Here is a 70,972-nt window from a genome sequence, read left to right as displayed (position 1 = left end):
CCTATCTCAAAAAATCAAGAAGAAGCCGGGCGGTGGTGGCGCACGCCTTTAATCCCAGCACTCGGGAGGCAGAGGTAGGCGGATCTCTGTGAGTTCGAGACCAGCCTGGTCTACAGAGCTAGTTCCAGGACAGGTTCCAAAGCCACAGAGAAACCCTGTCTCGAAAAACAAAACAAAACAAAACAAAAAAAAAATCAAGAAGAAGAAGAGGAGGAAGAAGGGGAAGGAGAAGAGGAAGAAGAGGAGGAGAATGAGGAGGACTGTCAATTCTTATCCCCTGTAATAGCCTTTCTAACGAACCAGTTAAAGTAAGAAAGTAAACATTTCCCAAGTTCTGTCAGTCACACTAGCAAATTCTTGAGCTCAGGAAGGTGCTGTGGGAGCCCTTATTTATAGCAGGCTTGTCAGAAGCACAGATTGCAAACTGGGACTCAAAGTTGACATCCAAAAGGAGTGGACAACCACGGGAACTGAGCCTTCCACCTATGAGTTGATAATAACTCCAGATATATGGTCATGCTTTATATGGTCCAGAGAATGATTTACAATAGCAATTCTTTTGACTTTGGATGAGTGAGTTTATTAAGGATACGGCAAGTTAAAGTAAAAGAATAAGCCAGGTGGTGGTGGCACACGCCTTTAATCCCAGCACTCAGGAGGCAGAGGCAGGCGGATCTCTGTGAGTTCGAGGCCAGCCTGGTCTACAGAGCGAATTCCAGGATAGGCTTCAAAGCTACAGCAAAACCATGTCTCAAAAAACAAAAAACAAAACAAAACAAACAAAAAAAAAGAATAAGTAGCAAGAGAGAAATGATAGATAGATAGATAGATAGATAGATAGATAGATAGATAGATAGATAGATAAAGACAGATAGATAAACATCATCAAATTGAGCACGAAGAACATTTATTAAAAATTGACTGACAGTCAACTGGTATTTCCAACTGAAATTTTTCCTTCCCATGGCTGAGTGTCTCTGGCTGAGCTTCTAGCTTTTCCTTCCATGGTAGACACTTTCATATCATGGCATAAAGAATGCTAACCTCTCTTGGAAATGGTTTACAGTGATTTTTACTCTTGGGGTGTTTGTGATTCTTTTCTTCCCCATAACTGAGTTAGGTGGGCAACTAGCTCATCCCCAGCCAAGGGATGCTGGGCCCGACTGTTTTCAGTGCTAAGAGCACAGTAGAAGACAATGACAATCCATTGCTTCTCTTCCTACCATGAGGGAAAGAAGAGCCTTTCTTCACTGGCACAGCAAACAGATCAATACAAAAGACATAGAATCTGAGTTGTAACCATGGATTTACTCAGTTGCAACAGATTTTTGCTCATTTCAAAACCAGGAAACAAGTTCTCAGGAATACTGACTCAAAGAAATATTCCAGAACTATAAGTATGATGGCACATGCTTGTAATTCCAAAATTCAGGAGGGTTGCCATGAGTTCAATGCCAGCCTGGGCTATCTAGTAAACTACTAGCCAACCTGGGCTATAGTGTGAGGCCCTGTGTCAGGAGAAAAAAATAGGAGAGGAGAAACGAGGGGAGGGGAGGAGGAGAGGAGAAAGGAGGAAAGAGAGAAGAGAACTGGGCCAGCAAAATGCCTCAGCAAATCTGGCAGCTTGAGTTTAATCACTAAATCCCATGTAATTTTGGAAGGAGAGAACCAGCTCCACAAGGCTGTCCTCTGAGCTCTACAAGCATGTAGTACCATGTGTGTACATATCCCAGACAACAGGAGACCCGTCTCACAAAGTAGGCGTTGCAGATGTTAGTAGAGGGATTTCCCAGCATGCATGAGGCCCTAGATTCAATCCCCAGCGTGCATGAGGCCCTAGGTTCAATCCCCAGCGTGCATGAGGTCCTAGGTTCAATCCCCAGCATGCATAAACGCACACCTGCAATACCAGCATTTGGGAGGTGCAGGCATAAGGACCAAAGTTCAAAGCCATCCTCTGCTATGTATAAAGTTCAAGAGTAGTCTGTGTTACATGAGGTGCTGCCAAAGGAGAAAGAAGGACAGAAAGTGGGGGGAAAGTGCCTTGTGTTAAATAAATCTCAGAAAGTTTCTACTGTTTGGGGCGTATCATCCATGCTAACAACCTAAACAGAGTCACCTATGATGTTCCGTGCCACTTCGTAAGAGAAACGAAGGCTGGCTTTCTCTGAAAGTCCAGTTTAATCAGTTCCCACTACCTTAATCATTAAACCAGAAAGGCAATCACGTGGAGTCACCCTTATCAACCAAACAACTCATTGTTCCAACAGTGCAAAGAAAGCAAATTGTGTTTTGCTCCTGACTTCTTCAAGTCCTTTCCTTGAAACCAACCTCCTCTGTCTGGCTTCCAGGAACACTTTAATTTATTCAGTAAAGTATTGCTCCATGCTAGAATGAAAAGATAAAGCTAACTAAAATCTATATTATATTATATTATATTATATTATATTATTATATTATATTATATTATATTATATTATATTATATTATATTATTAGGCAAGGGCAGTTGAGTGTCAGCGCATACTTGTAGCAGTCGGGAACAATTTGTAGGGTTAATTCTTTCCTTCTACCATGCGGGTCCTGGGGATCAAAACTCAGATCGTCAGGTTTGGTGGCAAACACCTCTACCCATGGTGTCACCCTGCCAGCCTCCATTTCAAAACTTTGGAGAGAATTGTTTTGATCCTGCTTTTTGTTGTCAGTAAAGTGACTGCCTAAATGAAAATAATGTGGGACCCAGACAGTTCTGGATCACCCACTGGAGGACATCCCCAAGAAAGGCATTTTCTCTTAACACCATAGAGAGGCCCAGATGTACTCACATCATGAATAGCCTCATCTCCCTACGCCTTTAATCCCAGAGGCAGGGGGATTTCTATGAACCTGAAGGACAGCTTCTGGTATACATAGTTCCAGGATCTCCAGGACTACATAGAAAGATACTGTCTCAAACAAAACAAAACAACTGCAGAAGTCACCATCCAGAACAAAGACCAAAGATGTGTGCCTACCGTGTGTACCCAGTTCTCTGTTGTGCCTTGGCCTCACTCTGGGCCATACCCCTGTCAGGCACTGTCTTACTCGTATCAAGGGCTTTCTGCAGCTATTCCAATATTTAGCTCACAACAGCAATAACCATTGGTCAAGTGATTGAAAGTAGGGTAAATAAGTGTCTTATGACATTCAGACCCACTTCTCAGGTAGGGGCTTGGTATACCCACTCTAGTTTAGTTTTAAAACTAAAAAACTGGATTCCAATAACATGGGTGCTATAACATTCTTCAGAATCAGTTAGACCCAACCCATATGGAAGAGTTGAGAAGAATTAGGCTAAAAACTGTACATAGAGGGCTAGAGAGATAGTTCAGTGGGTAAGGTCACTTGCTGCCAAACCTAATGGCCTGAGCCCACATAGTGGAAGGAAAGAACCAATTTCCAAAGACTGTTTTCTAACCTCCACATGTGTGTCACGGAATGTGCACACAAACATGCACACACATAAATAATTCAGTATTGTTTTACATGACATGACATGTACAGGTCACTTGAATAAGAACAAAGTAGAACCCAGACCTCTGACTAAATAAGGGTGTAGCTCTGATCCCCTAGCCCCAGGCTGCCTGTCCCGAGAGGCACACGCAAATATCTGTGACATAGCCATCCACCTGATAGGGATCATCTTCTGCTGTGTCACTTGGGCCAGAGCCAACAAGGCTAACATCACAGAACTGGTGTGGGCTAATACTTCAGCCCCAGGCTAGTGTCCAGACTGGCAATACCTGCTGGGAGCTCTACTGCCTAGAAGGACCAGACCAGCACAGAGATGTCTCCCTTAGCATCTTCTCCAGTGAGACAAGTGCAGGCAAACCAGTGATGAAGTTCACGCTGATACCTGTGCTAGCTAGCTCTTCCACTCAAGGAAGCTCATCACAGCAAGGATGCGGCCAATAGCTATGCCTGTAGCACTACACCATCAGTAAAAAGGTCACTAACTGCATCTCAGACCAAGTTCACAAGCTGGCTGACTGGTGCACGGGTCTCCAGGGCTTCTTGGTTTCCCAGAGCTTTGTGGGGAAACTGTCTCTGGTTCACCCACCTACTGGTGATTACAGCAAGAAGCCAGCTGGAGTTCTCCGTTTGCCATCTCCAGGTTCCCACAGGTATTGCTGCTGCCATCCTCATCGCCCACACCCTTGGAGCACTCAGACGGTGCCTTCATGGTAGACAAGGAGGACATGGCATCTAGCATAGAAACCAGGATGCCAAAGGCCCAAACTCTACTAACCTCAACTTCCTTGTCAGCCAGATCATATTTTCCATCACTGTTCCCCTCAGATTTTAGGGAGGCCTGAATGTTCATCTGGACGATTCCATACCAGCCCAAAACCCTACCCTCACATTTATTTCCATGTGGCCACAAAGGCTCCTGACATCTCTGAGAAAACCTACCATGTCAAGAGATCAAAGAAACCTCAGATGGGACACCGAAGTGTGCTGATGTCAAACTAAGGAATGGAAACAGAAACTTCATTGGTGTTTGACCAAGGAAAGGCCCACATTTGAACTCACCACTTCCCTCTGTGTGTCTTCCATCTGTCTGTAGTCTATGATTACTGGCCTTTCTGTAGTCTATCTACTGTGTGTGTGTGAGATCTGTCCCTGTTGTCTGTTGTGTTGTGCCTGTCCCCGACAAAGGGGTCTGCTATATATTTACTGAACAGCACATTACAGAGATGTGGGAAAGCAACAAGGAATACATTTTTTTAACAGAAATCTTTAGCAAAGTTTTATAAGGAGAAAAAGTTACCCTACTGACTCCAATTAACCCACAGTAGCACTCAAAACCGCAAACAGACATTAGCAACCTGTATTCACATGTTACTTCCAACATTTAGGGGCTGTTTGTTTTGTTTAAGTTTACTCTCAACTTGTTGAATGCTTCCCACAAATGATTACAATGCACACATTACATAATTCTGGGTCAGGAGCTGGAAGAGTACATAGTTTAAGATTAAAGCTGTATGTATTTAACTTAGATTGTAAAGTTGATTGCATGGGAAATCCAAGGCATAGTAAGGCTGGTTTCATTGTTCTTTTAAAGGCAAGTTAAACTTAAACAGGCTGAGCACACAGTAGGACAACAGGCTGAGCACAAGGTAGGACATCACATTGAGAAAACAATCTTAAATGGTCTCAAGGCATATTATTAACTTGCCCAAAGTCCAGCAAAGGTTCAGTCTCTTTGAAGCTAAGAGACATTGTCAGGGAAAAAAAATGATTCACTACAGCTTGCTATGAGCATCTCTCTGTAGCAGAGGTGCCAATGACTCCTTTGAGCTAGTCAGCCTGGGTGAAATATGACCCTCACCATAGTAAAGACACAGCTTGCTGCCTACCGTGCCCTGGTGATGGGATTCCCAACGAAGTCATTGCTGCTGCTGCTGCTGCTGCTGCTGCTGCTGCTACCATCGTATCCGGGCACAATACTTGGTTTGTGGACTAGTGTCCTGCTAGCTTCAAGGCTGGCCTTAATCACCAGCTTCCCACTGTGGAACCTGCTAGAGACCAAGCCAGGTTCAACTCACTGTGTGTGTGCTGTAGTACACAATAGCCATTTCTGAAGGCTGGTCTAGCATGGACCACAAGTTGACTCAACGTCTTCTTCACTGGCATATGGCTGAGGGAATGAAGGGAAAAAGGGAAAGTAATTACCCCTTCCTGTCAGTCCTGTGGTAGGTTTTAATCCCAGAATGTAACTTTAACCTTGGCTGACAGCTGTTAAAATTGTCTCACTAGATTATATTTAAAAATAAATAAAAAAGCTGGAGAGGTGGCTCGGCCAGCAAGAGTGTGTACTGCTCTTGCAGAGGACCCAAGTTCAGTCCCTAGCACCCACTGAGCAGGCACTCAAAAACTTACAATTCCAGCTCTAAGGGATGCCCTCCTTTGCCTTCACAGGCACCCATACTCATGTGCATATACGTACCCATAAAGATACACATAATTCAACAATAGTAAAAAATTTTAAAGCCACCATGGTTGACTTGGCCATTGCCCATTGGATGAGAATCTGCCTTCCCACTAGACCCTAGATTCCAATTTGGACAGGCTTGCCATTCAGTCCCCACTGCCCAGAATGGTGACTGGCAAGGAACAGACTAGAGGAAGACATAAAAATTGCAAGCCTAGAGAACTCAAGAACGTCATTTTCTTTTTCTTTTTTAAGACCGAGTCTTTCTACATAGCCCTGGCTGGCCTTGAACTCATAGAGATCTGCCTTCTTCTGTCTCCTGAGTGCTGGAATTAAAGGTGTGCACCTTTAATTTAACCCAGGAGCTGTTTATGTACCACTAGCGGCCGAACTCAGGGCTTTATGCCTACCAGGCAGGCACTATGCCAAGCCACATCCCAATGTTTACTCCTGTTTGGGTTGTACTTGTTTAAGGATATGTTTATTCTTTTCCTTTGAGAACCTCATACTTGTATTCAATGTTTCTTAACCATACATAGCCAGAATCTCTCCCTCCACTTTCCCCAGACTCTCCCTCTGGTTCCTCCCCCAATTACCTCACGCCCTCTTCTTCCTTACATTTTTTTTTAAATATTGTCTTTTCTTTCTTTTTATTTATTTATTTATTTATTTATTTATTTATTTATTTATTATGTATACAATATTCTGTCTGTATGCCTGAAGGCCAGAAGAGGGCGCCAGACCTCTTTACAGATGGTTGTGAGCCACCATGTGGTTGCTGGGAATTGAACTCAGGACCTCTGGAAGAGCAGGCAATGCTCTTAACCACTGAGCCATCTCTCCAGCCCCCTTCCTTACATTTTTTAGGATGAAATCTATCCAGCAAGTGCGCTCTCCAGTGCTTCTTTTGGATATGGCTGCCCTCGGGTGGTGGTGAGGAGCTGGAACATCCTGCCTGTCCCTTCCCAGCTGCTAGGTTGGGGGAGCAGGGACACAGCTCAGCTCTTAAGCACAGACAACCCCACACCCCATCCTATCTGACCTCCTTAGTTGAACCAAGCAAGTGAAAATAATGAGTCCTACTGACCCCAGAACTCTCATGTAAGGGAACTCTCTTTAACCAGACAGACTAGGTTGGGGTAGATGAACCAGCCGTTGTGGGTTCAAAGTCCAAAAGGTCTGTGAAGGGCTCTAGTAGGCCCAAGCAAGGCAAACATGGCTCTGACAGGCCTTGCCCTTCCCCTACTCCCCCTTCTTTGCTTAAAACAAAAATAAAACATTTGATTACATTCCTAAAGCTAGCCTCTAAAGTCTGTTTGACTACTTCCTCCTCCTAAGGCTGACCACAAGGTTCAGTTATCAAAGTATTGAAGTTCAGCAGTTAAAAGCCCCCTTTGATTCACCTGCCTATTTAACATACCTAATCAGAATTAACCAACTCATTCTAGCATGGGGTTTTCCCCTTTCCCCTTATAAACTGCCATTTTCCTATGGGCCATGTCTGTCTCCCTCTATCCAGAGGCCATCCCTTGTCCCTCCAGAACAAATGCCCCTGTCTCCTCCCTTGTTCCTTTCCTTTCTCCCTCTTCCTATCTCTGTTTTTATCTCTTATTCCCTGACTTTTGTCCCTCTGGTACAAATAAATCTCCTTTGTACTGAGAACATGATCGTGGGTGTCTTATGCCTATACTAGGCCTTGCAGGGTGAGTATGGAGGCCCGAAAATGTGAGCCTATTTCTAGGTTAACCAAAGGTCAGAGAGTTGGAACTTACTTCTAGTGCTTCAAGGTTATTGCGTTTCCTTTTTATTTTTTTTTATTTTTATTTTTATTTTTTTTGGTTTTTCGAGACAGGGTTTCTCTGTGGTTTTGGAGCCTATCCTGGAACTAGCTCTGTAGACCAGGCTGGTCTCGAACTCACAGAGATCCGCCTGCCTCTGCCTCCCAAGTGCTGGGATTAAAGGCGTGCACCACCACCGCCCAGCCTCCTTTTTATTTTTTAATTTTTTTATTTTTAATTTTTTTTAGTTTTTCGAGACAAGGTTTTTCTGTAGCTTTGGAGCCTGTCCTGGAACTAGCTCCGTAGACCAGCCTGGCCTCAAACTCACAGAGATCCACCTGCCTCTGCCTCCTGAGTGCTAGGATTAAGCTCCACTGCCCGGAACCTCAAATAAAGGTTCCACCTAGATTTAGATCAGAGAATTCTGTTGTCTCAAGATTATTGTCAACTGATGTGGTTTGGTTAATAGACACATATTTCAGGAATACAGAAGTAGGTATGTTCAACCTCAAACAAAAGTCCAAGAATCCAACTAAGGCTTCAGTTCCTTTATGGAGATCTTTGAATTCCACCCAGAGAGTGGTTTGCCCACAAAATGTTTTGTTCTAGCAACAGAATGTTTAACTGTGGATGTAGCCTGAGACCTTCAGTTGGTCTGTTCATTTCCTTGTACCATGTTAATGCCGTTTTTTGTCTTACTCCTACCTTTCGGGGTCAGGGTTATTTAAAGCAATTGGGAATTAACTGCAGGCAAATTTCAGTGCTTACTGGAATTCCCTCCCAATACTATCCTATATGTTTCTCCATTTTATTATTTTCATTTGTGTGTTTATATTCTTTACTATATTTTTAAATCCCCACACCTCTACCCTGGCAAGAGGTATATTTGTCGAGGTTGGTCCCTGACAGGAAAGCCTTCAGAGAATGAGGGGTCTACCTGGTGCAGGGACAGGGAGGGAATAACTGTGTGGAACAGAAAGGGAGATCTGTGAACATGAGAAGATAAAAACATAGAGGGATCAGGGCTTAGTAAAACCCAGATGGACCCAGGAGTGGTGATGCACACCTGCAACCCCAGTGCTTAGGAAGCTGAGGCAGGGGAATTGCTATGAGCTCAAGGCCAACCTGGGCTCCAGAGTGAGAACCTCAGAGAGAGAGCTAGAGATAGATAGAGACCTATGTTATGAATATATTTATTTCTGCTCCGTTGCATGGCCATTTCTACCTACAAACTCCACAGTTTACTTAGCTTGCCGTGATTCAGATGTGTGGAAATCAAGAAGCAAAGAGTCACGTCTTATGGACGGATTAAAGTGTGAGCAAAGCTCAGAAGCCAGAGTTCAGAGATGGCTCAAAGACACCCACGGCTTGCTGCATCTGACCAAGGTGGAAGACCAAGGTAAGGCCAGGTTGGGCTATGTGAGACTATCTCCAGAAAACTAAAATGACTAGATAGGTAGAAAGGTAGAAAGATAGATGATAGATAGATAGATAGATAGATAGATAGATAGATAGATAGATAGATAGATAGGCAGACAGATAAATAGAAAAGTAACTTTCCTCTTTCATGACTCCTATCTTTACAACTTTTAAAATTAATTTTAATTGATTTTGTGTGTGTGTGTGTAAGCATGTCTCTCTCTCTCTCTCTCTCTCTCTCTCTCTCTCTGCGTGTGTGTGTGTGTGTGTGTGAACATGTGTCCCAGTGCACATGTAGAGGTCAGAGAACAGCTTTCAGAAACCAGTTCCCACTTTCCCCCTGTTGATTGCCCTCAGGGTTGACACCTTTGCTTCTGAGCCACCTCTTCAGCCCCGCGAAGGAGGATGTAAAGCTCATTTTTCCTAGTTTTGGCTCCATCACGGTTTGTGTGTGGTGGATCTTGGAAGTCAACTTCTGAACATTGAAGTAGCAAGAGCAATGCTTCATCCCTTCCTTTGCCTTCGTTGCTGTGACAGACAGGCTTTCTTCTGAAATCCAGTGCGTGCTGGAGCAATGGGAACCCACCCAAACATAGCATGCATGTACTCGAGCACAATACACACACACACGCGCGCGCGCGCGCACACACACACACACACACACACGCACATTTCACATTAGAGTACTACTTGGCAGTAAAAAACAATGACATCTTGAAATCTGCATGCAAATGGGTGAAAATAGAAAAATCATCCTTAGTGAGGTAACCCAGACCCAGAAAGATTAACATAGTTTGTACCCACTCACAAGTGGATACTAGCTGTAAAGCAAAGATATTGAGCCCATAGTCCATGATCCTAGTGAAGCTAAATAACAAAGTGAACCCTAAGGAAAACATACATAGATCCACCTGGAAAGGGGAAATAGACAAGATTGTCTGACAAAATTGTGAGCATGGGGGTGGAGGGAGTAGGGAAGGCAGAAGGGGAAGATGAGAGGAGAAGAGGATTGGGGAGGAGAACTTGAGGGAACGGGATAGTTGAGATGGAGGAAGGACAGAGATGAGAGCAAGGAAAGAGACATGGGGCTAGCAGGAAACCTGGCACTAGAGAAATTGCCAGGAATCCACAAGGATGACCCCAGCTAAGACGCTAAGCAATAGAGGAGAGGGTGCCTGAACTGGCCTTGGCCTGTAGTCAGACTGACGAGTATCTTAAATATCACCATAGAAACTTCATCCAGCAACTGATGGAAACAGGCAGAGACCCGCATCAGAGCACTGTACTGAGCTCCCAAAGTCCAGTTGAAGAATAGGAGGAGTGAGAATATGAACAGAGGTCAAGGCCATGATGGGTTCACCCACTGAGACAGTTTACCTGAGCTAATGGGAGCTGACCAACTCCAGCTGGACAGAGAAGGAAACAGCATAGGACCAAACTAGTCCCTCTGAATGTGGGTGACAGTTGTATGGCTGAGGCAGACAGCGGGGCCATTGGCAGCGACACCAGGATTTATCCCTACTGCTTGTACTGGTGTTTTGGGAACCTATTCTCTTTGGATGGATACCTTGCTCAGCCTAGATATAGTAAGGAGGGCCTTGGACCTTCCCCAAAGCAATGTGCCTTATCCTCTCTCTGAGGAGTGGATGGGGCGTGGGGAGGGTTAGGTGGAGGGAATGGGAGGAGGGGAGGGAGTGGGAACTGGGATTGGTATGTAAAATAAAAAAGGTACTTTGTTTTCTTTTTTTAAAAAAATACAGGCGGGGCTGGAGAGATGGCTCAGAGGTTAAGAGCACTGACTGCTCTTCAGGAGGACCTGGGTTCAATTCCCAGCACCCACATGGTAGCTCACAACTGTCTGACACTCCAGTTCCAGGGGATCTGACACCTTCACACTGATGCACATAAAATGAATCTAAATAAATTATTTTTAAAAATACACAAGCACACACACATTTTGTAAATAAATAAATCTTTTAAAAATAAATAAAATACTGGAAGCCTTGCAAATGGACTGTTTCTGCCCATTTCACCTAGAAGAAGGCCTAGTACCAAGGGTCTGTGTACATGCCCAGGCAGCCTCCTGCCTTGACTTCCAACCCTACAGCCCAGCTCCACTAGCTGGGACTCCACACGGGGCCATACAGGAACCTTCCCTTTCCAGAGCACCTTGCCTCCGTTATGGGAAACGTCTTTGAAGGATGTACTCGCTTGCAACCCCTGCCAACCTTCCCTGTACTCTTGTGTGCTCCAGAGAGCACTCCTAGGTGACTGACAAGTAGAAGGGAACAGGAAGTGAAAGGCCCCTGTGAAGGACAGTCCCAGCACCTGTCTGCCGGCCAAGCCCCGCCCAGCTCCTGTTGTGAAATCCACTGGTTTCTGACGCGTCCTGATGACTGATCCACTCCGCCCTACAAAGACACGAGTGAGATTGTTAACAACAGAAAAATACTTTATATACAGTCACAGACATCACAATTAGCGGAAATCATCCTGCCCACACAGCGCTTTAAATAAACAAACAAGGATGGAAAGCCCCCAGCAGGCAAACAGCTGGCGAAACAAATCATTTCATGTCTCGACATGGACTTTTAAAATTCAAATATATCCGAATGCCACAGTTCATGAATAATAAAGGACCAGTAAAATAATTTGGTTTTGCTCCTGGGAATAGAACTCGGGGCAAGCGCTTTACTGATGGTCTGCAAACCCATTTCCATAAAACCAATAAATTATTGAAAAGTATTTATTGGCCATCTTCGGCATGCCTGCCTGTGCTTCTAAAATGGATAAAGTCCTGAGCGCATTCTTCAAGGCCAAGGGCGCAAGAGCCAATGTGAGCCAGAAGAAATACTACATAATAAAGTGGGGACTACTTTTTGTTATTGTTTCAGTTTTGTTTTGTTTTGAGATCTCATGCACCCTTGGCTGATCTCAAACTTGTCAAGTAGTTGATGATGATCTTGAACTTTTAATCCTCCTGCCTCCACCTCCCCAATGCTGGCACTGTACGGGTACACTGCCATAGCCAGGTTTTGAAATGGTACAGTGAACGTCTCATCTTCCCTTAACAAGGTGAACCTCAGTCAAACTCTTTCTGCTGGCCCACAACCCAGAAACTTCTCCTTTATCCGGCCTGTGAGTTGGGTCAAAATGACAGAGAAACTACAGTGGGTAGTCCCCTATCTGGTCACAGAAATTGAAAGTACAATGCTGTTTTTCAGAGAGCTAAGTCAATAGATCTGTCCCAAGGGGAAATGACAACCCAGGACAAAAAACACTCTGGAACATTCTATAAGAACCAGAAAGAGAACCAAAGAAACCAGCTCAATTCCTGTAACTCAGACCTTCCCTGCCAGCTTCTCCGAGGGCCTTGGAGAGCGTCCAAAGAGTACATCATGCTAAGGTGCTGACCGTGACCTCAGCAAAAGGCAGAAGAGCCAGGCTGAATCAGCAGGCCTGACTGCTAAGGGCCTCATGACTTTGTGAGGCTTTCTCATCTGTAAAGGGTCCACCCCCTCGGGGCCGCCAAGGAGTGCAAATTAAACTGGTTGTGTGGATGACAATGTGTTGTAAACATCATGGAGTTGCCTGAATGTAAGCATTCTCCTGGAGCTGTCAGGCTGGGCAGCCCTCGGTACCCACAGGCTCCAAATCTGCAGATTCCACTCACTACAGATGGAAACGTTTTAAAAAGTGGAGTGTGCATGCCTCAACACTTGCAAGCTAGAACAGGAGGATCTCATGTTCAAGGCCAGCCTGGGCTTTCTATGGCCCTGTTTTTAAAAGAAAAAGGGAGGGAGGGAGGGAGGGAGGGAAGGAGAAGAGGGATAGGGCGGGAAGTATATACTGTAAGTCAAGCACTGTAGTATACACCTATGATCCCAGCACTTGGGAGGTGGAGCAGTAAGATCGTTCAAGGCTAGCCTTGGCTATGGGTCAAAAGATAGAAAAGGAAGGAGGGAGGGAGGGGGAGAAGGAGGAAAGGAGAAAGGAAGGAAGGAAGGAAGGAAGGAAGGAAGGAAGGAAGGAAGGAAGGAAGGAAGGAAGGAAGGAGGAAAGTCACATAAACCCACCTCTATCCCTGGACAATACAGAATAGTGATTATTGATACCATGTACAGAGCACTTTAGTAATCTAGAGATACTTTAAAGTCTCTGGAAGGAGCTGGGGACATGTCTCAGTGATAGAGCATTTGCCTTGCAACCACAGCCCCCAAGTTCAGTTCCCGTAATGGAAAAACAAGGGAGGAGGCTCATTGTGGCTGTGTTTGGCCTGTGCCAGGCAGAGGCACCGAGTGCTTTATGAGCATCCAGTCCTGAGTCTAGACTGTAACTTGGTGCTTGAGTGTTTGACAGCATCCACAAGTCTTTCTGTGCATCCCCCAAAATTCCTCTAAACCAACAATCCCACTGATTTTCATGGCACATGCTTGTGACTGCAGCTCTCGGGAGTCACAGGGGGATGATTAGTTCCTGACCAGTTGTGGGCTGTGGGAGACTCTGTCTCAAGAAAAAAAAAAGGTGGGAGGTTGCTCAGAGTTCAATTGAACCAGAGTTCAATTCTCAGCACCCACATGGCAGTTCACAACTGTCTGTAACACCAGTTCCAGGGGATCCAAGGCCCTTGTCTGGCCTTTTCAGGCACTATGTACCATGTGGTGCACAGACATACATGCAAGCAAAACACATCATAAGTAAGCAAATAAATCTCAAAATTTAGGGGAAAAAAGCTGGCGACACCCCTAAGAGGCTAGCCCCATCACCATTATGCTGCCAGGGAAAAACATGGACCTGGATTTCACAGATTCGTCCAAGGCACCAAGTGGAAAGTGGTGTGATCAGGATCATAAGCCTGAGGGACAGGTCAGCTAGGGATCCTGAAGTCCTGTCCTTTTCCTAGGCCTGCATCTAAGCCATGCTTCCTTGCCCTGTAACATCTAAACAGATTTCATCAGTGGAATGTAGTAGAGGCTTTGCAGACTCCACCTGCAGCCAGGAGCTGATTACAGGGCAGGATGTTTTCCTAGCTGCCCTCTGCAACTGGCTTAGATTGTGTAGCCGGACGTACGGCAAGAGCTGGGAAAGCAGCCCAAGTCCCTCACTGACACAGCAGAGCAGAGCTTCTGTGGCTCATCGGTCTTCAGGTGGACGAGCGATTAGCTGTCATGACGTTGAGGATGTGGCGCAGTGGCATGACAGGACTTACCCTGCGAGTGAGAGGCCCTAGAGTTTGTCTGTAGCAGAGACAGCAGAGAGGGAAGGAAGGAAGAGAGAGGGAGGGAGTGTTGGTACAGCTGGCCTGTCATTGCAGCTGCTAGAAAGGTTAATGCAGAAGGATCACAAGTTCAAGGCCAGCCCGGGAAACTTAATGAGAACCTGTCTCCAAAGAAAAAGTGAAAATGAAAGAAAAAGCACCTAAGGATATGGGTCAGTATTAGAGAGCTTGACGAGGACATGCAAGGTCCTGACTCCAGGAGAGACAGAGACAAAGAGACCGGAAGAGAGAAAGGGCAGAGAGACTTACAAGGTATCTCAGTGGTAGAGCATTTGCCTTGTGTGTAAATGGCCCTGAGTTTAGGTTCCAGACACACACATACACACACACACACACATGAACACATGCATGCACACACATGCACACATGCATGCACACACAGACATGTATGCACACTCTGTTGGGCTGGTTTGTTACAGATGCTCATCACCCTTAACAGGGAGTATTGGGCCCTCTCTTGACAAGAGTCACAGGCATCACGTACTGGGGTGTCTCACAGGCATCACGAACTAGCATGTCTCAGGAGTATAAAGTCGTCTGTAGACGTCAGCAGGGAGCCAAAAAAGTATTCTCTCTCTAAAAACCTGCACACGGTCTCTAATTATAAACTCAGAAACAACCCAGCTGTATCTGCAGTGAATGCAGGAAAGACCACTGGCGATGGCTGTTTTCTTCCAGGAGTCTGGCTTTTGATATCTAACACCTAATCACGTGTGAGCTGTAGCAAAGTTCTCTCCTGACTGCTGATACCCAGGGTATCGCGTGTCACATGGTGGACGCTCAGTAAATATTTGTTGAATGAATAGCGGCAGGCCTTTGAGCCATTTATTCCGCCCCCTACCGTAGTAAGACATTTACAGCCAGGAGTACCCCCTACGTCGTTTTCTCTCTGGGCTCTCCAAAGTCTGAGGCAGCCAACTTTTCTAGGTCGGTGTTATAGACTCAACTATGACCCCTGTCAAATTCAGATGTCAAAGCCCAGCCCCTAGCACCCCAGAATGTGACTTTACTTGAAGATGGGAACCCTGAAGTGGTGATTTAATTGAAATGAGGTCAGTCCAGTGGGCTCGATCTGATGTGACAGCTGTCCTTCCTCCTATTTTATCTTATTTTATGTTACTATTTTGAGACAATGTCTCCCGTAGCCCAGTTCAGCCTCAGACTTCTTGTGTATCTAAGGATGATCTTGAATTTCTGATCCTCTTGCATCTGTCTTTCGGGTGCAGGGATTACAAACAGGAACCACCATGTCCAGTTTACATGGCTTTGAGCACGCGAGGCAAGCATTCTACCAACTGAGCTGGAGCCCCAGTCCCTGGCTGCTGTCTTAATACAGAGAGGAAGTTCAAGCTAGGCCTGGTGGCACTAATCTATAATATCAGCTCCTCCAGATCCTGAGGCAAGAAGACAACAAATCCAATGACTGTCTGGTCTGCAGAACAAATTCAAGGCCAGCCTAGGTAGAAGGCTTGCTTAGCATGTACAAAACCCTGGGTTTAAAGCCGGGTGATGGTGGCGCATGCCTTTAATCCCGCCACTCGGGAGGCAGAGGCAGGCGGATCTCTGTGAGTTCAAGACCAGCCTGGTCTACAGATCTAGTTCCAGGACAGGCTCCAAAGCCACAGAGAAACCTCTGTCTCAAAAAACCAAAAAAAAAAAAAAAAAAAAAAACCTGGATTTTAACCCAATAACATAGAAGAAGGGGGAAAGCAATTCAGATGTTGTGATACCCGAGAGATCCACAAGTAAAAAAGGCCTCACTCACAAGCAAGGGGAGAGATCTCCTTTGGGAGAGGCCACCGCTCCCAGGACCTAATTCTAGGTCTTCTGACCTTCTGAACTTTGGTTGTTTCTACACTGCAGTTTATGCTGTCTTACTGTGACAGCCCCAGCGGACTAACACGGGCAGACTTGCTTCACAGCTTACCTGGGGGTCCAGCTGACCCTCTGCAAACCCTCATGAGCAACTGTGTCCCCTTGATGCTTCCCAGGGATGTGTCTTTCCAAACTTAAACTGTCCCCAAAGAACCTGAGTGTGGAAGGAAGACTCACCCAGAGTCCCAAGAATCCTGGCTGCATGATTGCTTATGCTGTTACTAGCCAGGAGAAGTATGCCACTGACTCCAATTTGCAGAGAAAATAGCTGAGATGCTGAGATAGCAAAACACAACACAGCATGCATGCATGCATCCTTGCGTGGGTGTGTGGGGGTGTGGGGGTGCATGTTATGCATATGTGTGCATGTGTGTGCTCCTCAATGCTAAGGGGAGGGAAGGGGGCTTGGAGGCCAGATGTTAATATTAGATGTCTTCCTTCCGTTCCTTTCTCCTTCTCCTTCCTCTCTCTCTCTCTCTCTCTCTCTCTCTCTCTCTCTCTCTCTCTCTCTCTCTCTTTCTCTCTCTCATATCTCTCTCTTTGACAGGATCTTTTCACTGACCCAGAAACTTGCTGTTTCAGCCAGATTGACTGGCTAGTGAGTCCTGACATCCACCTGTCTCCACCACCTGGTGCTGGAGTTACAAGTGTACACTGCCACACCCAGCCTTGATGTAGTTTTGGGGATCCAAATGCTTACCCACTTGCTGTCTTTATAGCTGCCTCCCCTTTTCTGCAGCGCTGGTGACTGAACCTAGGGCCTGCTGGTGCATGCTGGATAAGAAAGAGCTCTACCAGCAAAGCTTCATTCCGGTCCACTTTTTACTTCATTTTGAGGCAGTTTCACTAAGTTGCTTAGACTGGTCCTGAACTTATGATATAACCCAAGCAGGCCTTGAACTTGTGATCCTCCTACCTCAGCCTCCAAAGTATCTGGAATTACAAGCTTGTGCTCCAGGCCAACTTCAGGGCAGTATCTGATTTTAATAGGTTCAACAAGAAGAGATTTGGAAATTCTGTCCCTCGTTGCTCCAGCAGACCGCATCTCAACTGATGAGATGGCTCTCATTGGTCATTTGGTGTTCTTCAGTGACCATTCTATTGCCACTGCTGAAATGGCAGCCAGTCGTCCAGGGTAATGGACTTGCCAGAGTGATGTGCCCATCCTCTAAAAACAAAGCCAGAGGCCACAAGCCTTCCCGTGATGGCTCGATGCTTACTCTGCTTTTCTGTGCTTAGCGCATCCTTTATTGGGCCAGTTCATAGCCTCTGGAAAGAGCTCCCCAGAGATGGACTCATCAGCTTGAGGACACTCAGGATCACAGGGGGATGACTCTGGGGCTGGGTGGACTTTGATATGTACATTACATGTCACCACAGCCTGTCTTCTCAGCAGAGAAGACTGGTGGTTAACCCTTCACGAGCAGTCTCCTCTGTGTTCAGTTCAGACTATGGCCTTCCGGCCCACCAGCCTTGGGTGACCTCCCGTCCAATCAGAAGCTTAAACTTGTGACTTCAGAACTATACAATCTCACTTACAGGCTAGAAACTTGTAAAAGTCAGCAGGCCTCCCAGGGTCACTCAAAGATGTGCTGTTTCTCATTGTCCTGTTCGTTTAGCAGGGAGTCTCCCTAGGGAACCGTGGTTAGCCTGGAACTTCCTATGTAGACCAGGCTGGGTGTGGTCCTGTGTACCTATTGTCCTATTGCAGGTACTCAAGAAGTAAAGGCTCTCACACACATACCACACCCAGGAGGGAGCAATGGTTTGTTTCTCAAAGCTCCCACGAGAGTTCTAAACCATCTATAACTTCAGTTCCAGCTGTCTGTGGTACACAGACATACATGTAGACAAAACACTCACACACATAAAATAAAGAAAAATACTCAAATTAGTTAAATATTATGGTTAAGTCTGGACAGCGTGTTCAAATATAATCTTTCATAGAGAAAGGGAGTTGTTCATAGAGTCACATCTGTAGTTGGTTCTTCATTCTTTTACACTTTTGGGGGGCCTGCCACCCAGCTCCCAAATGAACAAATAGTTTGTCTTATTTCTAGCCAGTTTTTCTTATCTTAAATTATCCCATCTACCTTTTGCCTCCGGGCTTTTGCCTTTTTCTATTTCTATATATCTTTTTTTTCCTTCTTACTCTGTGACTAGCTGTGTTGCCAGGTGGCTGTCCCTTAGCATCCCCCTCTCCTCTTTTTTGTTCCCTCTCTTCTCTCTTTCTCTTTCTATTTATTCTCTCTTCCTGCCAGCCCCACCTAGCCCTGTCCTGCCTAACTATTGGCCATTCAGATCTTAATTAGACCAATCGGGTGTTTTAGGCAGGCAAAGTAACACAGCTTCACAGAGTTAAATGAATGCAGCATAAAAGAATACAACACAGCTTGCATCATTAAACAAATATTCCACAGCATAAATGAATGTAACACATCTTCAACTAATATTCCACAACACACCTCCTTTGTAACACACATGCCTGGCATGCAGAGACCCTGTGTTCAATCCCCAGTGCTATAGGGGAAGGGAGAAGTGTGGGAGCAGATCTTTTAAAAAAAAAAAAAAAGACAATGCCATGCATAGCAGCTCAGGTCTATAGTCTCACCATTTGAGAAGCAGAGGTGAGAAGGTGGCCATGAGTTTCAGGCTAGTATACGTGACAAGTTTCAGGCCATCCTGGGTTGAATACTGAGAATCTGTCAAAAAAATCTTATTTCTCATGTGCAAGTATGAAATGTTTTAATCTATCACTGTGTAAGATGGGCATGGTGGCATTTGCCTGTAGTCCCGGTACTGGGGATGCTGAAGCCAGAGGGTTGCTTGAGTCCAGAAGGCTAAGACTAATCTAGATAACTGTCTCAAAAATAGAATTTTTTAAAACCGTGCACATCAGTGTATATGTGTAATCCCAGTGCTTGGTAAGCTGAGTAGGAGGATCCGGAGTTCAAAATCATCCTTTGAAAGACCTATAGTGAATCTAAGAATGGACTACACGATACCCTGTCTCATCCTCCCCAAAATTATTAATGTGAAAATTGGAAAGCATTGCAGCTAATTCAAAGGAGACGGTGGAGAGCAAGCACATTTATAAAGCAGAAATATAGCCTTATAGGTAAATATAGCCATAGAGGCAAAATCTAGAAATATAGCCATACAGGCAAATGGAAACAGAAAGTGACCATGTCCCAGCCGGAGGAAAGGCAAGGCACTGGGCCTTACCTGTGGTGGGTCCATGCTTACACGAGAAGAAACACTCTGTGCTGCTATGGCTTATCTACAAATGACAGGTTGCAGCTCTGTCGCAGAAGTGAGAACCGCACCCTGGGAGGAGGTGCTGAGGAGGAAGGGCCCTGCTCTCAAGTGTCTTACAGGGTGAAGAGGAACAGGACGGAGGATGTAATAAAACCTAGTAATCATGACAGTCTAGATGACAAACATGTCGCAGGTCCCTAACAAGTGCCTGTCACTGAGTAATTGGAAGACTAGTTCATTGGAAGTGCAGGGGCAGGAACAACTATTTTCTATTAGATAACTGGACAGGCCATGTTTTTGGAAAAAGAGAAATTAAAGCCCACCCCTCAGGAGTAGTCTTTGTAATAACACACGTACATACCTAGCATGTGCGGGCCCTGAGTTCAATTTCCAGCCATGTAATGAGGGGAGAAAGTGTGGGGGTGGGGCACCAATAGATGGAAAAAACAAATGTGCCAAATACAGTCGTTCATGTCCATGACCCCAGCATTTAGAAGGCTGAGGCAGGGGGGTTTCCATGAGTATTTTATTTTATTATATATATATTTTTTGAAACAGGATCTCCTGTAGGCCTGGAACTCATTATATAGGCAAAAATGGCCTTGTCCTGATCCTCCTGCCTCTACCTCCCAGATGCTGGGATTACATGCATGTCACCATGTCTTATTTACGTGGTGCTGAGGGTCCATCCCAGGATCTCATGCATGCTAAGCAAGCACTCTATCAGCTGAGCCACATCCTCACCCAGGTTTTATTTTAGATTGTGTTTTTGTGTTACATGCTTGTAAGATGAGACCATTGTTCCAATACGTTATTATGCAAGTCTTCCAATAATGTCCCTCTGTATTCATGTAAAGTTGGTTCCAAGACACCATCCTCCCCAAGGATACATGAATCCTCCAATGCGCAGTCCCTCACCTGAAACAAACAACGTGGTATTTTCTTAGAGCCTTCGTACTTCCTCCTGTATGTGATAAATCATCTCTGAACTGCTTGTTATACCTAGTGATGTAATGCTATGTACTCATTTGTCATATTGCATTATTATCAGAACACTGACATGAAACTGTTCTGTATGTGCTCAGCACAGACACAAGTGTGTAGTGTGTGTGTGTAGTGTGTGTGTGTGGGGGGGTATACCCATGTAGAAGTCAGAGGAGGAGGTTGGGTCTCTCTTTTTCTCCTAATCTTCTCCTTAATCCCCTGAGACAGAATCTCTAACTAAACCTGGCGTCAGGCTGGGGGCCAGCAGGCCTCAGCAATCCTCCTGTCTCCACCCCCTGCAGAGCAGAGATTCCTTGTAACCCTGCAGGCAAGCCCAGCTTCTTATGTGGAGGCTAGGGATTCAAACTCAGGGGTTTGGGCTTGCACACACCCACTGCTTCATCTCCCTAGCACCAGACACATCTTTTGGTGTTATGGTGAGTGTGTGTGGTGTGGTGTGGTGTGTGTGTGAGTGTGAGCATGCAGGTGCCACAGCGTTCCTATGGAACTCAGAGGGCAACTGCCATGAGTCAGTTCTCCCCTTCCACCTTGCTGAGGCAGAGTCTCACTTCTTTTGCCCTTGCTGGGTGCTCCACGTTAGCTGACCTGGTGCATCTGTGACAAGTGTGTAGTCCACATGTACACGTGTACACCTCAGGCCAGGTGTAGTACACATCTGTTCGTTCAGCACTTGGAAGACCGAGGCAGGAAGGTCATGAGTTTGAGACCAGCTGGAACCGCAACAGAAATGCTGTAAAACACACGACTGTGAAAAAAGAAAAAAACACCTACCAAGACAACACTCACAGAAGCCAAACCCTATAAGATTCGGCACACAGGCATCTCGCTGGGAATTTCTCTCAAGTCTGCTGCCATTTGTCCATTCTTACCACCCTCCTCGGAAGTATCGGGGCTAGAATACCTGCTGTGCCCTCAGTGAGTTTTGCCTGTTCTGGAAATTCATTTGAAAGGAGTTATATTGCACTCTTTCTCTCTTTCTTCCCCTCCCCATTTGTATTTTAAAAAGTTTTAATGCCTCTGTGTGCACGTGCACACACACATATAAGGAGGGCAGAGGACAGCTTGCGTGTGTCAGTTCTCCTGGGATTGAGCTCAGGTTATACGCTTGGTGGCAAGTGCTTTTTTTAACCAACTGAGCCATTTTGTCAGCCCAATAAGTATCTCTGTTTTTTTAATGTTGTTGTTGCTTTGTTTTGCTTTAATTTATTTGTATATGAGGGTTGTATGTGGACTCATGCCATAGAGTGCATATGGAGATCAGAGGACAACTTATGGGAGTAAGTGTGTGGACCTAGATATTGAACTCTGTTGTCAGGCTTGGTGGCAAGTGGCTTTATCTGCTGAGACAGACACCTACAGGCCCAACGTGCACTCCTTTGGAAGAGGTCTCCTTATTCCTCTTTTCTCCTCTCCTTCTTGAGCCTAGATTTCTCCTATTTATGCTCTCTGCATGCCAGCCCTGCCTGTCCTTCTTCTGCCTAGCTATTGGCCATTCCGCTCTTTATTAGACCAATCAGGTGACTTAGGCAGGCAAGGTGAAACAAGTGTAGCACGTCTTTCCATAATTAAACAAAGGTGGTAGAAACGATTGTAACACCTTAACACAGTAAAGTAAAATTCTGCAGCACAAATAAAAGTAACACACCTTTGCCTAGTTAAAACAATGTTCCCAATAGTCTCTCACTCAGCATAATGCCTTGCTTGGAAACCCATCTCCCCAGTGTGTCTGACAGTCAACTGACCCATTTCTGTAACTGGGAAGTGTTAAGAAAGTACCATCTCCTGTTGATCCAGTCTCCTGTGGAAGAACACCTGATCTTTGGAAATTTGGGCTGTAGTTTTGTTGTTGGTGTTGTTTTCTGCCAAGATCTCACTATGAAGTCCAGGCTGGCCTTGAATTCATGGGCCTCTTGCCTCTGACCATTGGTATTGTATCAATTTGTAGCTATTTTGAAGAAAACTGCTGACTATTCTTTCACAGGTCACTTTGTGACTGTTCTCTACTTTCCTTTTCTTGACTAAGTAGATAAAAGCAGAATTTCTGGGTCTAGAGTAACTCAGCAATAGTGTGTGTGTGCCCATGCAGGCTTGCCGGTGTGTGCGGGCAGGTGTGTGTGTGTTCTAAATTTATGGTTTTTCGAGACAGGGTTTCTCTGTAGCTTTGAAGCCTGTCCTGGAACTAGCTCTTGTAGACCAGGTTGGCCGCCTGCCTCTGCCTCCCGAGTGCTAGGTGGTGTGTACCACCACTGCCCGGCTTGGCAGAGTATTTCTTTGCTTTTTTTTTTTTTAACTATAGTTCTCAGAAAAGAGACTGATTTTCATTATTAGATTATGATGTCTCTGAGGGAAGGAGACATGCCTAATGTCATCTTCTTAAAAACAACACTTGTATTTAGTCTTAGGAAGTATATGCATATATACTGTGTATTTTGACTTATCCATCTGTCCTCACAACCTCCAGCTCTACTCAGAACCTACCAACTTCCTCCCTCCTCTCTCATATTCTTTTGTTGTCAATAGTATCTTGCATTTAGTTAAAGCTGACTATGTGCGGATGAGGTCATTCTATCTACTGGGACCTGGAAAACCTACCCAGCAGCCACACACTCCCAAAGTGACTCTCCTTCCATTGGCTGTCCACCAGCAGCCAATGGGTCCCCAGCTAAGGATGCTGTTTCTTAGGTCACAGCAACTGTCCCAACAACAATCTGCATGAGCCCCCATTGCTCCCCATCTTAGCCAGCCACTAGTCTTTATTTGTATTTGTCCTCATGTATGTGTTAACAAATGTGTGAGCACCCTTGGAGGCCAGGAGAGGTGTCAGATCCTCTGGAGCTAGAGTTATGACCCACCAGACCCGAATGCTAGGAACTGAACTCCTGGCCTCTTCAAGAGCATCAGGCACTCTTAACCATCAGTCTCTCTCCAGTCCCTGTCTTCAGTGTTTTATTTGGTCAGAACTCCCAGTGCCTCTGGCTCCGGGCCTTAGAAACCCAGAGAGACTTTGCTCTTCTTCGTGTGGGGTTCTGCTTCATGCCTGGCATTAGCTGTCTGTCTGAGGGTTTTTCTGTTCGGATGCTGGGAGGAGTAACTGCAGATGTAGGATTCAAATTCAGTTTTTCTTTTTTGGGGTGGTCGATTGCTGTGAGACTTTTTCTCCCCTACCCAGTTTGGAGAATATTGGAAAGGGAGGCACCTGCGTGAGGGAGTGGTGCAGAATAGTCCTCAGAGAGCAGGGCTATGGGGATGGTGGTCCATATAAGAGCTGGAGTTTTTGGCCAGTGGGTTTGAATGAGTTAAGAGATGAGGTAAAGGCCTGCCAAAGACAAGAAAGAAAAACAGAAAAAAGAAATCACAGACCAAAAATATTGGAACTTTTAAAATGTATTTATTTTTCTGTCTTTGCCTTTGTTTTGCTGTTTTGTTTTGGGACAGGGTGTCTCTTTGTTTTCCATGCAGGCCTCCAACATCTGATCTTCCTGCCTCAGTCTCTGGCTGAGATTACAGGCAGAGGATGTCTTAATTGACTTCATTCCGTAATTCTACAATGGGGCAGCCCCTCATCTCATAAAATGGAGTGCATTCCAATGAACTGAGCAGAAACCAAAACTAAAGGTGACTCCTGGTGAGGCCATCAGGAAAACTGAATAATAGGTCAGCACTGGCGGGTTGGGAGCTGGCCAGTTCGGGTCACCTCTCTGTGGAAGGGTTAAGGCAGGGTTGACTTATTATCAGGTCAATTAAACTGACCCTTTGAGAGATATCTCGGGTCAGTTCATAAGTTTTGTTTCAGCTCGGTGATATGGAACTTTAGTTTTGTTGTGGGGTATCCACCAGAGAAGGCTGCTCAGGCATGGGTTTAAACCAATAGGAAGTCTTCATTTGCCTGCCGGTGACTACCCTGGGTGTTTGGGATTCCAGGGTAGCTCTGAGCCCTCCTCAGGGTAAGTGGCTTTAAAGCACAAAGCCATATTCTAGGTTGGTACACTTGGTCAACAAGAACAGTGAGCAGTCAACAGGAACAGAGAGCCAGAAGCAGAACTACAGAAGTCAGGTGAGGTTAGTACATTCAGAGACTTGAGCAGAACTGTGAGCTTTGATGGATTAGGTCTCTGTTTTCACTTTGGCAGGTGGTGCTGACTACCTCCTGAGTTTTATGACCTGAATGGTATTCCATCATGGAGTCAGTTGTGCTAAGATCTGGGACCTGATACAATGTGACTAACTCTGTTTTGATTTTTAGCCTTTCTATTGGTACCTAGCTCTGGAGTTTGGTTCAAAACAGTGTCCTGCCAGTTTTGCTCACCCATCCTTCCTTCTTTTCTTCCTCCCTTCCTCCTCTTCCTCTTTTTTGACAAGACGTGACTATCCTTGGTATAATAGCGATCCTCTTGCTTCAATCTCAGGAATCCTGGGATTGCAGGTGTGCACACTAGACCCGGATCTTCCTATAATTTTCCTTTCTTTTTATCGTGTTCTTCTAAGACAGTCTTTTCTTGCCTAGACTAGACTTGAACTCACTACATGGATGAAGATCACCTTGATTTACGGATCCTACTGCTTCCCCACCTCCCAAGTGTTGGTATCATAGGGCTATATTACCACGCCTGTCTCCCCAGGTTTTTGGGTTTTTGTTTTGTTTTGTTTTAGAAACAGCAGATTTATTTCAGCTCACAGTTTGAACTTACAGGCAATCATGGTTGGGAAGCAACAGCAATAGGATGGTGAGGTAGCTTGTAACATTGCCTCCACGATCAGGAAGCAGAGACCCCTTGTCTAGGACATACTCTGCCCTCTGATGGAGGTCTCAGGTCATCCTGTTGCCTAAGCTTCCAAGGACAGTCACTTCCAGAGCTAGTGTGCTGGTCACACTCATTGCCATTACAGTTTTGGTAGCCTCAATCATGCCTCCAGATGGGCTGTTGTACCTCCAGGAGCACCAGCCTCTGTTTAGGAGATTGTACTCAGTGCTGCCACGGTTTGGGATATGGAGAAGGAACAGTGAGTGGAGCATCCATTGCTTTCGTCCTAACATGAGGACCAATGCAGCATACGAAATAAAAAAGTCTGGGATAGGTCGGTTGGTAGAGTGCCTGCCTAGTACTAGTCAGGAAATCCTGGGTTCAATCTCCAGCATCACATAAACCAAGCGAGTGCCTATAATCCCAGCACTTGGAAGTGGAGGCAGGAAGATCAAAAGTTCAAGACCATCCTGTACTGTAAATGAGCTAACCACCAAACAATAATAAAAGGAAGAAATGTGAAGAGTCAGGCTTGGTGGCAGCAGGAGGCAGATCCCTGGAAGTTCGAGGCCAGCCCAGTATACACAGTGAGTTCCAGGCCAGGGCTCTAAGTGTTACCAGCTCATGATGAAGAAAACTGACCCAGGGCTATGAGGTTACCTGGAGTCTGGAACTCAGAACTTTTTATCTCACAGGATACTGTCCGATGAGAATCCAGACACAGCTACAGTTTCAATGGGGCAGCCTCTGCTTTACCCCACAGACCATAAAAATCAGCATGTAGACAGCTTCACCTGCCAGAATAAAAACAGAGACCTAATCCATCAAAGTCCGTGGTTCTGGGAAAGTCTCTAATGGACTAACCTTGCCTTTTTGACTTCTGTCGTTCTGCTTCTGGCTCACGGTTCTTGTTGGCTGAAATATGTCAGTCTAGAACATGAGTTTTCTGTTCAAAACCTCATCCTGAGAAAGGCGTGGTGCTGTACTGGGATCTTAAACGCCCAGTGTAGTCACCAACCAATTAACAAAGATTTTTTATTGGCTTAAACCCACGTCTGAGGAGCCTTCTCTGGTGGATACCCCACAACAGTTATTCATCTGTTTTCTTGTGGTACTGTGGATCAACCCAGAACCTCAGACAGGCTGAGACATTTATCACTACTAAGTCGTATTTCCACCCCTCAATTTACTTTTTATTTTGTGGTTGGGTTCCACTAAGTCTCAGGCTGGCCTTGACTTCTCTCTTTAGCGCAGGAGGGACAGAGAGGGGTCACTTCAGATTCTGTATTATAAAGATACACAAGTACTCCACACTGTAAAATGGACCACCCCACACAAGAAGCAGTTGGTCTGTTCTGAGTTCTCTGTTTGCCTGAGCCTGGACATCTACAGAATGAGGGAAGACAAAAGAGATGACAAGGAGAGGGACAGGAGGGCTACAAGAGCCTCAGTTTCCCTACCGATGAATGCTCAGTGGGGACTCAGGATTTCACTGGGTGCCTTCTCTCTCCTTTGTGAAACAGTGAAGGGTCTTTCTTACACAGGATAGGGGAGAAGCTTCTTTAAGCGTGTATCTGCTGGGGTGTTAGAGCTGGTGAGAGCACACACCTTTAATTCCAGCATTTGGGAAGCAGAAGCAGATGGGCCTCTGAGTTCCTGTCTAGCCAGATCTACAGTGACTTCCAGGACAGCCAGGGCTACACAGAGAATGAGACCATGGGCTCAATCCAGCATTGAGGAGTGGGGAAGCCACAATGTCTTACAGAGGAGGTGACCAAGAAAGATTGTGTTTTTCTTTCCCTCCTGCCTTGGGCCAAGTAGGTTGTGCAAAAGCAAGCTGACTTGTTCTGTTGTGTTAATGCTGTCATCTTTGTGAGATGGTGATAGTGTTTCCCTGTCACCTGTCTTGTTGCTGTCATCTCATCATTATTAATATTATCTTCACCATTACACCCAACCCTTGGTAAAAGGCAGAGAAACGATTATTGCTATTGTGATTATTATGTGTTGTTGTGTTGGGGGTCCAACCCAGGATCTCATACAGACTGGGCAAAGATCTTCCTTCAAAGATCTATAATCTTATCCTTGGAGCTGCCTCTTCCTTCCCTCCTCTTCCTCTCTCTTCTTTAAACAGAGGCAGGGTCTCATATTAGTCCAGGCTGGCTTTGAATTCACTATGTAACCCAGGCTGGCCCTAAATTTCTGCCTCAGACTCCTCAGTGCTGAGATAACAAGCACGCACCACCACAACTAGCTATTTTTTTCTGCTGGGATCATGCTGGCTCCAAGTCGGAGATCCTCCCGCCTCAGTCTCCTGGGTGCTGGGATTCCTCTTATCATAAGGAATCACTTTGTGGGGTTCATCCCTGTGAGATAGAACTGGCCAAAGCTAAAGCCATCCAATGCCACTGTCAACCCACAGAATAACCTTTTTGTTTGTTTTTGTTTATTTTGAGACAGGATCTCACCATGTAGCAGTGCCTGCCTGGAACTTACTATGTAGACGAGGCTAGCTACAAATTTACAGAGATCCATCTGCCTCTGCTTCCCAGGAGCTGGCACTGAAGGCATGCACCCAGTTCAGTTGGGTGCGGTGACACATGCCTTTAATCCCAGCACTGGGGAGGTAGGAGCAGGTGGATCTCTGTGAAGGGTAACCTCGTCTATATACACAGTGAGTTCTGGGATAGCCAGAACTACATAGAGAGCCTTGTCTCAGAAAACAAACAACCCCCCCCCCCAAAAAAAAAACCAAAATCCTCAAAATCCTAGAAATAAAATGAAGTGTATGAGTCTATAGTTCTCAGGACTTTCGCAAGGCTGTGCAGCCCTCCTGGGGTCTCAGAATTCGTGTAACTGCACACCCTGTAGGTTTCTTCTCCCAAGCCTGAGGCATTACTACTCCACTGCTAATATTGGCTTTCTCTGGACACTTGCTGTAAGTACAACCTACGACATGTGGTCCTGCCCTCACTTTGCAGAGTCTTCTGAAGGTTGATTTATCCGCAGTGTATGTAGTAACACTTCATTTTTTACGGTTGAGTAACACCCTGCTTTGCCATTACACGCCATTTGTTTATCCAGGCATCAGCTGATGGCCAGGAGTTGCTTCCACCTCTAGGCTCTTGTGAGCAACGCTGCTGTGCATGTTTGGTGACATCTCTATGAGCACCTCTGTTTTCATTTCTTCAGGGTGTGTGCCCAGTTTTACTGTCGGCATGTTCAGCAGGAAGATACTTTTACACACTCAGGCAGAGATCCCTCTGAACATTCAGGGAACAAAACAGAGACACTGAAACTGTAAAACTGTACTCTGCCTTCAAGGCCTACTTCATTTTTTTTTTTTTTGGTTTTGTTTTGTTTTGTATTTTGAGACAGGGTTTCTCTGTAGCTTTGGAGCCTGTCCTGGAACAAGCTCTGTAGACTAGGTTGGCCTCAAACTCATAGAGATCTGCCTGCTTCTGCCTCCCGAGTGCGGGGATTAAAGGTGTGCGTCACCATCGACTGGCTCACTTCATTGTTGTGAACACTCATTGTCTATGTATGTGTTCTCTACCTGTTTTCAGGCACTGTGTTGTAAATAACAGGGAACAACACAGAACATTCTCATCCTTTGAAGACTGAAGATTCAATGTGGGCAATAAGGAATTAAATATGCTGGTATAACTGCCTCCCTGAAGCTTCCCACAGCATCCCAAGAAAGGCTAAATTCTACTCTGGTATTTGTTTATTTATTTGGTTATTTGTTTGAAACACAGGGTCTCTTGCAACCCATGCTGTGGCCACAAATCATTATGGAGCTAAGTATAGCTTTGAACTTTTCTTCTTCTTCTTCTTCTTCTTCTTCTTCTTCTTCTTCTTCTTCTTCTTCTTCTTCTTCTTCTTCTTCTTGTCTTTCTTTCTTTCTTTCTTTCTTTCTTTCTTTCTTTCTTTCTTTCTTTCTTTCTTTCTTTCTTTCTCTTCCTCCTCCTCTTCCTCCTCCTTGTTCTTTTTGGTTTTTTCAAGACAGAGCTTCTCTGTAGCTGTAGACCAGGCTAGCCTCAAACTCACAGAGATCTACTTGCCTCTGCCCGCTGATTGCTGGGATTAAAGGCATGCACCACCATTGCCCAGCAGCTTTGGACTTGTGAAATCATTATTATTAAACTGTGTGGTGTGTGATGGCATGAGTGTGAAGGTCAGAGGACAACTTTTTGGAATGTGTTCTCTCCTTCTTCTGTAGGTAGGTTTCAGGGGTCAAACTAAGATCTCCAGCACTTTTTACTGTCTCAGCCGTCTAACTGGTGCTGTGTCCTTGAACTTCTGATCTTTCTGCTTCTACCTCAGGAGTATGTGGGCCACTATGTCAGATTTGTGTTGGGCCAGGGATGGAACCCAGGACTTCACACATATTAACCAAACACTCTACCACCTGAGATATTGGTCATTTGAGATGGGGTCTCAGGTAGCTCAGGCTGGTCTCCCAACTTCCCAAGTACTGGACCTACACGCTCACATCATATTTGACCATTTATCATTGTTTTGCTTCAAAGGTAACTTCTCTACTAACACTGTGATAATGCACGTACGGCCCTCGGCAAATCTGAGGTTTTATTACAGAGGAAGGGTTTATTCTGTGTCCTCCCATTTGTGCCCACGTGGAGGATGACGTATCAAAACATCGGCTTGCAGTCTGGCATCCTCAGCTCTCAGGACAGTCCCATGAGAGCAGGCAGTAATATGGGAATATCTTAACGTTCTGACTTCGATGGAGCCTTTTCCGGCTCCATCAAGGTTACCCAAGCCAGAGGCTTTCGGGTTCTTGTCTCTCAGTTTTGAAGAATGAGATTCATGGACCACAGAAAGTGAGTTTTACAGGAGAGGTAAATGCAGTAGGGAGCTAAGGGAGAAAAAAAAAAAAGGCCAGCTTCTGGGAAGCAGAGGGCCCGAGGGAGGGAGTGGGACCAGCTCCTGGGCAGCAGAGGGCCGAGGGAGGGAGTGGGATTGTGTTTAGCATCACTGCCTGGGAGTTAGTGGGGGTTTCATGGATGGAGGAAGTGGGGGGGGGGATATGAGCTGGTCAGCCCAGGTGTCAGAGGTCTTTGCACTTTGGGTCCAGGAAAGGGGTTCGCTAAAAAGACATAGAGCCCCTTCTTGGCATCTCCAGCCTTTGGTTGTGGTTAAACCAGGGACACCTCTGGTTTAGACACTTCAAGTATCTCTAGCCTCAGGCAAGTACAAGGCTCTGGGCATGCCCAAGGACATTTTTTTGGCATTCAGCCAAGTAAGAGACTTCTTATTTGGGCCTTTTACCAAAACTAAATCGCCTAGACAGTTTTCACCTGTTATCAGCAGCTGGGACAGCTTACCTTGGATCTGCCTTTCCCCGCAAGTTTCCTGAATTCCTCGGACATTCCACTCAACTAGGGTTCAGAACCATACTTCCACTCCTGCCCTTCACTTGGAGCCCACCAGCAGGGCCTTGGAATCTACGCGACCCATAGTTTTCTTATAGACACAGCCTGGCTATAAAACACCATGATGTCATGGGGGCCATTACCATATTACAAGGTAGATCTAAGGACTGGAGAGATCTGAGGGTGCTTGAAGGCGTTTCTGGGGTGGGGGTGGGGCGATGCTATGACTTGTCAGACCAAATAGGCCAATTTCTTTATTGGCTAGCTTACCACACAGGGAGATGGGGGGGGGGGTGTTTCCTACGGGGGACTAGTGGCCTGGCAGGGGTTTGGAATTTCATAACACACGTGGTTTTTGTTTGTTTGTTTTTTAATTTTGTATTGAACCTAGAGCCTTGTGCTTGGTAGGAAATAGCTCTCCACTAGGCTACTGCGCCAGCCCAGTTCTAGTTTTAATTACCTTCCTTGGTCTGAGTATTCCTAAACCCAAGCACTAAACCAGGATGCTCCGAGCTTCAGAATATGAGGCCAGTAGGCTCCACTGGGACGCCAGTCATTTCCAGACCCCTGATCCCGCCGGGCCTTTCCGATGAATGCAGTAGGCAACGTCACTTCTTCCCGGGGCAGAGCTCCCGCGGGGATCCCTGGAGAGCATCTCTGGTCCTGTGGAGAGATCAGATAGTCCACCGACTTCTTCCGGGAGCACCCCAGCTGCGCCTGGCCGACCGAGGATTAGCAGCTAGGAGTCCCGGGACGAAGGGGCGGAGCCGGTGACGGCGCGGGGGTGGAGGCGCGGCCGACTGGTCACGTGGTGAATCAGCCCAGCGGCGGGCGGAGCTGCCCGGGTACTTAGTGGGGCGCCCGAGAGGACAGGTGCGGCTCGGTTCGGCTCGGCGGCTGCAGGCCGGGGCTGTAGCGCTGCGCTCGGTGAGTGTGCTCGGGGCGCAGTGGCTCCGCGACAGAAGTCACCTTAGCTGGGGCCGGAGGGCGGACGGCGCGTGGGCGGCGGAGACGAGGACCCTCGTTCGCCCAGGGCGCAGGCGCGGTTCCTCCGCGGCCCTGGGTGCTGTGCACCGAGAATGGTCTTGCTCGGCGGGGAGAAGATTCCTTAATTAGGGCACTGTAGGCCAGCTGCACTGGCGGCCTGCACGCCCCTAGGGCCGGGCCTGGTGACCCCGCGCGGGTCGGCGTACCTCCTGTGGCCTTGGCGCACTCCAAGGGCGGAGCTGGGGACTTGGGGGAGCTCTGAGGGAGGAGCCTGCAGGGAAGGGTTCGGCCCTGGCCCTCTTGCCAACCCGCGGGCTCCGGGTCTCAGTGGTGCTCAGGGCGGGTATTGACCTGCATCTAGTCCAGGTTTGTGGCTTATTCTAAAGAATCTGCCCCGGCAACTTACCACACACAAGCCCACGCAGTGCCTGGCGCCCTAAAAGACCGGTCCTATGGAGAACAGGAAGCTGGTGGGTGGCTGGGGTGGAACCTGCACGAAGAGTTAAACCGAGAAATAGGAAGAGAAGCGGAGTGGAATAAAGGATAGGGGTGCTTGGGGCTGCGCTCCCTTTCTCTGGACGGGGATGACCAAGATGATGGGAATGTGGAGGGGTAGAAGAACATGCAGGACAATATCAGTCAGGAATCTGCTGGCCCCGAAGCGGCGTGGGGTAGGTCTGCACCGGCAGGGTGTTGGGCATGCAGACCAGGAGATTGGTGAATTGGAGTTAGTCCCCTAGGGGCCTGCTTAACCCTTGGTGTCTGAGGAAGACTGCTCCCCAGGTGCCTCCTCTGAGAGGGTCGAGGAGTTCTATCCAGATTCAGAAGGGTAGCGTGTGGAGAACGTTGCTGAAGGTGCTCCCACCGTCCCTCGCAGCCCTCGTGGGAGAATTGCACCCCATAGGTCTGGCCACGGTGGCCTAAAGCTCCAGAGCTCCCAGAGGTATACCAGAGCCAGTCAATCACAGCGCTTGGAAGGCTGAGACAGGAGGATCGCTGTGCACTGGAATCTAGCCTGGGCTACATAATGAATCCCAAGGCAATCTGACTACAGAGTGAGACTGTTTCACCTCCTAGTCCTCCTTCCTCCCAAAGAAGGACACGTTTGGAAAAAAGGCACCCTGGAGGGAATGACCTGTGCTCCTTTAAAAAGCATGCATCCTGGGCCTGCAGGGACTGCTGGGGGCTGGGGCCGATAGGTGGGCTCACATTTGTGCTTCACCAGGCCAGGGGGCCTCGGAGGCTTCCGGTACCCTTCTCGATGTTGACTATTTGAGACTAGTCAGGCTCTTGGTTCCAGATTGGAACTGCCCCATGGAGGTGCTGGTTCAGCAGCCTAGGCTGAGGCCCTTTGTGGTATGTATGGGTGGAAACCTTTAGGTGTCAGAGTCTCCTTTTGGCTAACTGACTTTTGATGGTCTGTTGTAAGGAAAATACTAGGTATGTGTGAGGTTGAACTGTATGCAGTGGAACTTCTGAACGTCAAAAAGGAAACCAGGGACTTCAGTGATGGGGCCAGCTGGCAAAGGTGAGGTATTTAAAAGTCTGTATAGTCTTTGCTTAGCTCACGGTCCGAATCCCTGGTCCTATCATCTCAGAACTCTCTTTGCTTAGCTAACAGTCCATATCCCTGGTCCCAGCCTGGAGCTGAGCTGCCTAAGAAAGGGTGGAGGATCCATCTGGAGTCCTTTCATGGCTGTAGTTTATATTCCGCCCTACATTGAGCATGGTGGAAGTTCTAGGGGTGTGGCTCCGGCTGCAATGATAGAACTGTCTGGTTTGTCTGAGGTGCTGAAATCCAACCCAGGGCTTTCTGCATGCTCATCATGTACTCTGCCCCTGGACTATACCATACCTAGCCAGCTTGAGCCGGTCTCCTCCTCCATCTCTCCCAGCTTTTTGAAGCCCTGTGGTTCAGGCAGGCCTTGAACTGGACAGTCCTGCCTCACCCTTCCACATGCTAGGTCATAGACATGAGCTGTCACTCCTGGTTTAGTCTTTTTTTTTTTTTTTTTTTTGAGAATGGGTCTTATCACTCACTTTGTAGCCCTTGGCTAGCTTGAAACTAGGTTTGTAGACCAGGATGGCCCAAGCATGACGGAGTGCACAAACTCAGAGATAAACCTGCCTCTGTCTCACCAGTGCTGGGATTAAAGGTATAGGCCACCGTTCCTAGAAGGCCCTTCAGTTTTAGCTTCAAGGCTGAACTCCCCTTTCTGGAGACCTGATTCTCCCAGACTCAGATTTGGGGTAAAGGTAGGGTGCTTCCCTCTGAGGGGACATGTTTCATTGGGATCAGTTTGGTTCCTAGACTTGCTTTGTCTTTCATAAGGACTTTGGTAGCTGTTCTTTTTCTTATCATTCTTTTCTACTTCTGTGCTTGAAATACAATATATCCAATCTGCAACGAACAATGTATACAGTTGTTCTATGTAATTTAATTGTACTATGTGTCTTTTTCACCCAGTTTATGAGATTTGCTAATGTTGATGCCTGCAGATTTAATGTTTATTTTAATTTGTTGGGGAGAGGGTGAGTGTGGCAAAGGTCTCATGTAGCCCAGCTCAAACTCAATATGTAGGTGAAGATTAGTTTGGAGTTTTTTATTCACTTTGTAGACCAGCCTGGCCTCGAACTCACAGAGATCCACCTGTCTCTGTCTCCCGAGTGCTGGGATTAAAGGCACGTGCCTCCACACCCTATTGTTCCTCCTACCTACCTCCCAAGTGCTGAGATCCCAGCTGTACACCTGTCATGCCCAGGAAATTTAGTTAGTCATTTTTTTTTTTTTTTGTCTGTTTGAGTCTTGACTGTCCTGTAAACCAGGCTGGCCTTGAACTCACAGAGGTCTACCAGCCTCAGCCTCCTGAGTGCTGGGGTTAAAGATGTACACCACCACACCTGATCTTGAATGTGTTAACCTGAAGGACAGTTAGAATTTCCTACTTCTATTTCTTTTCCTCCTACCTTTTCACTCTTGTTCCTAGTGGCACAGTAAATCTTCTTGGGCAAAGCAAAATAGGATAAATTGCTGGATGGAGACTTGCACACATTTGTTCTGCTGGATAGCGGTGAAATCCCCTCCCTTCTGTGGCTCTGCCACCTTGCAGTTCAGGATTTCCTGTTCCGATGTCCCAGTTAGATCTTACCAGGCCCTAATTGGCAGTGTAATGGCTTTGGAATGGTCCGTGTGTCTTCATTGCTGTCGAAGTCTTGATTAATGAAGCTCTCCCTGGTCTTGTGGTTGGTCACAGGTAGCGCTTGTGCTAATGTTCATTTTGTTGCTGTTGTTTTAAATATTAGGGTTTTAGCTCAATGTGATAGTGCACTATTTTAATCCCAACCCTCTGAGAGTTCAAGGCCAACCTGTATCTATGTATCACGTTCTAGGTCAGTCAGGGCTACATGGTGACCCTGTCTCAAAAAATTAAAAAAAGTTTGGGTTTAGATTTGGATTTTATTTTCTTTTTTTCTTTTTCTTTTCTTTTTTTTTTTTGAGACAGGATCTTATATAGCCCAGGTTAGCTTCAAAATTGATATGTAGCCAAGTATGACCATCAACTCAAGTTTTATTTCTTCTGCCTGTGCCTTCCAGGTGCTGAGCTTAACGCATGGATGCCACCATGCATCTACAATTGTCTGAGTTCTTTAGGTCATAAACCTGGGTAGCTGAGCTTAGCTGCAGTTAGTTTCTATTGCTATTTAGTTTCTAAATAGGTCTGTGTGTTTGTATGTGGGTAGCGGGGGACAGGCATTGACACTCCACTTCATGGTGCAGGTCTACTTGTACCCCAGAGCTCACTGATTTGGCTAGTCTAGCTAGCCAGATTGCCGCAGGGATCCTTTTTCTCTGACTTCCAAATGCTGGAATTACAAATGCAGGCCACCAGGTCCTCAGCGTTTACGTGGGCACTCGGGAGTCAAGCCCAGCTCCTCATGACTGTACAATAGTACTTTCCCCGCTGAACCATCCTCCAAGGCCTAGTTTTTAAAATCCAGGAGGTATGTGAGGTTGGGGGACTTTGCAGATGGGAAAGCGAAGTCACCTGCAAGTCTGTCAAATTGTTAGAGACTCTTGGGAAATGATGGTGGAAAGTGACCTGGAATTTGATCTCCAGAAGGTTTCATGCCTACTCAGGTATAGCCATTCGGGGCTTGGCCATGGTCTCCTCTCATGCCTTAGTTTCCCTCATCCATGAAATAGAAGCCTTCTACAAGACTGGAGGGCTTTTCCCAGAACTGTTTTGTAAAAGCTGAAGGCTGGGAAGGACCTGTGGTCTGTAATCTCTACTGTAACCTGTTTTTACTGGGCCAGTAACTCTATAGGCTAGCCAAGATAATACAGCTTTCCAGCAGGCAGGGAGGAAGAGAATGGGGCTGCCGAGTGCCAAGTTAGTGTCCGCAGAACATAGAGAACACTTGGACAATCTGCTCTCACAGCAGAGTTGGCTGCTCTCTGACCCTCTGAGCTGCTGATCTGGCCCAGGCGGGAGGTGCTCATCCATGGGAGTCACATGTCCTTCCTGCTTGCCTAAGGCTGGTGGTGCTGGCCAGCTTGTGCTGGTGAAAAACCATTTCAGGATTCAAGCAGCCTGCCACTTGTTCTCAACTTACTGATCCCCTCTGGGTTTGAGGCTATACTTTGTTTTGATAATCAAATAGTAGAATATACATCAGCATATAAGACTTTATTACAAATTGTATGATGGTCATAACTTTTTTACCCCAATCAGGAGACCTGGTAGGGAGGAGAGGTGTTGTGAGGCTGGCCGCAGTTCACGGTGTAGTTCACGGTGTAGTTCACAGTGTAGTTCACAGTGTAGCCGTATCCTGCCTCTTTGAGCTGCTGTTCTGGGCATATGTCCTTACCTCTGGTTTAATGTGATGCTGGGGACTGAACCCAGGATGCTAACTAGCGAGGCAAGCACTCAGCCAGCTTGAGCTCATCCCTGATCTCAGATTGTATACTTTTTAAGATGATAATTACCCCGGAACAGTAAGCATTGACTGCTGCATACATAGAGAGCCATGTAACCAGTTAGCAGAGACCTGATGTTGTACCTGATGGCTCTGCCTGCTGGTGGCTGCCCCAAGCCTGGTACAGGGAGACACTGTCCAAAAGAGTACCTCTGTCCATCACTTCTGTTAGCCTGGAGAGGAATTCTTTCTTCCTGGGGCCCCAAGAAAGGAGACGATGCCCAGCTCACAGAGCATTTCTGTTGCTCGTTTACATGTCTGCTTGGGCCTCCGTGCGACCAGCCTGGAACTTAGTTTACCCTGCAGTCGAATTAGAGATGAAGAGAACATGATTCTCATTTACATCTCAAGATCTTTAAGAAGCCTTGTACTGTGTATGTTTTAGGCGCAGACTTGGGGAATACACTACCCCATGCACCTGGGGAGTGTTTCTGCAGGTCTTGAACAGAGCTGGAAAACAAAAGCTTCTGGGAATGTTTACTGTCCAGTCAAATTGTCTTATTTTCTACCAACAATGAAATGTTTTTCCTCCGAGGGCCTGTTCTAGTCAGGGTTGCTATTCCTGTGATGAGACACCATGACCGAAAGCAAGCTGGGGAGGAAAGGGTTTGCTGGGCTTGCACTTCCACATCGTAGCCACCATGAAAGGAGATCAGGACAGGAACTCAGGCAGGAGCTGATGCAGAGGCCATGGAAGAGAGCTGCTTACTGGCTTGCTCCTCATGGTTTGCTCAGCCTGCTTTCTCATAGAACCTTCTCCATCAATCGCTAATTAAGAAAATGCCCTATAGGTCTGCCCACGGTCTGATCTTATTATGGGGGCATATTCTCAATTGAACTGGTAAGCATTCTGCCTCTGAATTAGGTCGGTAGCATCCCCTTCCAGATGTGCCTTGGGTAGAAGGTAGCTGTGCTGTGGATAGCCCCAGGCTGGTTTTTGTTCTCAACGGTCAGCCATGAATCAATCACACTTCCCTACTAGGAGCAAAGATGTGAAATCTGCAAGTCCACATCGAGGCTGTGATTCAGACTTCTCAAAAGGGGGAGTCTCTGGCCTCCTTCAGGTCTGCCCTGCACATCTTTGAGATTAGGATGTCTGCTTCCACCATACCTGTCCCAGCATGGGGAGCGACTGAGCAAACCAGTCAAAAGGAAACGAAGCTTGCACAGTCTTGTTCTGTGGGTGGACTGAAGTGGTCAAAACTTGAGGAGCAGGTGCCCAAGCTGAGACAAGTTTGTTTTTATGGAAGAGAAACTCATAAAATGCAGTGCTGAGGTCCCAGGTCTCCCCATCCAGTTTTCCCACCTTCCTAGCATGGAGCTCCTCTGTACATCTGTGACGGATGCTCACAGTGTGTGGCTGTTGGCAAATGAAGACATTTCATGCTTCTGATCGTTTAGAGCTGGCGTGGAGAGGTCAGCCTATACCTCTGTCAGGGAGAGCAGAAGATCCCGTGCCAGGACACGGCAGGTGGCCCGTGGGTCTTTGAGATCTACATATTCTGTCTCCTTATAGCCTTTAGAACATGATGTAGACTCTAGTCTGCCTGAGACTCTGTGCCTGTCAAAGAAAGCTTTCTTTGTCAAGCTTGTGCCCCCTCCACCCAGTTTTTTAGGGTTCCATTACATGATGCTTCCTTCACATGGCATCCGTTTCTCTGTGGATGTTTATCCCATTTTCTTCTTTTTGAGTCCCAGGGGCTATATTTGTCCGAGGAAGGGCATTCAGCTAGTTTGGGAAATCATTTTGCTGTTGACGGCATCACCAGTTCCCTAGCCGTTCTGTGCACGTGACAGTGTTGTGTAGAGAGACAGCAATAACAGGACATTGAGACATCGATTGCTGTATAATTTAGAAAGGAAAGAAGGTGGAACCCAGGAGCAGCTGACCTGAGCTAGAAATAAATTCTGCCCATAACTGCCCTCCATCTGTACACCTGGAAGAGGAGTCTGGTTAGCGGTAAATGTACTTGTCTGTTCCAACCCCTTTCTTTTGTGAAATAAAGACTTTCTGTTAACAACAACAACACAAAAAAAATCACAGAATTGGGAAATAAAGGGAAGTGCTTGCTAAAGTAGAGGAAGTGAAAACCAGGGGCTATTTCAGGCAAAGATACGGAACCCGTGACAGGCTTACAGACAACTTAGCTTATCATTGTCACTACTGGCTGTGTCACCGAAGTTCCTATGTGTGTGATACCTAGGAAGACTGGCATTCTTGGGGACTCAGTGCACTAGGTGGGGACAAAAAGCTTCATATACTTCAGGCGACAGTCTTGGGACCCTCGGTGTGGAATTCCTTTTGACAAGGCTTGTGGGTTTTTCTAAGGATGGAAGCTTGTTTTAAATCGGACTCCTGCCAAATGGAGGAGTGGGTTTGGAACAAACTGGAATCGGCCAGCACAAGCTGGAAGGGAGAGTTGTGGGGAGAGGGTGGGACGTGTGCACTGACGCAGGGTCTCCGTCACCTCCTCTGCTCCTCATGGAAACGTGGTGCTTATTCCCACCTTGGAGGTGTAGAATCTGAGCCTCAGCGAAAGGCAGCGTTCAAGGGTGACAGCGGCAGAACCAAGACCTAGACCCTGGTGTCCCATCTCCAGCAGAACCTGGCCTCCTCAGCAGCTGGAGGCTAAGTGAGGAACGGAGAATCTCGGTTTGGGAGGTGAAGTCTTTTTCCTGGGGTTCATTCTGGTGTGAGTGAGGCTAGACATTGAGTGGGGACAGCTGAGTCACTGAAGCCCCAGTACGTAGGTTTGCAGTCAGGCAGAGCCCTGACGGTAGAGAAAATAAAGTCCGGTAGTCAGAGGTAGGCTGTAGAACCAATGGAAAATGAATTTCCAGAAAGTGTCCTGGGAACCCTTGGGGGCATGAGAGTGCCTGCCACCACAGAAACCAAAGACATCTTTTGTAACATTCAAGTTACCATGGAAATACGCCTCTCTACTCGGCTTATATTTAACAGCTCAACAGATGCCACGTCCCCAGAGGGTATCTCGGGACACTGTTACTCTCCACACACAGTATGGTGAGAACCCATGGGTGTCAGTTCTTCAACATAGGAGAACTTAACATACTTACCAGCTCCTTCATTAGCCCAGACTTCCACCCTAGGGAGTGGATAGGCCAGTGTTTCTGTATCAGGCCTCCCGTTGTGGAGATGACTTAGCTGGTAAAGGCTTTGCACAAGAGTCTGAGTTTGATTCCCCAGGAGTGAGTAATGCCACCAACCCGTGTGGACACTGGGAAGGCAGAAATCAGCTCACTGGGCAGCCAGCCCCACTTCTTTGGTAAGGTCCAGGTATTGAGAGACCCTGTTTGGAAATAAGCTGGGTGGCACCTGAGCAACAGCACCGTGGTTGTCCTGGGCTCCAGAGACTTGCACATATGTTGTACTTGCATATGTTTAACATGCATGCACACAGAAACACAAAAAGGGTAAGATGCCAAGTACAAGTCAGAGGGTGGTTTGGAGGTCATGTGATGGCTGACACATGGCCATGTGAGACAGGCTTCCCATGAGTCACTGGAGGTGGGGGCAGTAAGTGTTGGGTAAGTTGTACATATATACGTGTGGCAATCCATTTCTCACTATTATAGAGATACTCAAAGCTGGGCATGTAAAGAAAGGGGGTTTATAGAACTCGCTGTCTTGTGGGGGGAGGCTCACAGGTTTGGCATCTGTCCAGGGCCCCTTACTTTGGAGCACTCCATAGTGCCAGTGTCATGGCAGGAATGCCTGTGTCAGGGAGCCCCTACATAGCTAGAAGGAAAAACAGAAATGAGGTGGGGGTCACACCAAGACCTCCCACCAAGCCCAACTTTAAGCCCACCTGTTTTAACTGAGAATCAAGTGCTGCGCACACGAACTTTTGCACACCTGAGGCACTCGTGCATCATAGCCGTACAAGACGGAAAAGGAGCCCTGAGCATGCGGCCACTGCCTGTGTGTGCTCTCCTTACCACAGGTCTGTGTCTCTGCCCCTGACCTGCCCACTAGCAGACACAGCCCCTGTGTCCCCCAGTTATCTGCTGCTTCTTTCTCACCTAACTGGTGCTGGGGTGCTTATACTTCATTTCTGCAGTGTGGTTTCCCTTAGCTAGTTCATTCTGGGTGGCTGTTTGAACTCTGTTTAGCTGCTTGCAGTGATTTCCCAGTTACTATGCCGTTGAACTTTTGTCTCACTTACAGGCTTGTGTTCAAGTGTTCGGTGCTTGTGTCGGTGTGTTTTGGGGTCACTGTGTAGCAAGTAAATGTCTAGTGTCCATATGCAGATGTCACGTGTGTAGGTTCCAGTTGACGGGTCTAGGCTGGCTTCTCTTATTGCTCCCCCCCCCCCCCCAGGAGAAGAAGCAACCTGCTTTGGCCTCTGAGACTGACAGCTTCTCGATTTCACCTATGCCTCCCTGAGACTGAACACGTTCATATCTGCCTTGGCCATTTGCACTTTTTCTGTGCTTGCTACATCCATTTTCCTATCCTGTGTTCTGATGTGAGAGTGTGTGGTGCTGGGGTTGGAATCCGGAGTCTCATCTATGCTAAGCCCATGTTCTGCTCGGCTGCATTTCAGCCCCTAGTCCTCTGACGTTCAAGTCTTGTTTTATGGAGGACACAAAGCCTTTAATGGGAGCACTGCTTTTCCCATATATCTTGGTTGCTGTTTTTATTATGAAGACTTGTTTATTTGTTGTGCGTGTGCACGTGGGGGTCAGAGGACAGCTTGTAAGAGTCAGCTCTCTCCTTCATCAAGCAGGAAATTAAACTCAAGTCCCTGAGCTTGGCTGCAAGTCCCTTTACCAGCAGAGCCATCCCACCAGCATAAGACTTTTAATTTTAATGTGCCGCCTAACAGGTTTTGTTTTATGCTAGTTTTAGGCTTTCCAGGAAGTTAGTTTTGTTTGGGCTTTTTGCTTGTTTTGTTTTGTGTATCTTACTTAGTGTAGCCCAGGCTAGCCTTGAACCCTTGCTCCTCATGTCTCAGCCTCCAGAGCCCTAGGGTTACAAGCATGCCTCACAAACCTGCTCAGGCTTGCATGTTTTGATGTCGCCAGGTGTGCATAGTTGGCCCTCCTTGTTTTCCCGGGATGGGCAGCCAGCTGTGCAAGCACATCTGCAGGAGTGTGTTGTCACTTCCTCTTTCCCTGGCCCACACACGCTTTTTCCCCATACCCAAGATGAGTTTTGAGTAGTCTGACATTTTTTTTTTTAATGGAACTTTTCTGAGCTAGTATTACCAGGCATTTTATAATATATCATGATGTCCAGAAGGCCTTCATGGGAGCTTTTTCAGAATAGTCTTTCTGTCCATACACATTGTTCTTATGGCTGAGTTGTTGCTCAATACCCCTCACCACCACCACACACACCAGACTTACCATCATTGTAACACATTGAGGACCCAACTCTGTTGCTTGAACTTAAATGAGAGTTTTTAGTTTTCCTTCAGTATGCTTTTATGCCTATGATCCAGCACTCAGAAAGCAGAGGCAGGCCAACCTGGGCTAAGTGAGATCCTGTCTTAACTTCCCACTCCACCAAAAGTTTTCTAAGTGTGTAAATCTGTGTTCCAGTGTCCTTACAACACATGACCCTGACTTAGTGCACTTGCTTCTGTAAGTCCTATAGTCGAGACAGGGTCCCAGCCCCACCCACATCTACTGTTGCTCCCTCTAGGCCCAGCCCCAGCTGCCAATACCCAGGAAAGACCTGGCCTTTATAAGCTACTTGCTCAAGAGGGTGACTCATGGTTTGAGCAGGAAATGGCTGGTCTCCTGACTCTGAAACCAGTTCACAAGGTCCAGAGGCCAAGGTATTGATGTAATAAGTTTTCCTTCTCAGGAGCCGGAAGCAAAGCCCTTGGTTGACAGGAAAAACCAGAGGGGCTCCTGAGAGCCTGGTGCCCCTGGCATATTCAGTATGGTTCCTTAGTTCTCAGCAACGAACCCCAGTCCAGCTTCTGTTGGCTTGAAATATGCCAGGAGTGGAGCTTGCAGAACTGGGGAGATGACTCAGGCCTGAAGTAGAAGGAGAGAACTGGTTCCCAGTCCTCATGTCCTTAGACCTGCACATGGTCACACATACATGCAGCAAATTCATTTCAAATGTTTTTAAGTGAGGTTATGAACACGACTCCTCTTAGTTTCCTTACCCATTGGCTCCCCTTAGGACACACCCACACAGACTGACTGGTTTTTGTTTGTTTTGAGGCAGGTTGTAGCTACATGGCCCAGGCTGAACTTTCTTTCTTTTTTTTTTTCTAAGATTTATTTATTCATTTATTATGTATACAGTGTTCTGTCTGCATGTGCATCTGCAGGCCAGAAGAGGGCACCAGATCTCATTACAGATGGTTGTGAGCCACCATGTGGTTGCTGGGAATTGAACTCAGGACCTCTGGAAGAACAGCCAGTGCTCTTAACCACTGAGCCATCTCTCCAGCCCCCAGGCTGAACTTTCATCCCCCTGACTTCCCCAGTGCGGGGTTTACACCACATCCAGCTTCAGGATAGCTGTCCTTCTAGAGCACTGAAAGAATCTCTTAAACTTAGTTGTTGATCAGGTCTAGATAGTTTTAAAAGCCAGGAGGGGAAATGCATATTGTCAAGTGTTGTGTTACAGGATCCCATGAAACCCGACTTCGTATTGGGGCCATAAAGGTAGCCAGGAGGCCTGAGCAGTGTCCTTGTGTAGAAATTGTTTTGATGTTACCTATGTCCTTTTTTTTTAGGTGGGTGCAGATCCAGCTTCCAGAATGTGGTGGTCCCTGATCTCTCTCTCTTGCCTGCTGGCACTGGCGAGTGCCCACAACAGTCCTTCCTTTCACCCACTGTCGGATGACCTGATTAACTATATCAACAAACGAAATACAACATGGCAGGTGGGCAGTGTTGCTATCTCCCGTCCGTTTCCGTGGGTCCCTGCTTTGAGTCACCTTGTGCACACTGCCTCTGAGGTGACTAACTGGCCTTAGGACAGTATTTTCTGGAAGTTGAAGCTTCCTCTCTGAGCTCCACGTTGTGTGCATGGGAGTATGCACATGTGTGAACACTTGTACATGGAGGTGTGTGGAGGGATAGTGAACTCCCAAATCAGGTTGACCCTAGGGAAACTACCCTGGAAGGTGAGGCGGTTCCTTGGTAGTACTTCATGCCATCACTTCCTCCAATCTGGGCAGGTTCTCCTGGTAACAACCTATAGCAGAGTAGAGAAGACATGACGGTCTGAGAGCAGTGCTGACCCTGAATCGCTCTGCCTGTTCCTGTAGCTCCCAGAATTGGGCAAGACCCTTGGCCTACCGTCCCGGGAAACCTCCCATGGGTGACTGTCCTGGTGTCACTCTCTTTCAGGCTGGACGAAACTTCTACAATGTTGACATAAGCTACCTGAAGAAGCTGTGTGGTACCATCCTGGGTGGACCCAAGCTGCCTGAAAGGTGAGTGACCACCCCCCCCCCCCAGAATAGACACTGCCCCTGCATATTGGCTTGTGAGCAGTAGTACTAGTGTTAGGGTGTAGGCAGAGGTAGAGGAAGCCCTCTCTGGATTCCCTAGGTGTGCTCTTCTGGGCTGCAGAGACTGCCTCAAAATCTGGATTTACTACCTTGTGGGCATACTCGTGTAGAATTCTTCTCAGCAAGGATTAGGATGTCTGTCAAGCATGAGGTAATCAAGTGTTGGTACATGACAGTGATGATGTTATCTAACTCAGGTCAGGCTGTAGGCAAGGCACAGTTTAATATTTTAAAATTCCACATTAGGTGGGAAGAGATTAGAAGCATTTAAAATCAGGGCAATATTTGTACAGGATCACAGGCCCATACTGCAGGACTTTGCTTGGCTCTCTCTTCTGATTACAGCCACACAGCTACACTGTGCCCTGAGGGGTCTTGCTATGGCCTTGAACTCACGATCTTCCTGCCAGACAATGCACCTCTACATCCAGCCCCGACCCCAGTCATGGGCATCAAATTGAGGACTTACACATGCTTGACTTGACAGGCGCTCAGCCGTTGAGCTGCATCTGCAGACATAGTGAGAGAATTGGAATGGTTTCTGTAGACAGCTGTACCATCTAGGGTAGGCACATAACACCCTCGTGTATTGCTAAATGCCCGTTCAAGGAAAATAAAATGAATCCCAGGGCTGGAGAGATGGCTCAGTGCTTAAGAATACTTGTTGCTCTTGCAGAGGACCTGGGTTCAGTTCCTAGCACCTATATGGTGGCTCAAACACATCCGTAGCTGCAGTTCTAGGGGATCTGGTATCTTCTGACCTGAGGGCACCAGGCACACACAGAGAGTGCACAGACATCCATGCAGGCAAACCACTCGTACACTAAATAAATAAATCTAAAAGAAAAGACTAAGGCACAGGTAAAAATGCACCTCCACTACACCAGCCTTAATAAACCTGAAGGATTAGTGTTGCTGAAGTGGTTTGAATGAGGCATGATGGGGTATGCTTGTTACTCCAATATTTACTAAGGAGTTCAGGCTAGCCTGGGCTACATAGTCAGACCCTGTCTGAGAGAGAGAGAGAGAGAGAGAGAGAGAGAGAGAGAGAGAGAGAGAGAGACTGAGAGAGACAAAGACTGAGAGAGACAGAGAGACAGAGACAGAGAGAGTAGGAAGGGGTGTGTACACAGTGCTGAGTCTCACTGGACAGTGTAAAGTGGCAAAGGACACCTGCCTGTGTCTCACCACCTCTCTAGGATAGACAGTCCATCCAGGGACAGCTGCTCTTTACCTGTCCTCTCAGGGATAGGGGAGGAAATTGCGCTTTCTAACAGAGTCCTTCTTTGCCCCAGAGTTGGGTTCGCTGAGGACATGGATCTGCCTGAAAACTTCGATGCACGGGAACAGTGGCCCAACTGCCCAACTATCAAACAGATTAGAGACCAGGGCTCCTGCGGCTCTTGCTGGGTAAGACCCTGCTGGTGGGGCCGGCTTCCTGAAGTCTGGTTGGGATGTGATGGGGTATCTAGGGAGGGACCAGATGGGACGAGGCCAAGTGAGGAGATATTGGAGTCAGTTTCTTTCCGTCGCTATGGTTTCTGACCCTTGTGGTTGGGAATTGCTTCAGGGATGAAGTGGATGATGGACATACAGTGGGGTCCTGAGATCGAGGTCCAGGAACAGGCTGTGGAGCCGTGTTCCTCAGTAAACACATCTGCTCTGATGCAATACAGCTTCATGGGTGTTCCGTCTGTGAGCTAGTCTGTGGTTTTTGAACTGTGGCAAAATATGAATGACAGAAAATGCAACCCTCTTAACTAAGTATGTAGTCCAGTGACATTAAATATGCTCCCAGTGTTGGGTGGCCATCTCTGCTGCCCATCCACACGGTTCTTTCATTTGCCCCAAATGGACCACTTCGGTCCTACTGACTCCCTGTCGCCCTCCTGTGCCTATGGTGGCTCCCATCTGCTCTCTGTTGGAATTTGCTCCTTGTAAACCAAGTCCTCAGCCAGGCTTGGATTGGTCTCTTTAATGCTAAGTGTGAACCTCACCTGACATCGAAAGGGTCTCACCATTCAGAAGATTCCATATACTTCAGGGGACAATCTTGGGACCCTCAGTGTGGAATTCCTGTTGACCAGGCTTATGGGTGGATGTTCCTGAGGGTGCAAGCTTGTTTTAATTCAGACTCCTGCCAAGTGGAAGCTGAGAGTGGGTTTGGAACAAACTGGAATTAGCCAGCACAAGCTGGAAGGGAGAGTTAGGGGAAAAGATGGAGTTTGTCCAGGACCCTCCTTGCTTTAGTTAAGACGGGCGCCTCACCAGGTCTGACTAACTATTCCTACAGGCATTCGGGGCGGTGGAAGCCATGTCTGACCGACTCTGCATCCACACCAATGGCCATGTCAACGTGGAGGTGTCTGCTCAGGACCTGCTCACCTGCTGTGGTTTCCAGTGTGGGGACGGGTAATTATTGGGCACCTCTTCCTGGAAACCCTTAGACCCTTCCTTTGTACTGAGTAACTCAGGGCTCCCTGGGGAGCGGAAAGCTGTTTTCAAGGCGGGGACAGAGGGAGACATGGGAGTCTGCAGGCAGACTTGTTATAGCTGCTGCTGTTGTGCCTCTCGGGACATAGAGTCTTGGCAGAATATGTTCTCCGAAGGTTTTGCTTACTTTCTGTTCCCTGTCTGGCTCTTGTCCCACTTGTCCCCCATCACTTCCCTTACCCCTCAACTCAGAGAAGTCTACCAGTCTGCTCTATACGGATGACAGGTCCCAGCTGGGGAGGAGGGGGTCACACTAAACTCAGTCTGTAACTCAAGTGCTCACCAGGGTCCCCTGGCCCTTAGCCTGTAGCAGTGGTGCAGGTTAGACATTCCTGAAAGTTCCAAAAGGAATGTGTGTGGGCCTTACCCCAATAGTGTGAGAGCAGCAAGCTAGTCCCACCTCTCCCCAGACAGAGCCCCATTCTTCTATATTCTGCCTAGTGCGTTGGAGCTGCAAAGGACACCAGACATCATTTTGCAAACGCTCCAGCTCCCCTTGCCCCCGCCCCAAGTAGATGTCTTAAACCAGGGGCATAATCCTCTATCTGCCTGCTGCCTGTTTCCATCTTAGCTGAACATATGTTCATTGTGGCCATAACTCCTTTTTTTTTTTTTATTATTATTTTTTTTTTGTTTTTCGAGACAGGGTTTCTCTGTAGCTTTGGAGCCTGTCCTGGAACTAGATCTTGTAGACCAGGCTGGCCTCGAACTCACAGAGATCCGCCTGCCTCTGCCTCCCGAGTGCTGGGATTAAAGGCGTGCACCATCATCGCCTGGCGGCCATAACTCTTTAGAGTCCAACAGGTGGCAGTAAAGCCAACATGAATCCCTGTTTCTTCATGATGTAAGGCATAGGAGAGTCATTCTTACCGTAGATCTTAGCAACCTCGGTTTATGATGTACTTTTTCTCATTAAGTTCAGAACTTGTGCTTTTTCACATGAAGAAGGCATTTCCAGCTTCAGTTTGGCATGCCTGAGCTGCCAGTATCTCCGCTCTTAGAACTGACCGTCAAGGATTACTTAAACCCACACCACAGCCTCACAGCTGTTGTTGGCTTTTTACTCATCACTCTTTGGGGGCCACCACCTAGCTCTCAAATAAATATATGGAGACTTATTCTTACTTGCAGATGCCTGGCCTTAGCTTGGCTTGTTTCTAGTCAGCTTTGCTAACTTAAATTATCCCATTTACCTTTTGCCTCTAGGCATTTACCTTTCTCTATTCTAATTCTTTCTTTTCTTCTTATTCCGTAGCTGGCTGTGTTGCTGGGTGGCTGGTCCCTGGCATCCTCTTCTCCTCCTTTTCTAGCTCCTTCTAATCATTTTTTCTGCCTGGCAGCCCCACCTACCATTTCTCTCCTGCCTAGCTGTTGATGGTTCAGCTCTTTCTTAGACCAGTCAGGTATTTTAGACAAAGTAACAAAGCTTTCCAGCGTTAAACAAATGTAACAAAAGAATGCAACACATCTTTGCATCATTAAATATTCCACGCATAAATAAATGCAATACATCTTTAACTGATATTCCACAACACACAGCTGTGGATTTGATAACCAAGATAGCTTTTAGTTGACTAGAGATAATAGCTTATACAGCATGGATACTCCGGACAAGGATGATTGATGTTCTATGCTGAGTGGACCAGGGAGTGTGAGATTTTATCATGCTACTCAGAAGAGTGTGCAAGTTAAAATTGAGGAATTAATTCTGGAATTTTCCACTTAATATGTTTGGACCTTAGTTGAAGGTATAACTAAAACCTCAGAAATCAAACTATCCAGGTGTAGTGGTGCATGCCTTTGGTCTCAGCACTTGGGAATAAGTGCTAGGACAGCCAAGACTTCATAGAGAGACCCTGTCTCAAAGAAAGAGAGAGACAAAGAAATTAAACTACAGATAAGGGAGGGGACTACTATGCTCAGAGACTTACAACATCTTGTGCAGTTTTGAGAACCACTGTTCCAGAAAGGGGAGCTTTGAAGGTCAGTTTGATATGGACATGGAAAAAAGGGAGTCCTTGTGTCCTGGAGGGTCCTTGTAGACAGAAATGGAGCTGAATCGAGTCCCTGGTGGAAGGACAGTGGCGAGAGGATGAATCGGGATATCAGGCTGTGAGAGGAGTCTTGTGAGGACCGTGTATTCCCTTGATATTTGCCGTGATGTGTGGGAAAAGCTGGAATTAGCTCAGCGTTGATAGATGCTCTTTTCCAGCTGTAATGGTGGCTATCCCTCTGGAGCATGGAACTTCTGGACCAAAAAAGGCCTGGTTTCTGGTGGACTCTACAATTCCCATGTAGGTGAGTGTGTGCCTACAACCCCTGTCTCTCAGGTGGGTTTCATGGGCAGGTGTTGGTGGCTTCCTTTTCTGTTGTAAAGGGAGAGTCAGCGGTAGAGGGGCCAGCTGATTGATAGTTAGCCAGACCATCTTCAGTACAGGAGCAGCCCCCACGGGAAGTAGACATGGTCTGGCTGCATCCCAGCTCTACCTGGCCTGGGGAAGGAAGCCTTGCATTGTGGGTTGCAGGCTGATGTCATCTTGTCCTCTCCATCTCTCAGGCTGCTTACCATATACCATACCTCCCTGTGAGCACCATGTCAATGGCTCCCGGCCCCAGTGCACTGGAGAAGGAGGAGACACTCCCAAGTGTACCAAGAGCTGTGAGGCTGGCTATTCCCCATCCTACAAAGAAGATAAGCACTACGGTAAGTCAGAGCCTGCTGAGGGGAGAGGAGGCCAGTGCCATTGAGTGTTAAGAAGCCAGCACCAGGGGTGGTGGGGGTGTGTGCTTTTAATCCCAGCACTTGGGAGACAGGCAGGCAGATATCTGAGTCCATGGCCAGCCTGGTCTACAGAGAGAGTTCCAGGACAGCAGGGCTACACAGAGAAACTCCCAGAGCAGCAGGAAGAAGGGAAGTCGAGTAGTTCACACCTGGCTCCCGGGTAGAGCTGCACACTCCATACTCTGGTCCGTACTCTGCCCTGCCTCAGCCCATTTGAGCTCTAGGGGACTAGGCAGACCATTGTTTCGTAAGGGTTAGAACCTGGTTTTAAACCGTATGGTCTTCTTGGCCTCTTCTGGAGGGCTAGAGAGGCTGGAGGCACCTTCTCACTCACTTTGTTCCTTCTGCAGGGTACTCTTCCTACAGCGTGTCTAACAGTGAGAAGGAGATCATGGCGGAAATCTACAAAAATGGCCCAGTGGAGGGTGCCTTCACTGTGTATTCAGACTTCTTGACTTACAAATCAGGTATCTATTGACTCCAGGGTCCACATGAGCCAGTAGGTATCACTGGGAGGTAGGCAGAGGCTTTGAGAGAGCAGATCCCTGGGACTCAACCTCCCTCCCCACTCTTCCGGGCAGATAGATAGTCAGCTGATGGTGCCCGTCTGATGACGGTCACGGCTTCCCACTGCTGTGCTCACTGACTCCTTCTGAGCGTAGTCTCCACAGGGCTTCTCTAGGGCTCCTTTCCATCCCTGCAACCCAGCTCAGCCCCCTGCTCTGCGGATGATTGTCCGTCCATAGCAGCCATAGCAGCCACTCCTGTCCTTGTGTCTCATCTACATTTGACATTGTCATTCTTTATCTTTGCAAAGGCCTAGGTCACTTCAGCCTTCCACGTAGCCGGGATCACAAATGTGACTTGTGATTAGCAACTCATAGCATCTGTATAGTCAGGGTCGTCTAGAGCAGTGGTTCTCAACCTGTGGGTCGTGATCCCTTTGGGTCAGTTGGTTAGCACCACGCTCTAACCAACTGAGCTAACCGGCCAACTCCTTTGGGTCAGTTTGTAACAGTGAAAATACATCCTGCATATCAGATTCTTACATTATGATTTGTAACAGTAGCAAAATTACAGTTTATAAGTAGAAACAAAAATAATTGTATGGTTGGAGGGTTACCACAACACAAGGAATTGTATTAAAGGGCTGCAGCATTGGGAAGGTTGAGAACACTGCTCCAGAGGAACAGAACTTACAGAATGAATGGATCTATCTATCTATCTATCTATCTATCTATCTATCTATCTATCTATCTATCTATCTATCTATCTATCTACCTACCTACCTACCTACCTACCTACCTATCTATCTATCTATCTATCTATCTATCTATCTATCTATCTATCTATCTATCATCTCTCTTTCTCCCTCCCCCCTCTCTCCATCTAGTTATCTAAAGGGAATTTATTAGAATGACTTATAGGCTATGGTCCAGATAGTCCAACAATGGCTGTCTATAAATGGAAGGTCTAAGAATCCATTAGTTGTTCAGTCCACAAGGCTGGATGTCTAAGCTGGTCTTAAGTATACACCGGAATCCCAAAGAAGTCTAATATGTGAAAGAATGGACTTGCTAGTGAGAACAAGCAGGCAGAGAGAGAGAGAGAGAGAGAGAGAGAGAGCGCTTCCTTCTTTCATGTCCTTCCTATAGGCTGCCAGTAGATCAGACCCAGATTAAAGGTGGATCTTTATTTTAAAGCCAACCAAATGATATTTTTGTAGGATCCTATTTTAATATTAATTTGCATACTCAAGTGTGTTGGGCTTCCCAAAATATTTCTACAGTGCCGGTCATGGTGGATATAATTCCAACACTCAAAAGGCAGAGGCAGGCAGACCGCTGAGTTTGAGATTAGCTTGGTCTACACAGTGAGTTTCAAGTCAGCTAAGCTATTTAATAAGACCCTTCCTCAAAATACACACACACACTTAGTCAGGTATACTGGCAGCCATGTGTAATCCCAGCATTCAGGAAGCAGAGGCAGGATTATGAGTTTGAGACCAACTTGGGCCTCTTAGACCCTTTCTCAAACATACACACACACACCTTCTGTACATATATGCGCATACATATGTGTATAGTTAAAATGTCCTGACACTATAGATACCCTTGTCATAGTCACTGTTCCGCTGCTGTGAAGAGACACTCCTTTGCTTACTCACTGTTCTATTGCTATGACGAGACACCATGGCCAAGGCAACTCTTGTGAAAGAAAACATTTAATGGGGGATGGATTACAGCTTTAGAGGCTTAGTCCATTTATCATCATGGCAGGGAGCATGCTGGCACACATGCCAGAACAGTGAGAGTTGCATCTCAGTTCACAGGCAGACGGGGTGGGGAGAGAGTATGGGACAGGATAGAGACAACTAGGCCTGGCTTTTGAAACCTCAACACCCACCCCCACTGACACAAGACCACAACCACATCCCTTATCCTTCTAATTCTTTCAGATAGTGCCATTCCCTGGGATTCCATGACCTTGCACATCCTGAGCCCTTCTCCAGTCTTCTAGAGATTTCTGTGTAGGGGAATGATTGGTTCCTGTCAACCTGTTGCTTCTGACTGGGTAGCCAGTTGTCTCTGGGGACTCTGGGCAGGGAGTAGCCTGTGTGTAGTCAGGACTGCCTTTTTTCTTCCTCAGGAGTATACAAGCATGTGGCCGGTGACGTGTTGGGTGGTCACGCCATCCGCATCCTGGGCTGGGGAGTAGAGAATGGAGTCCCCTACTGGCTGGTAGCCAACTCTTGGAACGTTGACTGGGGTGATAATGGTGAGTAGCCGTCCTCTTCCTCAGACTACATAATGAGCCATGAGCCCCTTTGCTCCACTGTGGCCTGAAGTGTGGCCCTGACTGCCTAAGTGAATAGATACTTTGGACCATTTTGAGCCCCAGCTCCTCATGGTTCTGTATACAGGTTCCATTGCACAGGCAGCGTGTGAAGGGAACTAAGGGATGTCTCTTAGATGATGCTGGGGGCCGCATGACTCACCACTAGGTCTGGATGCATCTGAGTATACCAACAGGTGTCAAGACCCAAGGCTGCTGGACATGGTGGCCGTAATCCCTGCACTCCTGTGGCTGAAACACTAAGGATGCTGAGGCTGAAGGGTGGAGTTTGTGACCAGCTTGGGTTACAGAGTGGGACACCATCTAAAAGCAAGGGTTAGACCAAACCCAGAGCATACTTTGAAAGCACGTTATTTTTTTTTTCCTCCCCAGGCCTCTTTAAAATCCTCAGAGGAGAAGACCACTGTGGAATTGAATCAGAAATTGTGGCTGGGATCCCTCGCACTGACCAGTACTGGGGAAGATTCTAATGTGCTGTGACCCGGCTGGCTAGTCCTTAGGGAATTTCCCCTAAATTTAGCTGCCCAGGCTGGGAGTGAGGCAGATAGGACAGTCTTTGATTCATTGAATTCACCTACGATTCACGAAGCTTCCATTGAGGCTTGAGCAACTGGTCCAGAGCGACCTGCCATCAGAGCTGTCCTCTTCATTCTGTCCTTAGCTGGCTCCCTCCCAGCCTGTTCCACGGCAGTGACACAGCCTGCATCCTAGCCTCCCCCTAGACTAGTGCTGTTTGTAGTGCCTACTGCTGAGGCTCTGCCTGCCACCCCTGTCACCCCCACCCCGGTTTCTCCAGAGCAGGATAGGCTTTGGTTGCAAGTTTTCCAAAAGAATGGAACACCAACTTCATGATGAGGACAAATGCCACCTGTCAGCTGCACCTTGAAGCCAGTCACTTCCTTAGTCGGTGGCAAGCATTGATGTTGCCTGGTGCAGTTCTCTGGAGAAAGCTACCTTTTCCCAGGACACCTTTGTCCATCGCCACATTGGTGATGTGGCGAGCCCTCCCTGGTCTTGTCCTCAGCCAATGCTTTTTCAATAGGAGTTTTTATTTTTTTGTGCACCTCAACTGAGTATGTGAAACAAACAAACAGGTCTAATTAGCTGAAGAGCTGTACTACTTCTACAGATTCTCTCCTAATTGTATGGCTTAAAACAAGTGGTCCTGGTTTGCTGGGTGACCTACTGACCTCAGACACCACAGTGACGCTAGTCTGGCAAGAACCCTCTTTTATGTTGTAGAGTCACCACTTCACCCTGTCAGTTTAACAAGTTTATTGACTGTGCCAATAAACCAGTTCTCCCTCTGCCTGACGTCTGCTTCGTGGCCTCCTGGAGGCAGGGTGAACAGTCCTGGGCTGCGTTTTCAAGCTGTTTGTACCTCTCTCCTTGGTTTCCTGCCGCCCTCCGAAACCCTTCTCTAGGCTGGCCATCCCCAGGGCTGTGCTCAGCCTTGGAGTCTTCCTGCTCAGAGAGAGGTGAGCTGCACGTTGACCACGCCTGGCATGTGTGTGTATATTTCACCTGAGAGCGGACTGTTTGTTACCTTCCTAGAGGGCCCCATTCCTTGGGGTGGAGCCAAAGCTTGTGCACCATGTTTTAAGTTTTCTTGGTCACTGAATTACGTGGCTGGTGAAGGAATTCATTTATAAAATCATAGTTTAGTTCAGAGAGAACAGGAGGCTTCCCCCTAATCAGCATTCACTTTATTATCCTGTTGACCTGTTACTTTCCTGCTAAGTGGGAGGGGCTGGTTCTTTCTAGAAGCTGAGGAAGTTTGCCTTCCCCTAAGTTGGGGATCAGAACTATATTGAGCTCTTAAAGCCTGCTGAGTGCTGGAGACGTGAGTCAGAGGTTAACCTGGCTTGGATGCTGGGGCTTCAGTACTGCAAGACAGTTCTTGTCCCTAAACTGCATCAAATAGTTCCTCCTCCGCTGCCTGTCTTAGCTCATCACATGCCCACCTGCAATTCCATTCCTACCCTAGAGCCTGTGGAGTCAGGCCAAGAGAAGCAGCCCAGGAGAGAAACCTGCCTTGTTGTACACTTGGGGCCGGCTCTGGATGGCTTCCATAAACAGATTGTGGGTTGTCGCCTGTGCCCAAGTCAGTAGCAGTGTTCCTTGGGTGAAAAAATGACAAATGGGCACTCAGGAAGCAGAGGAAGAGAATCTCTGGGAATTTGAGGCCTACCTGGGCTGGTCTACAATGAGACCCTGTTTCAAAAGATAAAAAGTAGGCAGAAGAGCATTTCCTTTTCAGCCTGCCCACAGGCCTTTGATGGTTCACATTTTACACATCCTTCCCTTTCTACATGTTAAACTGGAGCACTGTGCTGTAAGAGTCCTGCCGTTATATGCAATCCTCATGTTAGTGCCGGGCCTTCAAGTAGTCATTTGCTGCCTGACTACATCATTCTCAGGTACATCAACTTTTGGGCAGTGGTCTTCAAACAGGTCCTATGACCAAAAGCATTCATGCCTCCCAGAACTCATCAGGCACCGTGCTAGACTTACTTGGTCAGAAGTCTGGTTCCAGAGCAATCACATACACACTGAACCTTAGTGAAAGTTACCGGAGATCCTGGAAAATGACTCAGCAGGGGAAAACCTCAAAGGGACTGCCCCAGACACGATTTTCAGATAACCAGAGGCTCCAGAAAGGTAGACCAGGTCCTTCCAGCTGCCATAGTGGCTGGGTACAGATGGGCTTCTGAGGAAGACAGCACATCCAATGTGTAAGGAACCAAGGGGCTACACTGGAGATGCTATAAATTCCATTGAGTCAGAAGCAGACTGGGATTCTCATTGGTAGAAAGAGGACTTCTCCAACGTATGTTCCAAGCAAGACCCTTGGTTCAGTGTCTAGCAACAATAAAATAACAAATGGGGGGGGGGGTAAGGAAGGTGTGTCAGATGTAACCTATTATATATATGTGTTTCAGATAAATGGCTTTATAGAAATGTTCCATGCTAAATTATCTGGATATAAACAAAACTATTTGAAATTCAAGGGGAGCGTGGCATCCTGTGCTTTATTGCCACGAGAAAAAGTCTTTGGGTTTTGTGTTAGAGATGGGGTCTTATGTAGCCCAGGCTGACCTCCACAACTGAGAATGACCTTGAACTCCCAATCCTTCTGCCTTTGCCTCCCAGGTACTGGGATTATTGTAAGAAAAGATGAGCTTTTCTGTTTGTGTTTCTTTTAAAGAGAAGTTAAAGAATCATGAAATGCATTACTTTGACTAGTTTCAACAGGGTGACGCTGGTCCAAGGTTGAACCGCAAACAACCAATTAAATTAAGTCTCCATGCCCCAAGAGGTACCCCAGTCACAGTAAGGAAATCTGTGTTTGCATACAATGCTGCATGAACCGCCATGCCAGCTGAGGTGCCTCAGTGGTGAAGTCAGCATACACAGTAGGCTGAACAAGGGAGCATACATGGGGTCCCCCAAAAGGTCAAATGCTGGAAGCTTGGTCCACAGCGTGGCAGTGAGACGGCTGAGGCACATTGCAAGGTTTTGGAGGTACTGTCCTCAAAGGGGGTCAACGCTTGTCTTCCAGAGTTAGTTCTGAGACCAAGAATGGGGTGGCTCATTTCTGGAACCCTTGCATTCAGAAAGCGGAGGCAGGGGATCACCATTAAGCTCAAGGCTACCCAGATTTCCAGGCCAACCTGAGCTAGTTTAAGACTGTCTCTTGCTTCCTGTGCCCTCTCCTGTATGTCTTCCCACCAATGTGGTGTTATTACACATGAGGCCCTCCAGAGGCTAAAGATGGGGCCACCTCATCTTGGATCTTCATCCTCCTAGGCTGTAAAGGAAATAAACCTCTTTTCTTGGTAAAGCAGCTGGCCTTGGGTGTTGTATTATAATAGGAAACAGGTTAGCATGTTGCCTAGATTTTCTCTGCTATCATGCCTGTATCGCTGGCTTTCAGATACACAGGGAGTCAGGGGCCATCATACAATGGAGCAGACCAGGTTAGAATTCAGAACGAAAACCTTATATAGGAGAACTGCTCTTCCTGCCTGCCGTCCTTTATCTTGAATTTCGGTATAAAAACATGGGAGGGCAAACTGGAAGGTCTTCAGAGGCTGGTAGGGCAGATGCCAGTGGCAGGCTGGAGCAGCAAGGTGATCTTCTACTGTTCCTCCACAAGTAACACCAGGTAGCCATCAAGCCCTTGCCAGTCCTTACTAGCTCTGTTGTGGCGACAGATGACTGGGCCTTAAAATCACTATCATCTGTCTGGTCTTTCAGGTAACCTGCATTTGACAAACTCAGACATTACAAGGGATTTTTAATTTGTTACTTTGTGGTGCTGGGGATCAAATGTAGGGCCTTGTGGTAGTTTAAATGTAATTGGCCCCTTAATCCCATAGGGAGTGGCACTATTGGGAGTGGCCTTGCTGGAGGAAGTGTGTCATTGTGGGGGCAGGCTTTAAGGTTTCATATGCTCAGGATACCGCCCAATGTGTCAGTCAACTTCCTGTTGCCTTCTGAGCAAGATGTAGCCAGCACTATGTCTACCTCCATGCTGTCATGCTTCTCGCCATGATAATGGACTGAATCCCTGAGCTATAAACCGCCACCTCAAATGCTTTCTAAGAGTTGCCGTGATCATGGTCTTTCTTCATAGCAACAGAAGCCCTAACTAAAACAAGCCTTGTGTATATTAGACAACTGTTCTACCACCCAAGTTATATTCCAACCCTGACATGCTATCATAAAAATCTCAAGATCAAAAGCTTTTACTGGAGGCCACGCTTCTGACAAGTGACCAATGAACGCTTAAGAGCCCTTTGAGTGAGAAAGACACACTGGCACTCTTGGGAAGCTTGGCAGCCTCACCTAGAACGATGATGATTAACGCCTTTCATTGTCAAACTGGTGAGAAAAACAGGAACAAGACAAAAGGAAAAGTCACTTCATTTTCTATTGTGATAAGTATTCAAAGGCTGTCTCAAATTAAATAAATTCAATTATTACTCTAGCCAGGTTCTCTAGGGTCTTGTGACCATCACATGTGGCCACCCCATCTAAAGTGCAGCAGTGAGCATGCTGCAATGGCTACAAGAGGCAGACCACAACCCAGCAAGCACCAGGCCGCTGGGGCAGGCGTCCTTTTCTCCGCAGAGTCTAAAGGTCCCACACATAGTTCTCCCAGGAATTAAAGTAGGGAAAGTGAAAGGGAAGTCAAAATCCACCAGGAGGAAGGTTAAACCATTTCATGTGAACTTCGGCTTCCAGCCAAATAAAAATATCAGTGTTCTCCTGTCTGCATATAGTCTTCTGTGACCTGGGACAGGGTGCTCAGGTACTGCCAGCTCAGGGCAGCCAAGAGCATGACAAACGACAGGTAAATGGGGGAGTAGTGGCTTCGGGAGATGAGCTGACAGTTGGGAAGGCTCTGTGTCCTGATGGTGGAGATGACCTGCTTGGTTTTGCTGGAAGATGGGTCTGAGTTGGGGATCCGGTGATAAATCTGTTAAGGAAAGAAGAGCAGGTACTTAGCACTGTCGAGTACGCCACTTATATCTTCCACGGTTTGGTCACCAAGAAGAAAACTCAAGTTCTGAAAGCAAGAGTGACTTGCTACTCAGAAAGCTGAATAAGCTCCTAGGCACGTCCTGCTGACAAGGACGCACAGTGCAACACATCCCACCAGGGAGCCACTGAGTACCTGGAGAGCTGCCACCGCACCACTACTTCAGATCCTGGTACCTCATGGGGGCAGGCACGGAGCAGGTGCCCGGTGCATGTTGGCATGATGCAGTTAGGCTGACCAAAGGCATGTGTTGGATGGGGAAGTCTGCAATAGCGGGAACAGCAGAGGCACTGTGCAGTCCTGCCAAGACCTCCTCAGCGCTGCTCCTTACAGGAACCTCCCCCACATCCGCAGAGTCCCACTCTCTTTCCACATCCATGCCAACACAATGCCTCAGCCATGCCCTTAGTGACTCACATCTGAGTCCCAAATCCACTCACCTGTTCACATGGTCAACAGAGATGGACAACCTGTTCTCAGGAACCCCTGTGCCCTCCCCATTACCTGCAGACTATCTGAGCTTCTTACTGTGGACATGAGGTGACCTTGGGCCATACCCTCTCTAAATGCACAGGCCACCGGGTACCTCTCTCCATACTTCTTTCTCTCTCCCACTACACCTTCCACACTGCACGTCTATATGCCTTCACCAGTCTCCTGCCTACCCCTCAAATCTCCAATAAATCAAACTGACAGGTTACTGGCAGGAAGTGATGACAGTCTGAGCCAGAACTGGAGCATGAGTGGAGAGGATAGAGCAAGCATTTTACAGACTTTTAGCCCAGCCCATGGTGTACCTACAGTTTATCATTTAAGTACTTAGGAGGATGGTGAGTTGAGCACAGCCTGAGCTATACAGTGAGACCATTTAAAAATAAACAGGACCCAGGGCTGGAGAGATGGCTCAGTAGTTAAGAGATGTGTTCACATCAGCCCTAAGGAAGCTCACAGGCATCTGAAACTCTAGTTCCAGAGTTCCTGGTAATGCAGGACTTCATTCTACAGAAGCCAGATCACATGAAGGGTGAATGCAGGTTGTAGCGTTTTATATTGACACCACATTGGTAGACATGTCTGTGTACCATGTGTGTGCAGTGCCCATGGAGACCAGAAGAGGGTGGTGGATCTCTGGCCACGCAAGGGCTCTAGGATGTTCCAGGGATTCCATGATTAAGGCTATGTCATTAACAACTAGAGTTCATGCCCAAGGCTGTAGCTGGGTAACAGCCATGAAACATCTACATGAGAGGAAAAGAAATGAAATCAAGAGAGAATGCAAAGCAACCCAACATCTAAAGATTACGCAGAAGAGGCAGAAAGGTCGAGAGCAGGAAGAGGAGAGGATAAGCAGGAGACAAGCATCGCTGAAGACAGGAAAGCAGCAAAGGTCTCCAAGGAGAAGGAGTCCCTGCATCAGATGACCTGGGGGGAGGGGTGATTTAAAACAAACTGGTTTGTTTGGGGGTTTATCATCGAAGGCCATCACATTTCTTCCTCTTCTGGCTTATACACACCCAAGTGGTAATCTGTACAGTTAAGAAGGCCCAAGAGCCTGGCAAAGCCCAGCCACAAGGAGGCACAGGAACATGAAAACAATGGCCCTTGCCAAAGCTTTCAGTTGGCAGAGCAGAGGATGGAAGTTTCCAGGTATTTGCCCACATATTACTTCTATCCCAAAATAGCAGGAAGACTTCCCTGGCGGACAGGTTCGCAGGCTGCTCTGAGCCAGGCTTCTCCAGCTACTGCGGAGTCCACCGCTCAGGAGGACACGGGCCTTCACTGCATCTCTCTGTAGGCATCAGTGGCCTCTGGGAAGCTTTTCCCTGCTACATTCTCAGTACAACTGAGGAGACAGACTTCACAAGGGACATGCCCGCCTTTCCTGCAACAGCAGAAGTGATCCATGAGGAGGAACAGGATCGGCTCCAGCTGGCATCTAGACACCAGCAGGCCAGCCTACCTGGAGACCTCATATAAGTCTTGACTCACTGTGAGACAGCCTCTGTAGCTCAGGCTGGCCTCAAACCTGCTGTGCTGGTGAGGATGACCCTGAACTCCTGATCCTCCTGCCTCCACCTCCCCAGTATCGGGATTTCAGCCATGTTCCACCATGGCTGGTTTATATGATGGGGGCTAGGGATCAAACCCAGGACTTTGTGCATGGAAGGCGAACACCACCCACTGAGTTATACTTCCAGGCTGCAAGCCTTCATTATAAAAACAACACTGAGAAGTCTTCCATAAGGCTGACATTGAACTCAGATTTTATTGCCTGAACTTTATAATTCCATTTTTTCTGCATCAAATATTAATATATCCTTTACTCTGAATTTCACTGCAGTAACTTAAAGAAAACTAGAAACGCTGGGTCAGAGGTCGGCATGCGTTCTCTTTAAGGACCCAAAGCTATTTTTAGTTTTCTGGCCTCTTCTGTTGTAACTACTCAACTCTGCCCTGAAGTTGCACAAGCAGTCAGACAAGGAGGGGACACAGTGGCTGGGTTACAGCAGCGGCATTCACAAAAGCCTTTGGCCTCAGACTCAACCCCCCAGCAGTACTTCATTCTAGCAGTCAAGAAGCACACAAATAAAAAATGAATTTTAGTGCCCATGAAGGTTTTCAAAAAATAATGATCAGTAAATTAGGTAATCCCCAAATCATGCCTGTAGTCCCAGCACTTGGGGAGCTGAGGAGGGAGGATTCCAGTGAGTTCAAGGCCAGCCTGAGCAGACACCTGTTATGCATGCTCACCCAGCAGGGGGAGGTGTGCTTGGCTTTATAAGGTGGTTTTGGCATTTGAAATGAGAGTTGCAGAAACAAACAGACCAGGACTTAAGAACTGACTGCAACTTAACAGCCATACATTGTCTACGTTCCCTCCTGGAGTTTTCAACTGAGGTCTGTGATATGCTAGAACACACACACTGAGCGTCAGGACACGAGATTCACTCAGCCATGCTTTAGCTTCCAGAGCCTCCACTTCATTTCCTTCACCCATCAAAGAAGCTAGGTCCATCTCTAACATCTCACACTTCAGGAGACGTGATTCTTCCTGGGGGCTCTGTCTATGGCCTTGCTTCTTTTATGTCACCATGAGTCCTACAACAGGGCTCTCTCTGTGTGTTATTTTCTTCTTTTTTTATTGATTTTTATTGAGCTCTACATTTTTCTCTGCTCCCCTCCCTATTTCCCCCTCCCCTTCAGTGTGTGTATTTTCTAATAAGAGATACCAACCACCCTCTTTAGGCTGTAACACTAAGTAGTGAGGACTAGCTACTAACCAAACATGGTCTGGTTAAACAGTGACATGACTTCATGCATAAAAACAGCTACAAATTACCCAGGATATTAACTGAAAACCCACCTCTTCTATATACTGTTGTATGATAGCTTTGACGGCTGGCATGTTGGTAGCATCCATCATGAGGGTAACTGCTTGCCCCTTCCGAATCTTCACTACCCCTTTGAAAACCTGCTGATTGTTGTAACAGGCAGCCAGTGTAGCGATGGCCATTACCTACAGGTAACAGGAGGAATCTCAGTTCATGAAGATATAACACGCAGCGCTGCACGCACTCCCAGGAGCTAAGTCTTTTTGTGGAATACCAAGTGTTAAAGGGCTAATGTGTACCAGCCAAGCAGTACCACCCGGGGTAGGCCAGTCAGGGTCTACCTTTCCAGCTCCCCTCCTTTCTCAACAACAGGGCTAAATTATTCTGCCATTAGTAAAAAAATTCCAACTTATTTACAAATACAAGTAAATCCAACTTTTACATACGAAAGTGGTAGGTTATTATAACAGAAATATATTTCAAAATAGTATCTGGGGAAGATTTTCTAGTTTATCCTATTATGAACATAATCATTACACATTAAAAATTGTGTGAGATGAAAACAAGGGAAGGGGTACCTGTGCTTAAAACTGAATGATTATTACCCAGATGGAAACCTCAGCAAGGTATCTAGATTTAGCTGAGCACCATTTAGGGCTGTCAGTACAATGTAAAACCAAGCTTCTGAGGGAGGTAATTACAGGAAGTAACTCGTAAAGGAAATTAGTAAGTGTGAGAATATAGAGGCAGGGCTAGAGAGATGGCTCAGCAGTTAAGAGCACTGGGTGCTCTTCCAGGCCCTGGGTTCAATTCCCAGCACCCACATGGCAGCTCACAACTGTCTGTCACTCCAGGGCATCTGGCACCTTCACACATACATATATGCAAGGAAAACATCAACACATTTAATTTAAAACAAGGCCAGGTCTACATTACTATCGAGTACAGAAAAGGATAATCTTTAGGTATTTAGTGAAGAAGTTATTATATTTATTCATTTCATGTATATTTGCAATATGAGATGCCTAGTGCCGAAGCCATGACCTACCAAGATGCCTCATGATACCAGCCTTATTGGTTTTAACCAGCATGCTGGTGGCTATCTAGGCTGAGGCCACACTTTAATTATTAGCATAATGATCTAGCTAGTTTAGAATGGATGATGGGAAAAGGGTAAATCCAGAAGGTTCTGGGGAAGAAAAAAAAAGTTGACCTTGCTCCTGCAAGTAATACAAGGACCATGCTGTAGCTCACTAGCTATTCCTGAGCAAAGGAAAACACACCAGAGCCACTTTCCTAATAAGCCACAGTCCTGAACATGGCAAAGCGAGGCAGAAACTGTTCCACCCAGCCCAAGCACGACATTCCATACCTGTGGAATAGCACAGAAGTTAAACACACTTTGGTTCCGGAGCCTTGACAGGTAGGTGATGACGTCGGGGATATGGTGCAGGGTGTTGGTTATGAGTTCATTTAAGCACTGCACGGCCACATCTATGTTTTCTGGCTTAGCAAAGTCTTCCAGCTTCTTAACATATCTGCCCCACACCTAGCAGCCAAGAAAGTACAGAACCAGTCAAGAGGTGCACAGGTGGAAAACTTACATGTATTATAAGGTTTCTTCAGGGGTTGGAGGGAGCTCAGTGTAGACCATGTAGCATGTGATGAGTGGGGCCTGGGTTCCATGCTCAGCACCATACGAGAGCTGTGCTACTTACAGTGAAATCACTTTACTGCTCACCAAAGACCCATCTGTCTTAGGCTTCAGGTAACAGCCATTTACGGCAACTAGTCAAGGACCAATGACAGCAAGAGACAGAGTGGCATATGGGAAGGTGCCCTTGTAAATAATTAATGTAGCATGCACCAACCAATGTCATAATGGCCTCAGCCTACAGAGGCTTCCTGCTAGCCGGAAGGATGTGAGTCTATTACTGAACACCCCCAGTGCACACAAATCAGCTCCAGCATCACAAGCAACTGTTCAAACCCCAAGACAGCCAATTCCGCTAAGAATGTTGTCAAGCCAGAACATGAAGGGAAGTAGGCAGGTGTGCGTCACAGTGCCACTGCCTCCCAGATTGCAGTTAACTTGAACTTAGAGTAGTACTCTCTGACCCCTCACTTCCAAAGTGTGAGTTTAGTGGTTGGTTTTATTTTTTATTATTGTTTCTTTGGAAGCACAATCTCAGTAAGTAACCTCAAAATCCCTTTCTCCAGTCCCCAATCTCTGGAATGCCAAGATGTTAAGTTTGTAGTTACCCTACCTGGCCTAGTCTCAAGAATTTTTTAAATTGAAAATCACTAAGCATGACTATTAAAAATCTCACTCTACACACACACACACACACACACACACACATACAATATATATATATATATACACAATATAGATAATGTATGTGTCTGTGTGTATATGCCACATGTGTGTGGGTCCTAGGAACCAAACTCAGGTCCTGTGAGAGAGCAGCAGGTACTCTTAACTGTTGAGCCTTTGCTTCAGCGCCATGTTATCCATCCTTAACATGCACCCGAATCTACCTAGACAGAAGGTACTAGGTTGTTTTGCAGAACCTGGGGGTGGGGGAAACTTGTGGTATAAATGCATGTATCCACCTGCTTCAACAATTATAGACACATAACAAACCTGTTCAATCTACACCCTACTCATAGATTATTTTAAAGTAGGGCTGGACTTATTTTTTTTTTTTTACCCATACAGTCTGATTTCCAAAAGGAAGTTGAACTTAGGGCCTCATGCTGTGGGATAATGCTCTTGTACACTGTAAAGATTTGTCACTCATATTAGTTTAATAAAACACCGATAGGCCAGTAGCCAGGCAGAAAGTATAGGTGGGGTGACCAGACTAGAAGAATTCTGGGAAGAGCAAAGGCAGTCACAGTCACCAGCCAGATACAGAGGAAGATGAGAAAGCCATACTGAGAAAAGGTACCAAGCCACATGGCTAAGCATAGACAACAATTATGGGTTAAGTTATAAGAGCTAGTTAATAATAAGCCTGAACTAATAGGCCAGTTTATAATTAAATAGCCTCTGTGTTTTTCTTTGGAACTGAATAGCTGCAGTACCAGACAGGACAAAAACTTCCGTCTATAGCCTCATGCATGCAGGCGAGTGTTCTACCACGGAGCTACATTCCCTGCCTGGAACTTTCTTGTATAAATAAAATATCAGGTCACATCTAAACACAAACGATTAATACTTAATATAAAAGTCTTCCAATTTTCCTTCCCCCTCACAAGTTTGCTCAAATCTAACCAAGCTCCACATCCAGTACATGCTGGCTATCACTGCAGAGGTCTGCCTAGCCATTCACTTGTTGAAGAAAAGGGTGTGGTGTGTCCTGGAAGATATCCTGACTTTTCTTTTTCTCCATCCAATCCCATAGTGTTTACTCATCCTGCTTTTCTTGTAAATGATAGGTCTGGCAAAAATACTCCACTGGTGATCTGTGTCATTTGCCTTTGTCTTTTGTTGTGCTTCCTGAGAAAACCATAGTTCGTGTGGACTTCTGGAAACCCTGTTGTTGGAGACTGTTGCATCAGATCCAACAGGTTGAGGGGCTCAGGCTTCTAAGTATGCTCCCAGCTCCAATGTCTACTCCAAGAAGCAAGTTGGCACCTGTTCAGTTCTCATCATAAAGGATGCAGACGACAGGTGAAAGATGAAGAATGAGATGTGGGAAAAGGGTGCAGAGCCTCCCTGCCCTCTCTCGTGTGCCACCCTTCAGACACTTCTACTTAGTCAGCTATTAAGGCTGAATCCCTGGCCTTTCGGGGTTTTGATAGAGGCTTCATCATGAAGACGGTATAATCAAAGGCCAGTGGAGGTCAATTCTATCTCTACTCACAGACTGTAAGGAGCCCACAGCCACCAGACACCTGTTTGCAAAACACCCATGGGCGTCAGAAGATCTCAGCCTTGGCACTAGGGGGTTGAGGCAGGATGAGCATGAAGTTTAGATCAGCCTGGGTGACAAAGCGAGCCCTTGCTCAAAAAAAAAAAAAAAAAAAGTAAAATAAAAGATCCCAGGGGTTTTAGGAGGTCCGTGCCTGAAAACAAGCATCAAGTGCATATTCTTAAGTCAAAGATAAGATCAATGGCAGGAGCACAGGCAACTAGCAATTTTATGATACCAGGTTTATGTAAGAATTTCAGGGGTTTTTGTTTGTTTTGTAGTGCTAGGTATCAAACCAGCTTTCCATGTACCAGACAAGCACTCCACCTCTGATATAGCCCCAGTCCTTTGCCCAACTTCAGTATTTGAAACCAATTCATTTTTTGAGTGTTTACTCAGGCTAGCCATGAATTCAAAATTTTCTAGCCTCAACCTTGAGGGGTTTGGGATCGCAAGAAGGTTCACCATACCCAGTTCTGCTACTAAAATGAGTTCATGGGATTACTTCTTTCTTTCCTTCCTTTTCTTATCCCGCCCCCCCCCTCCCCGCCCCGCCACACACAGTTGGTGCCAGGGGTCAAAAACAACAGCCTCACACCTGTGTGAGAACGCTGGGTCACTGAGCTGTTCCCCAGCGCCCCCCAACCATGGGTACAGGAAACACTGCAGGAAACCCACCATTTAAACAGTAGCAGAGCAGAGCATGTCCTACACTGGGGTCTCTCACTGGGCCATGACCTAAAGATGACTCCGCAGTAGTGTGGCTCTTCTTATCCTTCCTCTCCTGTGAGCAGGCACATTGGGAAATTTTACCCTTACTGTCAACAGCCTCACCAGCAGCACAGAGCCCCATGGTCTCACCTAATGAAAAACGGCTGTTTGAGCTGACTAACGCTGGCTAACTGTGAACTGAATGTCTGCCTCATTTCTGTCACACCTCTAGCCTATAATACAACTCTTCTTTTTTTTTTTAATTAATTTTTTAAAAAAAGTTTCAAGACAGGACTTCTCTGTGTAGCCTTGGCTGTCCTGAATTCACTCTGCAGACCCGGATGGCCTTGAACTCACAGAGATACACCTGCTTCCCAAGTGCCAGAAATTAAAGGTTGACTCTTCTACTTACTCTGCAGACTGAGGAAATGTGCTCATGATTCATGCTGTGTCTGGGAGACTGTGGGCCAGTACAGCCAGACTCCTCTTCCTGGGTGGCCATGGATGCCTGGGCATCATCAGACAAGGCCCTTACCACTCTCCACCACTGAGGCATCACCAAAGCAGAGAGCCAGGCAGAAGCCTTTCTCACTTCTGTCTCCCCAAGTCACCCAGAAGCGTAAACACCCTATGAGCTCATTTTTTTTGGAACATGGCTGGTCTCTTTGTTGGAATCTTAGCACCTTCAAGGCTGGGCTGGAAAATCCCGAGTTCAAAGTTAGCCTGGGCAAATGCTTAAACTTTAAAATTTGAGATTTTTAACAAAACAGTTCCTTTTATATTAAATATGAATTTTACATCTGTTATATGCATTGCAAATGCATTTCCTGACTTTGTGACTTTTATCTTTATCCTTTTTTTTTTTTTGGTTTTTCGAGACAGGGTTTCTCTGTGGTTTTTGGAGCCTATCCTGGAACTAGCTCTTGTAGACCAGGCTGGTCTTGAACTCACAGAGATCCGCCTGCCTCTGCCTCCCAAGTGCTGGGATTAAAGGCGTGCGCCACCACCACCCGGCTTATCTTTATCCTTTTACCTTATATTATTACCTTTTATGAAAAGCAGGAAGAAAATCGAGATGGGATCTCAATAGTCACTCAGTTTTCAAGCTTCTGTTCAGTGTTGGTAGTTAATTAAATCAGGCCTTGTATAGCGGACATTCTGTACTTTTTTCTACCCACATCCTTGTACATCCTTAGTGCGTATGATGTCATGAGCCGCATGTGAGGCACCTTCGCCCCTCACTGTCAGAGACTGCCCTGATTCAGTCCGTCCCACTGTGTTGGCACTCCTAATGAAGGTCTGCAGTCAGAGGGCTCAGGCTGTGGCTACAGAAATACATTCGGGGAAAAGCCCCAGCTCTCAGAGTTTAAGTTGGTTTGCCTGGGATTTATCTGTGACTTGGAGGAAGTCTGCCCAGCCGTGCACAGAGCCTGAATCCCAGGACACAGCGGGTCTAGCCAAGGCAAATGACTAACACATCTGTACCTTCTGATGGTGCCTAGGGTAGTTTGATTTAGTCACTTGCGACCATTGGGTTAAATGACTCATTTTTCAGAGTCTAAAATTGTTTTCCCCCAAGTACCCCATGTCAGTTACCTCTTGAGGCCAAAACTCTCTTCCTTCTTGTTGGTCTTCCAGGTAATCACGAATGATATTTGTTTTCTGTAGGAACAGACCCATTGAGTTGGCACATTCTGTGTCTTCACCAACTAAGGGGTCTTCAAACTCTGAGGCCGAGAACAGACGAGAAAGGCCAATTCCTACCAGCCCAGCAACGTAGTGACAATACTGCAAAAGATTGTGTAAAGTGCTTTAATAATGACATAGGAAAGTCTTGCCAGGCATCTTAGCTACAAAATAGGGAGGCTAGAGCAGAATGTCTGAGCTGTCCTTCTGATTAAAACACAAGCACATGAAAAGAATACAATCAAAATGTAACTACATCGTGTTCCTGACACCAAGTGAGCACTCTGCAAGCATTCAATCCACGACCTCAATGAGCATGTCAGTCTATTTTGTGATCTGAACCTAAGCTCTGCAGGAAATAGAAATCACATACTCTTTAGGTATTTGAGAGGTCAACAAATAAGTGAGCAGGCCACACACACTGTCAAGTCTCCCTTTGTCCAGATGAGCAATCTAGCGTAGCCTACAACTCCTAGTCTGACCTGTACTCCACACTACTGGTGAGGAGGAAGCTCTGGCCAGATAAGCTATTACTGTGTGTGTCTGCTTCATCCCCACTCTCCTGACTCTCTTCAGGAAGATGCACCATGCCCACAGGGATAGCCCAGCTCTCCACTCGTCAGCGGTTGCTATGGATTCAGTTTCTCTAAAAGCAAAGCTGGGAAGTCTCCAGAGCAACGGTGCTGAGGTGGAGATGTCTTGTGGGAGATGGAGGCCATGAAAGCTCCAGCCTAAGTGGATTAGTGCAAGTTCTAAATGAGCTTCAGGCTGGGGCTCCCATCTCATGCTCTCGGGCACTCTCCATCGCTCTGGACACATTACAGTGAGAACCGCAAGAAGGTCCTCTCTAGATGTGGCGTAACTCCACAGACATTTGAGAAAGACATGAAAAACTTGGAGACCCCTAATTATTCTTTACCACTGACCTTCTCTAAAAGCAAAAGGAGAAATAACCCACCTGATGACTCACACACTAACACGTGCACACACACAGCATTCCATAACAGAAAAGAAAATAACAGTAACAACAAACATTGCTCTTAAAATCTGAAAAGCACCGTCACTTCTGTAATACAGGAAATGATTGGCCATTTACCTGATATTTCACTGCAGCTCAGGATACCTCTAGGGCACGGACTACCACTGACAACATTAAACTAATGGGTTTAAGGACACGGTCAACTACAACAGACGTTGGTTAAACCAGAAAATCCAGATCTGGAGGCTATGCTGTCCTTGCTCTGAGTTTCACCACGGTGGCTGCTGGCTGGCTAACTTAGCAGATGTAGACCCTGCTCACAGAGACACTGACCTTGTCCCAGTCCTGTTTGGAGGTCACATGCTTGTCCACAAATTCTGCCATCCCACATCCCATTTTCTGGCAGATGTCAGCAATCACTGTTTGGTATTTCTCTGCCAAATTTCTAAACTCCAGGGAGATCTGAAATGGAGAGCAAACAAAACACAAGATGACACACTTCATGGTACAAGCAGAAGTGCACAGCCCCACAGAGCTCACAAGCCAGATCAGACAAGCCACTTCCCTTCATCAGTCAGGGTCCCCAAGAACTTCCTTCTTGAAGCTAGTGTCTTTAATTTAAGCAAATGAAAATAAAAAGTATCCAGCAAAACAAGGAAGAATTCTGTCTTCCTGGAACCTGGAGGGAAGATCTATATTATTCTTCAGGCTCTGCTACTTAACACAAGCCAGGAGGGCTTCTCCCATAGTTGTGGACTGAGCCACAACCACGGCACACACCCAGGTCCCTATAACACTTGCTGGCCATTCCAAGGACATGAAGGCACATTATGGTGATAAATCTCCTGAGACAATAAAGGCCAAATCCCAAACAGGGCAAGAGGCTCAAGGCACTTTCATTAACTTTCAAAGGCAAACTCCTCTCCTTACAGAAGGTCTTCAAGAGATTAGGATTAAAATACTGGCTGATTTGTTGTTCTAAGCCCCCACCCTCCTTCTGAGGCAGGTTCTTATTATGATATTCAGAACTGATTTAAACTCCTGGTCTTCCTGCCTTCGCTTCTCTGTACTCACTGATGTGTGCTGACATGTCTGGATGTTTTAACCTCTTCTTGTCCTTTGGGCTTTTTTGTTGTTTTTCAGACAAGTTTACATAAATCCTGGCCTCAAACTCACTATGTAGCTGAGGCTAGCCTTGAGCTCCAAATCCCTCCTGCCTCCACTGCCTCACCTCACCCAGCTATAAAAAGGCAGCAAAAAAGATGCACAAATCAGCACCATGTTGCTGGGGCCAGGCACCCTGGGTTCTAATCCTGACTCCCCGTTTAGGCAAGGGACTTAAATTTCTCTGTACCTCAGCTCCCTCATATACAAAAATGGAGAAAGCACAGATATACTGCAGATGGTGTAAATAAAAGCCAGGGGTGGGGGGGACATTACAAAGGCTGTGGCAAACCCAATCGCACGCTTTAGGTCATAGTACTGGGAAGACAGAGGCAGGTGGATCTGAGTCTTAGCTCAGCCTGGTCTATAGAGTGAGTTCCAGGACAGTCAGAGCACCACAGAGAAACCCTGTCTCAAAAAAACAAACCCAAACAACCAACCAAAAAACCCTCAAGGCTGAAGCAGACAAACACAAGACAGCATGCTCACACACACTGTGCATCCAGTAGAGGGAGTTCACTTGGCTTATTCGCAGAACAAGAGCGCGTACAAATGGAAGTCCGCACATCATATGTGGCAAAACCATTTATCAATGGCGCTAATAAACTGCCCTTGAAAGTATATTCTATCTACCTAGCCTTGATAAGCATGTGTGTTACCAGGTGTGTTGGTGGTGCACGCCTTTAATCTCAGCACTTGGGAGGCAGAGGCAGGTGGATCTCTGTGAGTTCAAGGCCAACCTGGTCTACAGAGCAAGTTCCAGGACAGGCTCCAAAGCTGCAGAGAAACCCTGTCTTGAAAACAAAACAAAACAAACAAAAATGAAACAAACAAAAAAAAAAAACAAAACAAAGTATATTGTGTAAGAACTTGAACCTTTTAGGTTTGAAGTTAAAATGCCTGGTACCATCCAGATTTTTTAAGCCAAGCAGCTCCCACTACAACACCTCTGCTCCCTTCCCTTCCTGCTGCAGCTCTGTCCTTTACTCCTAAAGAAAGATGTCCCAGGGCCAGACTTCCTCTACAAGCTTTCTGAACACATCTTTTCCATGTCTTCCTCTCTTAAACCGATTCCCAGAAATGAGAGGGTCTCCCATTCATACAAAAACATGACTTCTCAATGCTTCACCTCCATCAGGATATAAATGGCTAACAATAACAAGTGGCTTCTTTTCTGGCCTATATTTTTATCTCCCTTTTTCTCTAGCTGGGACAGTTCGCTGTTTCCTAACCTTCTTGCGCAAACAGAAAAAGATCAATTTACTGCTCACCTTTGAAGCCCTCCAAAGCCAAACATTCTCTTCC

At 46.8% G+C, this 70,972-nt stretch overlaps 2 protein-coding genes across 3 annotated transcripts in view; one reads left to right on the top strand and one right to left on the bottom strand.

Annotated features, from left to right (window-relative positions):
- The first annotated feature begins 31,501 nt into the window (after nucleotides 1-31,501).
- On the top strand, nucleotides 31,502-53,636 carry Ctsb (cathepsin B). Of its 2 annotated transcripts, XM_057786306.1 has the most exons (10): nucleotides 31,502-31,651; nucleotides 43,414-43,563; nucleotides 44,033-44,118; nucleotides 45,492-45,606; nucleotides 46,490-46,608; nucleotides 48,902-48,987; nucleotides 49,247-49,393; nucleotides 49,822-49,938; nucleotides 52,121-52,249; nucleotides 52,700-53,636. In XM_057786306.1, the coding sequence occupies exons 2-10, from the start codon at nucleotides 43,438-43,440 to the stop codon at nucleotides 52,795-52,797; spliced, it is 1,023 nt and encodes a 340-aa protein (XP_057642289.1). In that variant the 5' UTR covers nucleotides 31,502-31,651; nucleotides 43,414-43,437; the 3' UTR covers nucleotides 52,798-53,636. The 2 variants fall into 2 exon arrangements, with proteins under 2 accessions (XP_057642289.1, XP_057642290.1); XM_057786307.1 differs by lacking the exons at nucleotides 31,502-31,651; nucleotides 43,414-43,563; nucleotides 44,033-44,118; nucleotides 46,490-46,608 and having other exon boundaries at nucleotides 45,533-45,606.
- A 3,604-nt stretch (nucleotides 53,637-57,240) lies between these two features.
- Nucleotides 57,241-70,972, bottom strand: part of Fdft1 (farnesyl-diphosphate farnesyltransferase 1) — a 24,430-nt gene continuing 10,698 nt past the window's right edge. The window contains exons 4-8 of the mRNA XM_057786650.1: nucleotides 68,837-68,965; nucleotides 67,435-67,626; nucleotides 62,580-62,756; nucleotides 61,240-61,392; nucleotides 57,241-57,812 (exon numbers count right to left, since the gene is read on the bottom strand). Of these exons, the coding sequence (XP_057642633.1) occupies nucleotides 57,591-57,812; nucleotides 61,240-61,392; nucleotides 62,580-62,756; nucleotides 67,435-67,626; nucleotides 68,837-68,965 (873 nt within the window). The 3' untranslated portion in view covers nucleotides 57,241-57,590. The remainder of the gene's footprint in view (nucleotides 57,813-61,239; nucleotides 61,393-62,579; nucleotides 62,757-67,434; nucleotides 67,627-68,836; nucleotides 68,966-70,972) is intronic.

Source organism: Chionomys nivalis, chromosome 12 (genome assembly GCF_950005125.1).
Source record: "Chionomys nivalis chromosome 12, mChiNiv1.1, whole genome shotgun sequence".
NCBI lineage: Eukaryota > Metazoa > Chordata > Mammalia > Rodentia > Cricetidae > Chionomys > Chionomys nivalis.
The sequence above is the reverse complement of the archived record's forward strand: the minus strand, read 5'-3'. Positions and strand labels throughout refer to the sequence as shown.

Coding starts and splice junctions, on each gene's coding strand:
- Ctsb (XM_057786306.1), top strand. CDS start 43,438: ATGTGGTGGTCCCTGATCTCTCTCTCTTGCCTGCTGGCACTGGCGAGT. Junction 43,564..44,032: donor AACGAAATACAACATGGCAG/GTGGGCAGTGTT, acceptor ACTCTCTTTCAG/GCTGGACGAAACTTCTACAA. Junction 46,609..48,901: donor GGTTTCCAGTGTGGGGACGG/GTAATTATTGGG, acceptor GCTCTTTTCCAG/CTGTAATGGTGGCTATCCCT.